Source organism: Patiria miniata, unplaced genomic scaffold, assembly GCF_015706575.1.
Source record: "Patiria miniata isolate m_02_andy unplaced genomic scaffold, ASM1570657v1 HiC_scaffold_2, whole genome shotgun sequence".
In the NCBI taxonomy this organism is placed as follows: domain Eukaryota; kingdom Metazoa; phylum Echinodermata; class Asteroidea; order Valvatida; family Asterinidae; genus Patiria; species Patiria miniata.
The window spans coordinates 4,115,022-4,175,969 of NW_024037058.1; the positions used below are offsets into that span (position 1 = coordinate 4,115,022).

Genomic DNA, 60,948 nt, shown 5'->3' on the forward strand with positions numbered 1-60,948 from the left:
TTGTCTGGAGGAAAAAGACAAAGACCAAAAGATGTTCAAGACTTTGAAGATGATGCCTTACATTGGTGCACACTTTTTACATCATTTCAGCCGTTTCTGAAGCATATACAGGGTGAGGCAAAAAGTGACCCGGACTAATAGTTTGTTTTCTCAAAAAGCAATCAAATTTGATACATCAATGAAGCATGTGTTAAAAGAGCATGTTCTTGCACTCAACTGAAGGAAAAAAGAATTACTGAAATTGATCCATGCTATCAGCAGTTATGCAAATAAAAAGAACTTATTTTTATAGCTGTCCATGGAATACCATTGGAAGCTATTGGCCTATCGCCGTTTGCGAGTTAGCCACGCCCCTTAGACAACACTATGGAATTTTGTATGTTTAGTTTCGTTTGTCTCAGATTCTGTGCGTTCCATGTCCATTTGTGTATCAGGTTATTGGACAATATTTCACAAGCTGTGTTGACACGATTCCACCGCGATAGGTTAATTACAAATTACACACAGGCTTTCAAAAACAAACAAGTTTTAATCGTTTGAGTCAAGACTAAAACATTATTTTTACTGTCAGACTTTGTGTTTTGAATATGAGGAACAAGTCAACTCTTGTTTTTTTTCCTCTGAAATATTGATGGCGATTATTGTCTCGTTTTCCTTTGCAAGTTTTCGTTCGATCATGGAGGTGGGAAAACGTCCATGTTTCATTGTGTTTAATGGGTATTCATCAGTTCGTAGAACAGTAAACTATCAGGGGTGGACAGCTGAATTTTTTATCTTTTTTTTTTTTTAAATAGACTTGGGAAATAAATAAAGTATGCAAATTACGGGACAAAAAGGGGAAAAAAAGGGGACCTTTTTTTGGACTTACCCTCTACCAGAAGAAGAAAGACAGAATATGAGGGGTTTCAAATCTGGTAACTGGAAATTTAGAATACTGTGCCAGTGTGGAACACATCTGAGCATGAACGCATAATGAAAATGGCACCTCAAAATATGGGGTGCTGTGGTCCAATGGTTACGGTGTTCGACTTGTATGCCGTGGTACATGGGTTCGAATCCTGACCATGGGAACATGGTGTTTCTGCTCTTGAGCAAGGCACTTTACCATTCTTGCTTCGTCCTTCGGATGGGACGTAAAGCCGTAGGTCCCGTGTGTTGTGTAATGCACGTTAAAGAACCCAGTAACACTTTTCGCTAAGAGAAGGGATTTGCCCTGGTGTTTCTGGCAGCGGCTGCAATATGCGGCGCAGCACCTTGTAAATCCTTATAAGGTGTTACATAATGGGTCTCATAGTTCTCATGAACTTGAGGGCCTCCGTGGAAAGCAGTGCCTTGCACTGATCAGAGTTTACCCTCATTAAAGGGAAAATACAACATTTGCAAACATCAAAAAATAAAACTACCAAATCATTTTGAAATACCTTGCTGGACTGTTAGTGAATGACAGTGTAAAGCATCCTGTAAAATCATGGCACCTGGTATACTGTCATTTTCAAGAAAAGTGTTTTTTTTTTTATCAAATGGTCGGCCGACCAGCGTTGGAAAAATTGGCTTTTTTTCAAATACTGGCCCCAATTAACCATCGCACTTGTTTGCAATCGATTACACACCTATGAACAGGTACAAGCCAGCTAGACTGGTTCCCTGACCTTACAATTCCCCAATGTATGTAAACTGCTCTGTTTCTTCTTATATGGAGTCAGGGAACCAGACTACAGGAAAATGATTGTTTTTCTTGGTTTTTATAGCATTTTCGAACCAAAAACTTCAAAAAAGTCAGTGTAACTATATTTGCTATATATTTCCAACCCCCCCCAATTCCATCCATTTCTGAAAATTACAGCAAAAGCAAATGATGTATATTCCCTTTAAAGATGATGTAAAATAAAAATTAATTTAAAAAAAACCAATTTTTGAAATTGCAACACACACCTCTCTTTCTCTTGACTCCTCGACTGCTCTCGCTCCAGGCAGGGCTGCTGGCGCCGCTGTTGCTGTTCAGATTAAACATGCTGGCCGTCTTCTTACGATTGGGAGCTGGGAAGTGCTTCTCAATCAAGGTACTAAACACACTCCTGATGGGAGATAAAACAATTGTCAGTGCTGGAGTTCAGGTTGGCGCAGTGGTTACTTTCCTCACCTTCCACCGCTATGGCCCGGGTTCAATTCCTGCCCTGGTCCACATGTGGATTGGGTTTTCAGTCCCTACCTGATTGCGTGGGTTCCCCCCAAAGTATTCTTCTGGGGTTTTCTTCCATCCTCTAAAACTGTAATTTCTTCTCAATGTCTCCTCTCTTCTTCTCATTTCTTCTCAATGTCTCCTCTCTACAGGTTTGTCTCAATGTCTCCTTTCTACAGGTTTGTTCAGGCCTGCGAGCTACAGTGCCTAGGGCGCTTTTGCAGAATCCTTGGTTTCATTACCAGAAACAATACAACATTTATAATTTGATTTATATCACCCCGACGCAAAATTCCATCTTATAATAGTTTATGCGGTACCCGCTGCCATGTACATAAGATTCCAACCAGCCAACCGATCCCGTTAGCTCAGTGGTCGAGTGGTAAGACATCTGCACTAGAAAGCAGGAGGTCGTGGGTTCGAGTCCCACCCGAGTGATTTTTCCAACTTTAACTCGGGAGGTAACACACTGAGTATACAGTGTTTAAACGTCGATGAAGGGCAAAACCTAATTTGAAATACAACATTTAAAAAAAAGAAGAAAAAAACCAGACAAAAAAGAGACAAATCGTAAATATTGTGCCTTGTTGCGTCTGACAGGTTAGGCTTAATGAAATATCTGAAAGAAAAGTAAGGCACATTTCAGATTTTTATGAGTATTTTTGGGACTTACTTTGCGGTCGAGACAAAGTCGTTGAGTTCTCCTCCTGCTTCTTCTAAGGCGTCCAGGGTTCGAGCCTCACCCGTGGACTGCAGACCAATGACTACGCACTGTAAGGAGACAAAGACATCCAAGGTACAATTTTTGAATTGGTCAGTATAATAAGAAAAGTGCTCAGACAAAATGATAGCCCTAATAATGAAGCCCTTAACTCTTTCAGTGCCAAACTCGTACATGTACGAGGTATATTTGTTAGTACAAAAGCGCCAACCTCGTACATGTACGAGGTAATGTTCGTACTTAAAATTGCCAAACCTCGTACATGTACGAGGTAGAGTAAATATGTTATCAAAAGGGGGTGCTCTCGCTCTTTCTAATGGTACCATTTTCATGCATGTACGACATGTATTTATTTTTTCATTCGAGTTCTTGCGAGAGGGCGCAGCACTTAATCTCGTATTTTCTGCAAAAAGTGCCTTGTTCAGGCCAGTGTTTCAGGGTGTATCACTATGTTTGTGACTACTTTTGACTTTCCAATATATCAAGGATATACCAGAGAGCAACAACAAATTTAGTGAGTAAAACTTATTTACTTTTTGTTTTACAGAATTTCGAACAATTAACAAAAACGCTCGAAGTTGGGCACTTTAGGGTTAAACTTTTCAAATTTCGCGGTCACTGAAAGAGTTAAAGAAGGTTTGGATATGAAATATCTGTATATGAAGGGGTGAAATATTAAAATATCCTGATATGAAGAGTGTAAATATTAAAATATCCTTATAAAAAGAGCGTGAATTATTTATATATCCATAATCCTTATGTGAAGAGGGTAAGTATTTAAATATCATTATTCTGAGGTTGAGATATTAAAATATCCTTATACGAAGAGGTGAAACATTAAAACATACTGATATGAAGAGGATGAAATATTTAAATAACCTTATATGAAAAATATAAAGATTAAAATATCCTTATATGATGAGGGTGAGATATTAAAATATTCTTATATGGAGAGGGTAAATATAAAAAAGATCCTTACATGATAAGGGTAAACTATTAAAATATCCTTATATGAAGAGGGTAAATTAAAAATATCCTTATATGATGAGGGTAAATATTAAATGATCCTTATAATTATGATGAGGGTGAAATATTAAAATATCCTTATATGGAGAGGGAAAATATAAAAAGATCCTTAATATGATAAAGGGTAAACTATTAAAATATCCTTATATGAAGAGGGTTAATATTAAAATATCATTATATGATGAGGGTAAATATCAAAGGACCCTTACATGATGAGGGTGAAATATTATGAATATGTATGAGGTGTAATAATAACCACTGTAAGAGTTGTTACCTTGCCAATCTTGACAGCTTCTTTGGCCAGTTTGACAGCATGCTGCACCTTGGCAGCGATGCAGAGATACTTGAAGAATCGCTGGTGGGCCGACCAGAACTGACCCCACATAGACTTACGCATGCGCTGCTCCGCGCCGATCAGATCCGCGGCCTTGATGAACCTCTCCCGGGCGGCTAGCCACTACAGAAAGAAAAAGGAAAAGAATTGTAAGCTTCTGTAAAGGTACATTCATATTCAGTGTGAGAGGCAACGCAAATGTCAAAGGGCAAACTCACGGTTACTCACGTTACATTTTTGATGTACTTTTGAGTTTCCTTGGGCTGTAATTACCTTACTGAAAAGATTTAATGACTGTTATCCCCATGGTAGATAGAGTAGACCTAGACCTACCTAAGCACCAAAGATTACAAGAAAATGTAACGTGAATAATTGAAATTATGCATCTTGTTTATCATACATAACACATTTTTCTGGATGTCATCTTTGGTGCTTAGGTAGGTCTAGGTCTACTCTATCTACCATGGGGATAACAGTTATTAAACCGTTTCAGTAAGGTCATTACAGCCCAAGGAAACTCAAAAATACATCAAAAATGTAACGTGAGTAACCGTGGAATTGCCCAAAAGTTTCTGACTTATCAGCAAGAGTTCGCGGCTTTTTAACAAGAAAATATACTTCACATTCGCCCTGTATGAGGCATGAACCGGCCTTGATGGGGCAAAAAAAGAAAATCTATGGAACTGTTGAAGCCTATTATACCAACAAAAGTTCTGGATCTTTTTAAAGGGACATTACGTCCTGGGATACGCCTAATTCGGCTACAAAGTGCATTTTGAATGAAAGGATGTTAATCCGAAAGAAGATTTAATAGTAGGATATAAACATCCACACAACTATCCTTCAAAAAACTGGGCGTTTTGGTGTTATTCTTGTGTTATTCCTGTGAGAACAAATTTTCGGGGTCCACTTTTGCGATTCCAAAAAAATGGGCTGTTCAAAGCTACTGCTGGTTGTGATACCACCCGTAAAGTGGTTGCCTTCTGCGGGCATGTAAGAAACATTTGTCCATTGGTGCCATGTGTAATTTATGCGACACACACAACTTGTATCGTACATTGAATGAAAACGGCAGGAAAAATGTATGCTTACTCCGTCGTGTCTGATGTAAACAACTAGGGTTTGTTTTTAGTCTTTTCTCGTAAGTCTAATAAGACATTAGGTTAGCTTCTTTTCAACTAGACCTTTAAACAGTATAAGTAAACAATCCAAAACATGTAATTTTCGGGGATTTCACGTTGTAGCGCCCCTTTAATCGTGTTCAAACATCTAATTTCTACAACTGTTCGTGGTCGGAGATCAAGCCTTATCAGCAGTACCCGATGCCATAGTTTGTCATATCACTATGGCAACATGAGATGCACATCGCCACTACAACTTGAGATGAACACAAGTGCCTGGTGGCCAGCATGGATACGAAATATAGCTCTTTGCACCCCTGTTTATCCCTTCACAAGAATAGTTGAAAATCTTACCAGACCGACGGCCTTGTTGTAGATTTTCTTGAACTCTACGCTCAGCTTGACTTCGTTGATGTTGAACGTCACGCCTTGGAAGCTCAGCTGTCTAGCGATGTACATGCCTCGCAGCTTCATATCCATGGCAACAATCTCCATGGCACCAACACCCCTTGAAATAGTTTTAAAAAGGCATTGTAAAAAAACACAATAACACGTTTGAGAGATCTTTACGGATACTTATTGAGCTTAGACAAGCTTCTGTTTTAGGAAAACTAGTTTGGGACCTGAAAGTTTAGATAGAAAATGACTTACAGGTCATCACGGATATGCATTGCTTTTAACGGATTCTTGGATGTAACAACATGAATGACTGGGAGCCAGTCTAGTGATTCATGATAAGGTTAATATGAGCAGTGCGTTTTGATGATGTTCATGCTGTATTCTTGACATTTTACTGGAGTCAAAGGCCATTACAAGGCAATCACAAGTCAATTCAGAAGTCAATCACAAAGGGGATAACCAGCAACAAACGAATGCCTACGTCACGGATCATTTGACTAGCTTGTGAGTTGTCTTGAGACTGGATGACTCAATAGGACTTGTGAAGACTTGCGATGGACCCCTCATCACAGCACTGTCTGTTATCAGCAGTATTTTACTCTGACTGGATGTTTGAAATTCACAAACTTTATGAACAGGAAAATAACAAACCTCCTCTCGACGGCCTGAATGAAAGCGTTGAAGTCTGGGAAGGGTGTGCCTTTCCCCCAAATACCTAGCCGGGACATGTAGGCCATGTTCCTGGGTTCAGAGGCACCTGCAAAAAAAAATCAACAAACATTACTCGCTTTAACCCCTTAACACCGGCTGACGGCTCTAGACGCAGCTCGATTAAAGCCGATAAGCCAGGGGACTGCTATTGCTGAATTCCTGCTGCATAGCGCATCCATTCATAGACAATGGCTGAATGCCTGCATGTACAGATTCCACTCAAAGTGCAGCTTTCTTGTTCAAAAACCTTACGTATGACTAGTTGAAAATTTTTTATTGGAATTTCAATAACAGCACTCAAATTCTACTGCAGCCCAATTGAGTTCAGTGGATTTATTCATTAAATTTGCACTTTGGCATATTTCCAGTGGGGTCCCGGAAATTACAGTTTTAGTAGTGGAAGAAAACCCCAGAATGACATTTCGGGAAAACCAACGGAATCGATATTAAAGGGACGTGTTTGCACCAGTCACAGCAAAGGAAGGCCAGAAAATTACTGCTACACCAATTAGATACCCCAGTACACTATACTTTTCAAGGTAACGTTAAAACAATGTGATTTTCTTTCACTGGCAGAACACAATAAATCGTCATGTCCATGCAAAAAGGTGTATCTCCTAAAATGGGCCGTACGTGAAACACGAGTTTCAGAATGTCAAAAGGTTGTATCTCTGTTAAAATAACCCGGATGTACACACAAAGTCAATGGACGTTGAGATACGACCTTGTTGCACGGAGCGTATACGCACGAGATACGACTTTCTTGCAGAGTGGAGTTACCACCTTGTTGCACTGAAGCTACGAAATGTACAACATCACCAGGTCACGGAAGACTTACTATGTTGAGCAAACTGAGATACCCAGTGTTGTGATTGTTTTTATAAATTTCACATATCATTTTGCACCAATCCTATCTTCACTCCTAATAGGTTTTTTTTTTTATAATAATATCTCACGTCCGATATTGGGCCTTGTCAGGTTAAACAAAAAGCAGCAACCCTATTTTGTCCAAACAGTGATTTCTACAAATTTTTCAGAATGTTTCACTTGATAAATGTCAACAGAAATTTTAACCAAAACTCAACATCGAAAAAACCTACCGGTTGCACTGCAGTAGACCACCCTAGCCTTGGGCAGCTGCTTCTGTAGCTCCAGCACCGTCAGGCCAGTTTTGGTCGGCTTAGCGGAACCCACTGGGACAAGATTCTTGGCTTTGTGGCACTCATCAAAAATGATCTGGTTGAAAATTGCTAGTTAAGGGTATTTTTCAAAATACTCAGCTTTTATACTTTCGCAAAATTTGAGAGAAAAACCAGATATTTTCCCAGCCATTTCGATATAAGATATTTCAATGGAATGGAAAAGAAACAGTGATAGCACTAGGAATGGTAACAGATATATATATATATCAATAGTGATAGGTATAGTATAGCGATGGGAATAGTAGTAGTAATAGCATTATATACCAAGAAGTAGCAATACCACTGTAAATCAATATACTTAATAAAAATTATGTCTCAGATATTCTTTCGGTTATACAGGTGAGTAAAAAAAAGCAGAACCCAAACCCCAAAATTATATTTCATATTTAACAAAATATATAGCACCAAAAATAATGACTGGAAAGCTGATTTCATAGGCTACTTTTAGACACTGAAATTGCTCAATCTGTTCAAACAATATCACCATTTAAACACAATGATCCTAAAACCTCTTTTGTCCAAAAATCTGATTTCAAGAATCGTCGTCATAATTGTCTTCAAACATCATCAGCGATAAAACCTCAGTTTAAAAGTTAAAAATATTCAACAATGTCCTTTTGAAGGCCCATCTTTTTAAAAAGAAGTGGATTTCATATATCATATTATTTGCCTAACCAGGGTTGTTAATAAAGATTTTGTGTACTACAGTTGTTGAAACAAGTATTGTGTCATTTTCTTTGTTGTTCCAAACAGTAATAATACACAATAAATTGCTTTTTTTTTTGACGAAACAGGTTTAAGGGTCACTGCGTTATAGGGTCACTGCAATATTCTTTGAACGGATTGACCAATTTCATTATTGTTTTGCCGCGCGCATTCTTAAAGACAAGGCGGGCGCACATTTTCGTAACTTTATCAGAGCAAAACAAACAGGCACGTAGCCAGCAGCTGGATTCGAACCCCTGACCCTCAGATCATGAGTCACGAACCCTAACCACTTGGCCACACTGCCAACACAACATGAAGTCCAAAAGAACGAAAATATAGGCCTCAGAACAATATTCAATTTTGGAAAGGATACAACTCCATCAAAGTCCTTGCCGCACCAGCGCAACAGCTGCTTGAGCCTCGTGTCATACTTGTGGGTGGCCTGGCTCTCACCAATCAGGGACGAGTAGGTGGAGAAGATGATGCCCTTCCTGACGTAACCGTTGGCCTGGGAATTGATCTTCACATACTTGAACTGTGGACATACAGGAAGAAGTAAAGTTTCAACAAAAAAAGTTTCTTTGGCATTTTTTTGGGGTTGTGTAAATGATGGGGATATTCTCATGCACTAAAACTGATATTCCTTTGCAAAGTTAAGGGTCGGAGAGTCACCTCAGCTGACACCACCCGGTCATAATTAGGGTTTTTGACTTAATAGGTCCCCCGCAATCAAGGAATCACTCCCTAGGATATAAATGTTACTACGTGTAGACAGCATACATGGTGTTTTTTGTCTTTTCATTTTTTCAGAATGGTCCACTTTCGGGTACCTGAGGAGCGAACCAGTGCAGTCATTTGTTCATGTGGTGAAAAGGATTGCAGTCAGATCAACAAACAGGCATCACTTTCTTATTTTTGCAAATATGGCCTTGATTTTTACATCACATAAAAAAGTAAAGTTCACGGAACAAACTTTACACACAGCACCTTTGATTTGAATCACTCCTTGACAGTGAAAATATGGGTTAGAATGAGTTTTAAACTTGTGGCCAATTTTCATGCACTAGTGATTTCCTCATGCACGACTGGAAAGCCCACAATGTAAGCTTTCATTTGGTATATGAGACAGCTCTATAGCCCTTCTCGTTGTGGAGATATGACGAATTGGCATTTTAATTAGTTCCATGGAGTTCAAATTACACAACTGAGAAAACAGGCTTTGAAATAGCTGGCTCGGTTGTAGATTTGGGCATGAAAAGCTCACTTTTAATCTCTTAGCAACCAACATGTTCCTGTTTTACTATCACTTTTAAACTTTGGATATTGATTCTACAATGATTATTTTCAATGAGTTTTGGGAAAAAGAGACTTTTTGAAACTAGATTACTATATTTTGGCCAATTTGCATATTGATTAAAATGATAGTTTTTAGATGTAAAATAAAGAGAACAATGCACACAAAATAAGGTTAATTTTTCCCCTTCAATTTTTCTGTGAATGAATCCTTAAACTTTAAGTATCAAAGATGTCATTTAAGACAAAAAAACGAAAATCAAATTTTGATGAAAAATTTCACCCTCTCAACGTTCAGCAGGCCATTACACGTAAAGGCATAGCACAACTTATATCACCTTTTCCTGGAGCGGGTCACATATCACGTGTTTCGGGACAAGCCTTACGCTAGCAACCCCAAGCACCGGAATGGTTTGGTGTCTTTGTGCCATTCTCACCCATTGTGAACAATGCACTGGTGCTGAGCGTCTCTTACGTAACTATGCAAGAGCTTGCCCCGAATCATGTGATTAGCAACAGTGTCTTTGGTCAGGAGAATTCAAAGTTAAAATGTGTCAAGCATTCTGAACAAGTCAGTGTACCAGGGCTTTTCAAATTTAAATTCCAAAGGGTATCCACTCTGTTCATAAATACCCCTCACCGGCAAAGAAAGTACAGTTGGGGGTGACCAACCAACATTATCTTGCCTGACTGCAATTTTGCCGTGACGCGCGGCCATACCACCGCGTGTACATAGTACAAATCCCCTGGTGTACGTGCGTCACACAAAAGGAACAGTGTGTGTCAACTAGCTAAATGTCCCACCCATGGGACGTCATTGCTAGGTAAAAGGGCGCCCTCTTTCGTTGGCGCACGGAGCCCATAGGTCAATCGCAAATGGCTTATTTGGTTTCGGGAGAGCGAAGTCAAATAAACAATGTGGTAGGGAGAGGGTTAATACATACCTTGTTAAGGGAATGGACTGGAATGTTTGCACTGATGTCCTTCAGGTCTCTCATGGCGTCAAACTTGAGATCGTTGGACACGCTGAACCTGTTAACACGTGACAAAAATGAATAAGACTTGTTACACAAAATGCAGAAAAAGCCTCAGTGGGAGCTACTACAATAGACAAGGGAATGACCATGGAGACTACTTCGTTTTACATCAGTCAATGTTTGCTGACGAATCCAAAACAAACTGGCAAACAAATTCAAAGACATGACCTGTTTTATAATAAGAAAAAAATCCTAACAGTTCGAGGCCTGAGCGGACGTTTAATCTTAGTGGATCTTTCTCAAATGCTAGGATTGAAAAGTCAGTATGCAGTTTGTAATGCAGTCAGTATGCAGTTTGAAGCAGTATGTTTAAATTCTCTCAGAAAAAAATATTAAATAAAGGGTACAACAAAGCAGACTCGACAAAAGACATGACCCTTTCTTAAGTCGGTTGCAGTGTTTGACTCGTGTGCTGTGGTGCATGGGTTCGAATCTTGACTGTGGGAACATGGTGCCTCTGCTCTTGAGCAAGGCACTTGACCATTATTGCTTCGTCCTTCGGATGGGACGTAAAGCCGTAGGTCCCGTGTGTTGTGTAATGCACATTAAAGAACCCAGTAACACTTATCGCTAAGAGAAGGGGTTTCCCCCGGTGTTTCTGGCAGTGGCTGCAATATGCACTGCAGCACCTTGGGTCTCATATTTCTCATAAACTTTATTTACCTTTCTTTAATAATAGACTTAATCTCCAGTGCCTTGAGTACTTAATTGTTGGTAGATACGTGCGCTATATAAGACTCCATTATTATTACAGTCTATGCTGTTCTTAAGATGCTGAGCACTACTGCCACGCAGGCTCCACACTCACCAGATTGATCTCTTCCTTCCCAGCAGATAGTTCTCATGGATGATGCCCGCTATAGTTCTGCCTTTGCCAACACCGGCCCCATCACCTGAAGAACAAAAGGGAACAAAACTCAGTACAGTATTGCAGACAGACAACTGTAAAAAAATGCACATGCGGATCTTTTGTCACCGTTTACTCTTATATCCCGGCGTTTTCCAATCTGATGTACATGTACATGTACCCAGCTCTTTGAGGCAAAACAAAGTGGTTTACAATATGTAAGGCGTTCTGGCAAAATGAGACACAACTGGGCAGAGATCGATATGAGGGTTTGCGGGTATTAGGACAGAGAATTAAATTCTCCTTTCAATACTGTTTGTTGCACTTCAATCGGACATTCCCTCGATAAGACATGGCTGTTTAAAGTTTACATTTATCGACATGTCAAAAAAGTAAAATACTAAGAAAATGGCCTGTATAGTTTTGATTTTTGTATTTGTAACAATGAAAGATGCCAATTGGTTTTTCTTTAAAAATAGTTTTATTCCACATATTTTGTACTATATCTTTAATGTGTGTGCAGTAAACATAAGATTACATGAGAGTAATGACCCAAACGTTGCACAGTAAGGATATCTCAGTGCTGAAGAATGTGGAGTGACTTGCATGCTATTTGCTTGTAAGTTTCTTCACGTCATACCAACGTATATGTCATTTTTCTGCTCTTATGGGAATTCGGTTTACTACTAGTAAGTACTCGTTTGCTCGGGAGCAATTTCTTTGCAAGTACTTGAGTAGAAAAATCCACTACTCGCCCAGGCCTAGTCTTAGCCTTACCGATGAGATAGCCTGCCCTCTCCCCACTCAGCAGCATGGTCTCGTGTTGTTGGCAGGCGTAGGTGATGGACTCGAGCTGCAAGGCCGACAGCTGTCTCCGGTCAATGACCTCTTCAGGAATGCTGAGCCGGTAGTAGATGTTAGGGGGCTGCACACTGGCCATGGAGCTGGTCTCTACGACGGGGTCCGGGTGGGGTAGGCCTATCCTCACTGCAGGATAAGGTAAAGGGGGAAAAAAGTTGGTAATAACCTAACCCCCAACATGTCTTCTATAGGCACACTGCCAAAATGCAACAAAATGCAACTTGGCTGAAATGCCAACCCTGCTAAATGCAACAAATTGCAAGTAGTGGATTCCGTTGCATTGTGCAGTGAACCCAGTGCATACCAGCCTTGGCACCAAGCAGTTACCCTGCTAAATGTAACCAGATGCAACAGTGGATTCTGTTATATTGCCTTGGCACTATGAGCATTACCCTGCTAAATGCAACAAAATGCAACAAAGCACGGGGACTTGAGTTGTCTGCTATTAAAATGCAACAGTATGCAACAACTTTTTACCTTTGTTACTTTCTGTTACATTAATAGCAGGGTTAGGGATAATGCCTTAAAATGTACTGTCTGTGCAATTTCTGAGTTTCGACCAATTTTTTTAAAATTGAGCCATCATCTTAAAAAAAATAATAAATTGGCCTACATTTAGTAATGTGTTACTTTACAAATTTCAAATTTGGCCGGTTTAATTCGGGACAATAACTTAATTCTTGCAAATGAGACTGGTTCCAAGCCCATTTGAGAAGCGACAGGAACCAGCCTACTCGACAGGTGGGTCTGTGGGAAAAGACAATCCCCCCCGCAATAAAAAAAGAAACCTAAAGAAGCTTTTTTGTTTATGAAACACTCAAAGATGGAAATTTGTTAGGAGGAAAAAAAAATTAACTTACTGAAGAGCGTGCACAAAGATATAGACCCCGTGTATTGACATTGTGTACAAAATTGGATGTTGTGGTCGCATGATGCCAACTTTCAGCAAATGGTTCTCTTCTGAACTACATGTTTATCTATCTCTTTGAAATGTGAGTGGTTTAAAAGTGGTGACAAATGCAAAATATACATGTAGGGTGTGCTTACGTTTGGATGGCATGTAGTTGGCGTAAGTCTCGGCATGTCCCATGTTCTCTTCTTCCTCATCATCTATGTCCTCCTCCGCTGGTTTCTGTGTACACACAGGGTCAGAAAAGATATTAACACTTGTGATTCCTGCTAAATCCAACAGAATCTGACAACAGCATTGTATGATGCCTCCCAAATCAAACAAATCTTACAACACTTAAGTGTAACACTTGCTGAATCCAACAGAAACCAACAACAGCAGGATGTGAAGCCTGCTTAATCAAACAGAATCTGACAATAACAAAGTGTGATGCCTGCTATATCCAACAGAATCCAACAACATCGAAGTGCGAAGCCTGCTGAAACTAACACAATCCATCAACAGCAAAGTGTGGAGCCTGCTGAATTCAACAGAATCCAACAACAGCAAATTGTGATGCCTGCTGAATCCAACAGAATCCAACAACAGCAAAGTGTGAAGCCTGCTGAATCAAACAGAATCCAACGGCAGCAAATTGCTATGCCTGATGAATCCAACAGAATCCAACAGAATCCAACAATATCAATGTGTGAAGCCTGCTGAATCCAACAGAATCCAACAACAGCAAAGTGCGAAACTTGCTGAATTTAACATAATCCAGCAACTGAAAAAGGGTTCATTTGAAGGACAGAGGTTTTAATCTATTTTCAGTCCCTATTGTGACCCTAAGTGTAGTAAGTCCTTCAGTTAAAATAAGCCCAAATACGCAACAGACACAAATATGCGATATACGTGTATGCGATGATAGCTTTAAAAGTAACTCTCTAGGGTGTGGAAAAATAATATTAAAATTGGAGGATTCAGGATTATTTGGGTTAAGGTTAAATTGATTGGAAGGTAAAGGATCTCAGATGTTTCAGTTGGTCAGCTAATTCTTACCTGAACTTTTGGTGTCACACTTTCCAACTTGATGTCGTCATTGGACCACAACCGCGACACGTCTTTCTGAGTCAGCCCCTTGTTGATCGCAGCGGCATTGCTTCCCAACGGCTTATCGGCCCTCCGCCCGGGGAAACCCAGCGGCATATTGCTGGTGCTGGGAACCGTGTTCAGTAAGTCGCTCAGGCCGGCGGGCGCCGTCTTGATTCGGGAGAGCATGCTGCCAGACTTGCCAAACCCCCCGAGGGTGGGCATGAGGGGCGGTGGATTCTTGGCGGGCGTGGCGATGGTCTGGAAGAAATCCGACTTGGAATCGATGGGCGGGATGGGCGACGGGGTGTTGGACACGACGGGCTTCCAGGACCGATTCTTGTCCATGACGTACACCGTGCCGGAGTTGGTGCCGGAGGAATGTGTCAACTTGGGGATGGCGCTCTCCATATCTGGCATCTGACAAATTCCAATGGGTTAAAGCAAAAAATAAGCCACAACCTCAATAACCAATAATTTTCCCCAATAAACCTCTCTAATTGACCTATGTGACTACATCCAGGTACATGTACTGGAAGGTTGGCGTCGCCATTGTAGTAGGCAAAGCTCGTAAAGCGCCGCGTGCAGTAGGTAGCAGGCAAGCCTTCAAAGCTGTGAGGGATGGCAAAAACTGTGAGAAGAATGAGGAGCCAACGCCCAGTGCTGGGTCGACACGATTATGACAACAGTACATGGCACACGTAGTGACCATTATGCCATCTGATACAGATTTGGTGGTTATTTTTAAGTGAAAAAAAGCTGTACGATCTGGTTTACAAGGTACCAGGTGGTTGATAACCAAATGCTTGCCTACTGCAACAGTGGTCGATCAGGAGGAAACTATTTTTAGTGAAAATAAGGCCTACTGTCTTGTGTACAATGTACGACATGGTTGCTAATACGATCGGACCATATGTGTACAAAATTCCATTATACAAAACACTATGGTCCCAATGCTCTATCAGAATCGAACATGCAAGCCAACCGCGGCAAGCTCAGTGGTAGAGTGGTAAGACGTCTGTACTCATAAGTAGGAGGTCACTGGTTTCAAGTTCCACCCGAGTATTAGTTTGGGAACGTTTTTCTTGAAAAGCTACTTAAGTGTAAAATGCCTTTGAAATAATCTTGGTGAAGAGCAAACAAAATTGACAACAATAATTTTGTTGTTATTGTAATATCAACGCTGAACAAAATCAAGAAATAGGCTGCACAGTACTGCACCATTACATGCTGCAAAACCTATGTTCCCAGTGTGTACAATTCTGTTGCTTTGTATCTTGTATACATCTTTTAAACGAAAATATCCCTGTACTACCCGTAAGTGCACACCCCGGCCTGCTCCCAAATCATCCGTTACTTCTTAAATTTTGTTCAGTGGAGGGGTGACCATTGCCTCAATCCTTCAAAATCTCCAACAATCACTGTTAATGGATTGAGGCAGTGACGGTGACATTCAGAAGCCATGCAGATGATATCGAGCATAACGCAGGGCTCAATTATGCACGACTGAACATAAACAATGCTGAGTACAGCCTACGAACTCAACACAATGCATCCTCCAAAATCAACCGACACTTTTTTTGGCATTCAGCCTCAATCCTCCCAAATCCTCCAAAACCGCCTGGAGGATTTTGGAGGATGGAGGGTGGTTAGCGTTAATACTGATTTGAAGTCAGGATTGTATTGTACCTGATGCACGGAAGGAGTTGATACAAATGTTGGTGGCTGCTGTAACTGTTGTTGCTGCTGTTGCATTCGTTGCTGCTGCTGCTGCTGCTGTTGTTGCTGATGTTCACCTTGCAGCATGGCCAACAGAGGGTCTGTCTCATTGCTCTGCAGCCCGGCCATGTACTGGCTCTAAAAGTAACAGTGAAAAAAGACTCATCTTTGAGTTTTATTAGGACAATAGGTCTCTCTCAAATAACGTCACTTCCTACAGATTGACACATGCATCAGCATTTTGGGCATCAAATGTGCGTGACGCGCATCAGCTGTGCCGTATTTCAAAGAAATTTTGAACAACGTGCGCACGTGTTTAGAATATTCTGCTCACTGCGCGCACATGGAACTGATGGCATTGAAGATGCAGTCGTAATTTTCATACGAAGATGGCGTCCTATGGCACAGATCTATACGCAGAGAAATCAAGTCAAATCACAAGTCAATCAATACGGTTGAATCCCAATACAGTGCGCCACCAAGAGTTTGCCACGGAGAGTCCATTTTTTGCAGTGCATTGTGGGAGAGGGTCGACAAATTCAAATCACAGCAAGTCGACCATGTTTTTGTCGACCGTAAAGTTGAAAAATGAACTCTCCGTGACAACGTCTTGGTGGAGCACTGTACAGGGAATCACCTTTATTGAAAGGTGATGCAATTTTTATCAAGTTGAAAAAATAGTCTGGTTCCAACAAATATTACATAACTGGTATGACAGTACAGGTATCTTACAGAACCACGCTGTTCCTGGAATCTTTCAAATGACATTCAACCGATTGAAAATCCGGTTTCCAAACCAAATGGAATTCAAACAGAATAAGAAAAATTACAGATTTCAATCCGACACTAGTCCAGTCCAACACAAGTCCAGACAAAAGTAAATCACGAGGCCTTTTACATGTTCCATCACAAGTGTAACAACAAAAAAGGAATGTTTGTGCCACAGTTGACCTGAACTACTTGTGAATTGTCTGTTGACTTGAGTTTGGAAGACCTGTGATGAGCTTGCGAGGATGTGTGGAGAATTGTGTTGGCCTTGACTATAGGGCGAGTCAAAAAAAGAAGAACCCAAACCCCAAAACTTATATTTCATATTCTAAAAACTATGTAGCACCAAAAATAATGACTAGAAAGCCAGTTTCATAAGCTACTTTTAGATGAAAAAAAAAACTGAAATTGCTCAATCCGTTCAAACAATATTACCCTAAAATCTCTTTCGCGATTTCAAGATTCGGTATCACAATTGTCTTCAAACATCACCAGCGATGAAACCTGAGTTTAAAAGTTAAAAATATTAAAGTCCTTTTGATTGCCCGTCTTTTATAAAAAGTGGATTTTATAAATCATATTGTTTGCCTAACCAGGGTTGTTAATAAAGATATTGTGTGCTACAGTTGTTGACAGTTTTGAAACAAGTATTCTGTGTCATTTTCTTCGTTTTTCAGTTAGAATACACAATAACCTGCGTTATTTTGGGACGAAACAGGTTTTAGGGTCATTGTGCTTAAATGGTGATACTCTTTGAATGGATCGAGCAGCAATTTCAGTATTTTTTATCTAAAAGTAGCTGAAGCAATTGGCTGAATGGCTTTCCAGTCATTATTATGTTTGGTATTACAAATTTTTTTAAAATATGAAATATTTTTGGGGGGGATTTGGGTTCCGCTTTTTGGACTCACCCTGTATAACACCGTCACAGAAATCAAAATAAATATTGACGCAAAAATGACAAAATGACAGGACTTACAGGAGGAACGTTGGCCCCGAACGGGTCTGGCGGTCCCAAGAGGCTGAGATCGAAGTCATTCTGATCGTTGGCGTCGGTGGCACCGGGGAACTCATCAAACGCCAGCCCACTCTCAGACAGGGCTGCCAATAGCAGGTCCTGCCCGTCGTTTGCGAGACCGTTCATCTGAAGTGGAGACAAGGGCAAAAGGTCAATGTCAAAATGGAATTATAAAAAAGATAAGGGAAGTCTAATAAAGCTAGACAAAGGCCAGACTGGGGCATTGAGTGCAGAAAACATGCAAAATAAATTCAGGCCAACTTTACTCACTCTATAGCGGACAATATTCTCTAAAGTTTTTATGAGGCAAAGACAAGGTCCTCAGTATTTCTCCAGCCAAGTTTGAAGTCTCAATTCAATTTTTAACCCTAACCGCCCCGATTTTGTAGTATGCACTCTGTCAAGGTCTTGGGCCGGACTTTCTGTTGCTTGTGCTCAGCCATGCATACATGTAAATAAAGGCCTGGATTATGCTTGAAATCCTCCGTACTGCTCCAGGATGTCACTGGCCAAACCTCAATATATTGACAGTCACTGCCGCAGGATTTTGCAGGATTCATCAGGCAGTGGTCACCCCTCCACGGAACACATTCAAGAAATAATGGAGGAATGTGCAGGATTGAGGATACATGCTATTTTTCCATGATGCCGATTGGAGGATTGTGAAGGATCGAGGCTACAAATGTACATCCTAGAAAAAAAGGCCTAGGGAATTAGGGTTAAAGGAGACTTTTCTTCAACATTTTGTACCTGAGACAGTGAGAGTGAAGCCAAGTGATTTTTTATTATTGAAGCCTAAGACTAGACAGGTACATGTCCAACTGTTTGAAGAGACTGATGCCTCTTCAGTAGTCTGGTGGCAGACTATGGAGAGATGTGTAGAAATCGAGACTGGTACCAGTTTCTTTTGACACAGTTGACTGATGCAGTACTGGGTATTGGACTGTTTTTTTTTTTCATGTGCCAGTCTATTTTCTCATGTTGCATGTTTTCAATACCTTAAGTTTTGGGACCCTTATACACAGTATTGAGAGTAGCCCAAGGCCAGTCTAAGCCACAAGTGACAGTCAGTCAGTGAGGTAGATGCAAAGAGGACACTAGCCTAGCTCTCTTGGACTTAAAAATCCTACAATCACCATGAAAGCAAGGATTTTATTCATATAGTTGTATAGAAAACTACAATATCCTCATTAGGTCAATATCATACATGTAGTAGAAATTCTTTTTAACTTCATGAAATATGAGCAATAAGCAAAGTTGACTACAATGTAGGTTGGCAAATTTGGACTTCGCCTTTGAATTCTTTCACACCAACGAAAGCAAGGCCATTGAGAGAATATGGAAAACTGAAATACATTTCCCAAATACTACCGATAATGTGACCTGTTAATTATATTTTTCCCAGTGGTAATAGCAGTATCAGCATGCATGCCATCTTCTCAAAAGTTCACTAACACAAACAGTTTGTGCACTGATAATTCTGATGATGCAGTGTTAAACATCACCAGGGGTTTGCTTCTGCAAAAGTGAAGTTGGTACATTCGTTTTCCTAGTTCCTGATCGCTTCAACTCCAAGTAAAAACCAACATTACCTCTTTTGGATTGGTCTGCAATTCCATTCTCGCATGAGGCAGTTTTTGATCCGATCTGGAACTTATTAAACTGATCCGGAAATAAGAAAATTGGCATAGGTACTTTCGACGTCCCATATTCAAATGCTTCAGGAATGTAGTATCTTGAAGCGACTTCTGTGGTTATGTAGAAAGTCTATGGAGAGTTGAGTGCATTTTCAAAGGAAGTATTTACTAACAAAATTGGACATGCTTCTCAGTCCCAAATTCATGTCTTTCCCACACTTTTGCAATGGCTGATCTTCACTGAGATAATATTTGATGACAAAAGTGGTGTCAGGATGCGACATTCTTTCCGAGCTTAAATTTAGAAAATAGTTTTGCAGTATCTCCTTCACTGAACATGGTAAACTATTCACTTGATTTCGTGGAGTAGTGAAGCTGAAAGGAGACTGAATAATGTTTGTGATCCGGAACTAGGAAAACGACTGTATAGGCCTAATATTAAAAAAAAAGTTCACTGAAGTTTCATGGGAAAAAAGCAAATGGTCGACTCGAACAGAACTAGGCCTATACTGACTAAAATATGAAAACAAGATGATGATTTCAGTGGCTTTACCAGAAGTTGGCCTTACCAGAAGCAAAACTTTGAAATTGTAATATGGAAACAAGTGGTAATGTTAGGCCAACACTAAATAAATTGATGAAACCATGGAGAAAGGTTCATGATCAAACTAGTAACATGACTGAAATTGAAGTTTATAGGTACAAACAATGTAGGGAGTCCGGCACTTTTTAGTTTGTTTTCAGAGCACCCCCACAAATGTAGTATAATTGGAAAGAGAATCAATTTAATGGTGTAAGAATTAGTTCCATAGCATAAAGTATGTGGAAGTTAAACTAATATTTAAATTATATAATTGAAGATTTTTGGCTGTCAAGTTGAATAACCACATATTACTGAAAAAGTTTCCACAATGTTTTAAAAATGTTTGATATCATAGGAATCCCCATTAAATAAACAATACTTTGATTTTTGAATCAGCTTTTTATCGTTGAGAACAGAAAAGTTATGTATGATTTATTTAGGGCCAATGATTTTCCGCGATCGCGGAAAACGGACGGAATTCGCAGAATCTGCTCCTCGAAACGGAAAACGGAATTTGAATCTGAAGAAAATAATTTCTGCAATTTTATTGATAAAAAAACATAATTTCGTTAAATTTATTGAGTACAAAACGAATTATTGATGATTGATTGAACAGATGAGCCATACAACAAATGAGCGGTGTTTATATCACGATTTTGGGGGGACAAAAACATTCAAGATCAGAGCAATAAATGTTACGAGATCATTACCGTAGTACGCGTAGTCATGGGAGTGACAGTCCCGACGCATGCCGTAGCTGTCGGTCAGCGCAACAGTGAAAATCATCACACTCACGGCACGCTCTCGCGGGTCTCTTTTGCTCCATCGGCAGGTTTATTTTTCTCCGTTCAATCAATCAACCATTCGTATAACATCTAACTTTGGCTCTATTGAAATGCATGTTGTGCTTAGGTCCAAAATCTACCGTGTGTTCTTATTCCTCCACGCGTAAACTATCCTATTTTGTCGCTATAAACGTTAGCCCGAAAACAAAATGGCGGACATGAATTTCGCTTCGGCCAGCTGATGTGTGTGACGTCATGGGATTGGCCTGTACGGCTATTGCATGTTTCTTGCGTGTGTGGTAGTGGCAGTGCAGTATACGACTTGACTGTGGTGAAGTTAAATACTATGTCTGTACATGTACATTGATCGGCCGTTGATAAAATAGAAATCTTTTTGGGGCAGTTTTTCCGCGCTCCAACCAAACGACTATTTCATTATCGTCTTGGAATTTTTTACTGTGTACATGGTATATGTTTAAATGCCTTTTTATGTATTGAATGAATGTGAAACAGAATTGTTCAGCCTGAAATGGAATTCAGGATTTTTGAAAACGGAATTTGCACTTTTCTGAAACGGAAAATCATTGGCCCTATTTATTTTCCCCCAGACCTTCGCACTATCCAGGTGCGCTGCATGACGGGCAACCACCGCAATGCGACCAGACAATGACAGACGGCCTGGCGTCATTACACCCGTGGGCAAAATACAATTCTGATCCCGCTCCACACAACGCAGCAACACGGAACATGCGTTCACACGTTATCACTGTTAGAGTCTGGCATGCTAAGTCTGCCATCTGCATACAATACGCATACGGTAGTAGACAGACTATCAGTCTGGTTGCGGATACACGAGATTTTCTTGTTTCGCCTCTGTACCCGACGTTTAAAAATGATTTGAGATCACATGCCATCCACATATTCCCACTTTTTTAAAGTGAAATAAGTTCCTGAAATTCCACTCTTTCTGCAAAAACCAACTGTCATAATATCATTATGGTACCTCCTTCGGTGTCATTTAAGGCAAATTTTCAAAGAGAAATTACCAAAAATCTTAGCTATTTTTGTGACTTTAGAAATCCCAAAAGATATACTTTTTCTCGCTCGAAAATCATGGACTGCTTGGTCTCAATTGAAAGAGTATTTGTTTTCTACAATATAGCTCCCTCTATTGTTGAATATTATTCACCTCATGATCGATAAAGGCCCAAAAAAGAAAACAGTGTCGACTGTCAATGTCATTTTCAAGATGACCGTATTGTCTCAACATTTCACTATCAAATTCAATTGCAATGGAAGAACATTTCAATACAATTTTTAGTATTTTAACTACTAAAATATTGCCAGTCCTGAATCCTCCAATTTCAATATGATTTTTCACACCCCCTAAGGCCCTAGGGAGTTAGGGTTAATTAATGAATACTTTTTACACCGTGATAGATATGACTCATGAGTTTTCAAAGTGCCATTCTACTGAACTCCAAAATACAGGCATGACAGGAAAATATTTTCATAACAAACAACAATGCCAACTGTTTGATCATGCCACAATTACTGATGATGTCATGCATGGAAGGGGGTTTCCGAATATTTATCACCAAACTCCACCATTTACACAATCATGACGAAGCCGCGTAAACATTCCACGCCTTGGGGTTTCCCGGAATCTGCACCGCGCACTACCACTACGTAACCGTGTACGATCATCGTTACAACCGCGCGATACGAGTTACGGCGAATGAACTCACAAAAATATTTCGACTGCATACTCAAAGATGCTGCTTTGAAATCATATTCAACCTTACAAAACCTGATCTTTAACACACAAACTCTACAAATCCACTCGATTTTACCTCAACAATGTTGTTATTAAGCCGTTTCAGTGCAAATTTGCCGCACAATCTTCATCACTTCCTCGTCTGTGTGGCGTAAACTGCGACTATACATTTTCGCGCATGTGTACTGGGATTTTTCTTGATCGGCTCGTTCGGCGAGAGGGAACTTTTACATTTATCAACTTTTATGTGATTTTTATTTCAAACAGAATTTTCAAAACAAAAATAAATTTCACCAATGTTATTCATATTTTTCTCCTAATATCATAAATTTGATTTAATTAGACTTAAACGCCAAATAATAAGAGGACAGCTATCAGCAATCGGTCATTTTCGTCTTTCGCAATATTCGCACGATGAAAACTCGGCACCTAAAAGGTCTGTACTGTAAACTCGGTACCAAAGATCCTATAGCGCCGTAGGATCTTTGCTCGGTACTAACTCGATCATCAGAGCCAGATTTATTACAATCCCCCCCCCCAAATCAGCTTAAATTAAGCAAAGCTCGCAAGATATTTCAAAGTTCTGTGACTTCTTCAAATGACTTTGGTGGTGTTAACCAGAATAGGGAGTGATATTTTTGATTGAGGTGCGCAACTTTTTATGTATGGGGTAATCAGACAAGTCGACCGTTGAGACAACTCGACTCGGGACAAGTCGACCAATGAGACAACTCGACCGTTGAGACAGGTCGACCGTTGACCGGGGATGCGCGCACGTGGCCTTGAAAAAAACGAACGATGTGCACGGACAATCACGCTGCGCTATATCGGCTCTGTTAAATGCAACAAAAAAAATCATGTGTCATCACTCCCAAACGGCGATCAGCCGCCGTCGAAATCCCCGGTACTATCCCCGAAAAAGGCCAAAACATGCGAGGCGACTCAACGGTCGACTTGTCTTTCCATTTATCGCACATACGGTCGAGTTGTCTCAACGGTCGAGTTGTCTCAACGGTCGAGTTGTCTCAACGGTCGACTTGTCCCGAGTCGAGTTGTCTCAACGGTCGACTTGTCTGACCCCCATCAAAATGCATAGGGGGCCGAGTTTGTAAAACGCTTGCCCAATTACGAAATAACCGATTTTCGGCAACTTGCATGCGCACATGCGCAGTGTAAAGCGACGTGGCATGCATACAGTGCAACACACAACGTATGGAACCGATCATTTTGCCATTAAATTGTGTGAAAAATTAAGCTCAAAATGGGCGATCTCCACTTCCTCGTTTTAGGAGCATGTGTGCTCTGCTGTGTTTCACCGATCAGAGGGTATTTTATTGCCATTGATGCGCATGCTGAGGAGTGTTTTCACGACAAAGTCACTTCGGGAACAAAAATGGCCTTGACTTTTGAAGTCGCTGAGGGCGGTTTTCTTGATATTGATGTTAAGGTATAAATTGTTTTAATAAGTTGAAATTAAATATGCTATTCCGTGTTTCTGCATCTTAATTTTGACTGTTCAATTATTGAATGCATTACTTACATTTATGTAACGGTGGATTTGCTAAAGCAGTGACTTGCGTATTGCTGAAGAAATGTGTGCAGAATTAGGCCTACATTTTTCAATTTAGACTATTCTGAAAAAAAGGTGAATGACCAATGGCGCAGTGCCAGATTGTCCTTTTTTTTGTTCTTCCATATTATCTGCTTATGGTAATCATGCCCATGAATGGCATATAATGCTGCAAGAAAAAGTCCCTCAAAAATTCCCTCAAACTTCAGTTTCTCCAAAAATGTAACTGGGAGGGATCCATATGTGTCAATATGTGTACATGAGTCTGCAAAACAGCTAATTTCATAATTCATTGCTTCTTCTCCATGCCTTGCCTTTAATCATCTAAGATTCTTAATCTCACCTCAAGATCACTGGACCCGACAACAAGGTCATCTACTCCGGGGAGAGAGAATCCAACGGAAAGTACACCTTCCCAGCGCACATGGACGGGCAGTACCGCTACTGCTTCAGCAACAGGATGTCAACCATGACGCCCAAGGTTGTCATGTTCTCCATCGATATTGGAGATTCGCCAAAAGACCAGTCCATGGACACAGAGGGTAATGGTAAAAAAGAACCGCTTGAATACTTACCCAAAAGGGGAAAGTTTTTTTTCTGGTTTTTGGTTGAAAGAACTGATGACAACACAGAACATAGTGATTGTGTTATTTGTCCAGAACCTAACCCCCTAACACTCCTCAATCCTCCTCAATCCTACTGGTGGTTTTGAAGGATTTTCGAGGATTGAGGATGAATGGTGTTTGAGAAACATGAGGATTTTGGAGGATTGAGGATGAATGGTGTTTGAGAAACATGAGGATTTTGGAGGATTGAGGATGAATGGTATTAGAAGCGGAGGTTTTGGAGGATTGAGGATGAATGCATTTTGAGAGACGGGACTGTCTGACAAATTCAAAGGATTGGCTAGGCCCGGCTGAGTTTGTATTAACGAGAGTCAACTTGACTCATTAGTAAAAAGAAGCTAGTCCGTAATATTTCACCCTCAATACTTTTGTCAAGTCCGAAATTTTTTAAAAAGTATAACAAAAAACATGCAGGGGCTAGGACAGCACAAAATATACTTGCCCATGGAACTAGTCCATCATGTCTTTAGTACGATACTTCACAAGTGAAATGTATCAAACAATTTTAGTATAATTGTAAAAGTACTATAAAACTACATCAATCTCAATGTTTTTGAACTCTTACAGATCATCATAACAAACTTGAGGATATGATTAACCAACTTGCCACCGGGCTGACGGCTGTCAAACATGAGCAGGAATACATGGAGGTCCGAGAAAGGGTCCATAGGTCAAGTGAGTATCGAGTACTGTCGAGTAATATCGAGTAGTCCTATCAAACAAAGCATTAACTGTTAACCCTATCAACCATTGTCAACCCGAACCCTACCAGACGCAACAACAGATGCGTCTGGCCATCAACACCAATGCATTAATGTGAGGCATTCTAGCAAAATGAGACAGAACTGGGCAGAGGTCGAATGAGGGTTTGCGGGTATTATGAAAGAGAATAAAATTCTCCTTACAATACTGTTTGTTGCACTTCAGTCGGACATTCGGTTGACAAGTTATGGCTGTTTAAAGTTTGCATTTAACGACGTTAAAACAGTAAAACAACACGAAAAAGGTCTTATAAAGTTTCTACTGTTTTGTAGTAGAGAAAATGCAAGATGCCAATTGTTTTTCACCATAAAAACACTTTTATTCCACTATCCACAATTTCTATACTACTTCTTTAAAATATGTGTAGTACACATATCAAAGATTATAAATACATGTACATGTACAGTGTATCAATAAATCTGAAAATTGAAAATAAAATTGGCAGTGTGACGTTGGGATTTTTGACCTGTTGGATGTTGTCGCGATGGGAAGGGTTTCTATACAAAACAGCCCAGAGGGAAGGATCAACTTTATATTTATGCAAACTACACACTTAAGATTGTTGTATTTTTGTGTTTTTCTTTTTAACAGTTAACGACAACACAAACTCCAGAGTAGTCTTATGGTCTTTCTTTGAGAGCTTGGTGCTGGTTGCCATGACGCTGGGTCAAGTTTACTACCTTAAGCGCTTCTTTGAAGTCAGAAGGGTGGTTTAACCGTCTGTTAAAAATGTCTGCCACAGGACAGTTACGAGTTCAGTAATGTGAAAACTCCCACTTTTGCCAAGCAAAGAAGACATATTGTTTGATATCGAGTGACTTTTTGTTTTATTTCCTCAACTGGCATTAAAAATTGAAAAACACTGTTAAAAGTCTTGTAAAGTCTTACTCTTTCCTCTTTAAAAGATTAAAGAGGTTGTGGAATGCTCGAAGACATTTCCGTCATTTTTCGGGTATATGTAGCCTAAGGTGTGATGAAATAAAAACGACTATCGTTTCTGTCATAAAATGAGTACAAAGGGTACTTTTGAGAGCTGTTTTTCAGGTCCAGTTTCGACCCGAACGTGCAACTGTGTAAAAGTCGTCGTTGCGGGCAGCAAACAAAACACAGTAAATCGTGACGTAATAAACAGGACTCGTGTATGCTACTGTGCATCGGGAGTCCTGTTTATTACGTCACGATTTACTGTGTTTTGTTTGCTGCCCGCAACGACGACTTTTACACAGTTGCACGTTCGGGTCGAAACTGGACCTGAAAAACAGCTCTCAAAAGTACCTTTTGTACTCATTTCATGACAGAAACAATAGTCGTTTTTATTTCATCACACCTTAGGCTACATATACCCGAAAAATGACGGAAATGTCTTCGAGCATTCCACAACCTCTTTAAGTACTGCAGGATTCAGATACCTATACAGTGGAACATCACTATACCAAACATTCGGCTATACCAAACATTGCCCTTGGCACCCGATTTGTGTGTATAAAATGTGACAAACATTGTTGTTGAAAAATGTCCACAGAAGAGCGACAAGTGGCTGTTATTTCCCCAAGGAATAGAATGGGAAAGCCATCCATTTCTGTAGGTAGTAAGCTATAAAAAAAAGGCGTGCAGGGTGAAGTTCTGGAGGGTGCTATTTATTGAAAAGTGAGTACCAGAGCACCAGCAGCTTAAAATCGCAATACTGAAAGATCGCTATTACGAACAATTTCTATGGATCTGGCATTGTTTGTTATAGCTGCGTTCCACTGTACATGTACCCTAAGTGAGGCTCGATACTTTTTTGTTTTGTTGGGGTGTGGTTGGGTCAGTGATAACGAATCTTGCAGTGTATTTTATTGTGATCTTGTGATCATTGAGCATTGGTAAATAATAATATTCTTGGCTCGTTCACAAAATATGACTTTTGTTTTATTTGAATGTTCCCAACCTGTAACTGTCCTGTGGCTGTGTATAGCAATTTTCAAATGTTTTTGTGGCACAGCAAATGATTGAGAGTGGATGATTAGACAAAAACATCAATTAAACTTGGCCCCTGGACAAATGTCCAACTTGCTAGTTCTGGCAACATAGAACATTGTTTTTGTCATCATTTGAAAAAGACTTATCCAGTGTTATTTGATGTGCCACCAAAATATTAAAACTTTTGGGATTTCAGTAATTATCTTTTTCTTTTCATCTAGTTAAATTCTGTTCTTTTTTTGGTCAATATCTCTTGCTAAGCATTAAAATGTCAACTGGGTGTTTTTTTATATATACTTTGTGGGAAATTTTGTGGTGATAGCCCTTTATAAGTCATGCTTTTTCCCTGTTTTTTTTGGTCCCTTTTCTTATTGTATTTGAATAGAAGACAACAAAATTTGAAGGTAGCAAATGTTGTATTTCTAATAATTCTGAAGAGGTAGTTTTTTTCTTCGCTTTGATCTTTAAATTTGCAATGTCTCAAACTGTCAATAATTGTTGTTATTTGCACAGCATACCATTATAGTGCTTGTATTTTGCGCTGTTCGAAACTTGTGAACTTTTTTGTGACTTTGGTTTTTGTGGATGATGTTTCATAGTACTGGTGGTTTTGTGATATCACAGGAACATTTCAAACCAGTATCGATTTGCCTATTTCAAGGCTGGTTTCTCATAGTTTCTGCACAAACTTATATACACTGTAGTAACATTTGTGATCCTTTTAATATTAAAGTTGAAATGTTTCAGCCTTACTCATTTCAGCTAATAGGTCGGTGGTGTTCACATAAAGTGTGAATAACTTGATTGTAATTTAATTTTTGAAGCATTTTTCCTCATTTTTCCTCATTTCATTTGCAACACCCCTCTTTTTGACAAGTTTGTGTGTTTTTGAGAATAAACAAAATTGTTAGTGACGAAAAACCTGTATGAGTATCATTTCATGACAATACATGTACATGTAGTAAGATCCAAATCCCCCGAAATAAATGAATCCTGTGAAATACATGTACCAACTTTTCTATGGATGAAACACAAATATTTCATCAATATCTGTAAACGCACAATGATTTTAATAATCACCATTAAAACCAACTGAATACAAATTGCCCCAGCAACTGGAAATGTACAGACTTCAAAACTTGCGGCCAATTACACAATTGTGCAGTGCATGAACCCTTCATGGGAAAGTTCCTGCCCAACTAGACTATCGGTCCCAACTTTAGTTGGGATAATCCCAACTTAAAGGGAATATTCAACATTTGCAAACATCGAAAAATAAAACTACCCAGTTTTTGTGAAGTACCTTACTAGGAAACTAAGGATGTTGGTAAATGACAGTCTAAAGCATCCTTTAAAATTATGGCACCTGGTGTGAAGTCATTTTCAAGAAAATTGTGTTTTTGTATAAATTTCCAAAAGTGGTCGGCCGACCACCGTTGGAAAAACCTAACCATTTTTCAACTACTGCTCTAAATTCACCATTTTTTTCAGTCCAAAAGTTTGTTTGCTATTGGTTACATGTTCATGAACGGGTGCAGGCCAGCTAGACTGCTTCCCTTACCTTACTAATTTCCAGCATCTATAAATTGATCCATTTTATCTTTAGTGGAGTCAGGGAACCAGACTACTCCACCATTTGTGTTTTTCTTGGTTTTTCCAGCATTTTCGAACACAAAACTTCAACATGTCAGTGTAACAATATTTGATCTATCATAGTAACCCCTCAAAAAGTTCATTTCTGAAAATTACAGCAAAAACCAATGATGTACATTCCCTTTAAGTTTGGAATGTCCCAACTACATGTAAGTGCTCTAACTGGAACATACATTTATTAAGACGGGATGGTCCCTGCTGAAGTTGGGACCATGGCCTAGTTGGGCTCAACAGAAAAAAAATTCTGAGAACTATGTTCCCAGTAGCTCAGCTTGCACGGAAAATAAATGTTACACAATTTTGGTTTATGTGAAACTAGTACTTTTTACTGCATTCTGACAAGTAAAACTGAAAAAAATCTTAGTGTACATGTACCACAATTCCTGTGCAGTCTTTGGTTCAATACCTTATTAGTAATTCAATTTGTAATTCATTGCTGGAAGCACTTGAAACACTTTTGAACCATTTCCTCAAATAAAAATTTCTTCAACCAAAACAGAAACTAAAAACTGTGGATGTACCGGTACTGTACACACCTGTATAAAAGTCCCCAATATTAAATGGACATTACCGCCTGGAATGCGCCTAATTGGGCTACAAAACGTGTTTTTAAACAAATTCAATATAATTGGAAAAGAGCATTTACAAGTTGGATATAAACGTCCACACAATTAGTCAAATCTATCACAAGCTAATGTGGCCCAGCAGGCCAGCGTTTATCTCCGGTTTCAGTAGCATATGGGGCGCGGAAAGTCTGGGAGACTATCGCAAGTTAAATTTGACCGTATTCGCACGCCGACGACACCTGACGCTCATGTGAAGACGCTGTGGCTAATAGCTTTGGCACATTCAGGAAGGCGTACGTAGGCTATTTCACGCGTGAACCACTACAGTACAGTACGCACACGCTGTGTGTCCCTTTCACGGGGCTTTCAAATGTGGTAAAAATGCGCCCTCTTTTGTTGGCGCACGGAACCCATATAGAGAAATAGGTTCCATGATCTTAAGGCCAATGAAGATTGCTCTGGGCAAATATGATGAACCTTAGAATTGCACTGTTTTGATGGGCTCTGAGCACTGCTTCAGTAACACAAAGATATTTCCAGATTCTCAAACTCCTGATGATGCAGCATCTTAAACACATTAACAACAAAATGTCAGTCATAAGAACCTCATCTTTGCTGCGACAATAGACTCTCTTTACTCCTTTGCCGAGCAAAGCCTGTCATGACCTTCTTGCAAGGTGAAAGAATCTGAATAACATGGAGATGCAGCATCAGACACAAGAACCTCATCTGTGTTGTGACCATGGGTTCTCTTTACTCCTTCCCATGCAAATCTTGTCATGACCTTCTTGGAAGGTTTGAGAGTCTGACTCATGCCCTGTCGTTACTTTCAGTAAACAAAGATATTTCCAGATGCTCAAACTCCTGGTGATGCAGCATCTGATGCACATCAACATCAAAATATCAGCTGCAAGAGCCTCATCTACGTGGCCACGGGTTCTCTTAACTCCTTTGCTGAGCAAAACTTGGAAGGTATGAGAGTCTGACTTGTTCCCGGCTGTTGCTTTCAGAAAAGAAAGATATTTCCAGATGCTCAAGCTCCTGGAGATGCAGCATTTGACACATTTTAAAATTGAAATAGCAAACACGAGAACCTCATCTGTGTTGTGACCATGGGCTCTCTTTACTCCTTTGCCGAGCAAAGCCTGTCATAACTTTCTTGGAAGGTACAAGAGTCTGACTCAACCCTGGCCGCCGCTTTCGCTTCAGCTGTCCCTCCTCCTCGTCCCCGTCATCTTCTGCCCCCTGCTGCCCAAGCCACGCTCCTGGATCAGCACCCCCTCCGATGTGCTGATGATGAGCAGTCCTGTCATTCGCTGTTGTGTCCTCCGCTTGGCCGCCTGCCAATAACGTAGCAGGGACGTCGCTGTCGTGAGCAAACTTACACTTGTGGCCGAAGCGGCACCGGCCGTTCCGGAACTTCCAGCAGATTTTCTTCTTCCCACCGAGCTCCGCCTCTTTCCCTTGGGCCGAGGTGAGCTTGACGTGCTGCTCTAGAATCGAGAGCTTGTGCTGCTCTGCTTCCTGAAATGGATTGGCAAATATGGAGGACGCCGCTGGTGCTGACGTCATCCCTAGTAATCCCTGCTGAGCATCCATCCCAAATGCGGTGGGCAGGGGTAGTTTTTCTGGTTCATTTGAGTTCTGCTTAGAAGATGCGGTTTTATTCTTGTTGTCACCTTTAGCATCACCATCACTGTCTCCATCGCTGTCAGTTTTGTCTTCAGCGCTGGCCAGCAGGTTGACTCCTGCAGAGGGTTGCAAGCTGCAATTAAAAAAAAAGGTTAAAAACAATTTGAAATCGACAGAGCGACCTAAGTTTGAAAAGTTTTTGTTGTTGGAAATCAGTGAAAATGAAAGTACAAGTGGGTGTCAGGTTAAAAACAAAGTTTTTGTTTGCATGCATGCGGGCGCACTTTTGAACAATACTGAATGACAGGCAACAGCCGTACCGAGGCACTTTGCCGAAATCTGATGCAAACTAGTGAGAGAGATTTGCAGCATGACGCTTTCGTGAACAATGGCAGCCGAAAGTTGTCCGAATTCAACCCGAAATTACAGGATAACTAGACCTCTGAAGGTACAGAATTTAACGTTTTGTAAGCAGTTGTAGATGGCATTGTGTGAGTATACAGTGACACAATAATTGCGGCACTTCCACGATTGTGTACAAAGTCGACTGTGGAGAGTCAAGAACATTTTCTATTTCCAAACAAAATAGGAAACATTTCTCAGTGCCACTGCCAGATTCATGTTTCATCATCATTTCTGCAATAAATTACCTTCATTGATATGATAATATTTATGAAGAAAAAGTGGTGTCAGGTTCAGGTGCAACATTTTTTCCTAATTCCGATTTCAAATTGATTTTCGGCTCCCCTAGCCTCCCCTAAATGATAAGACATGAATGAATCTGAAACTGAGAAACATTTCCACTTTTGATAGGAAATACTTAAGAATGCTTCTTGACCCTCCCAAAGTCATGACCAGATGACAATGATACTCTCTTTGTACACAACCGCCATGTGACTATTATTAAGTAGCGCCAGGTTGCTTAAACATTCTTTCCCATATTTGTTATTGCATTTTTAGGCTGCATTAATACGGAGGTAGTTCAGTATTTCAGCCACTACTAAGGGGCTACTTCAGGGCTACTAAGTACTATTATTGGCCAACATGGCCAGGGGGCGAGTTGGGATCTTTTGAAGCCTCAAAAAAAAAGTTTGCCCCCAAAACGTACGTTTGAAGCTAATGAAATTATGAAGGAGGTAACTGAATAGAATTAATTAAGTCTTTGGTCCGTCAAGCATGTCCAATTGGCTAAACTGATTCATATAATTGATGGAGTATTCATTACAGATTTACTCAATTACCCTTTCTTCTCCAGGTCAGCATTTTCCGCTGACGTTTCCTCCTCATTTTCGGAATCAGACGACCCGTAGTCCGCGACCAAAATTGATGAAGCCATTTTGAGTAGCGCCCTCTTTTGTCTGTTGGATTACGTACATTGATCATGGGCGGAGCTGCTCCAGCTCGTCGGGGGGGGGGGGACCGGGGGGGGGGGGCAGCAGCGTTGTAACCTGTAGTGTAACGAAGGCTAGTCCAACCATTCTATTATGCGAGCAGATTTCATAAGTCCATGGCCCGATCTTGGTAATCATTACTTTAAGAGACCTTTTACAAGACTCGTCCAAAGCTCACTAAATGACCGTCAAAAGTCGGGCATATAATGTGATATATTTCTTTGACACATCGGAACATGTATCTGGTAATGACATCTTCTGAATGGGTTCACTTTTGTGGAAAGAGGGCAGGGTTTTGATTTATGAGGGAATTTACGGGTAATTGGTTATGACCAATATGACAAAATCACACAAGAAATTGTTCTCTCCGTAAATATTATTTTGTCAACACTGGGTAAAACGCGTGTCTGCAGTCACAGTCTACAGAACATCATTGCCCATTTTATTGTACAGAAACGGCACAGGCCTGTTGGATACGCAAACTCGTGAATTCACTAATGCATCACATGATTTCAGCCAGCAGATTGGTCATGACTTAAAACGAAAAAAAATGCCCATAATATTTAGATGACAAATTGTTCTCTCCATAAATAGTATTTGTCTCCACAACAGTTGTAGTCATCATGAATTATCATACACGCGCAAACACAACACACACGTTGCTTGAACAATATGTTCTGGACTGAAATTGCACCTTGAGATAGGTCATGATTTAACACTAGCCTATAAAGTATTAGGACAAACCAATTTTTTTCATCACGAAGAAAAACCTGCCTCTATGAAGTCTCAGTGTACAGAAAATCTTCCCGACTATGGAACACACAGAGACAACACAGGCGTTGCATGAACAATAACTATACTTGATGTACTTAATCGAAATTTCGTCTGTTGATTGGTCACGATAAGTAACATTAGCTTATAAAGTATTAAGACAAACAAAACGTTGTCATCGAAAATTGATCTTTAATATCACGGAGAAAAACCTGCCTAAATGAAGTCATACTTTACACAAAATCTTCCCGACTATCGAACACGCAGAAACAACACACACGTTGCTTGAACAATAACCTTGGCTTTTGCTTTAATTTTTAGAAAATGAACTATTTGAGGAGTAAGTATAATATATCAAATATTGTTACAATGACATGTTTGAAGTTTTGTGTTCAAAAATAATGGAAAACCAAGAAAGACTAAAAAGTTCAAGTAGTCTGGTTCCCTGACTCCACTAAGGATGAAAAGGATCAATTTATAGATGCCGGGAAATTGTAAGGTAAGGGAAACAGTCTAGCTGGCCTGCACCCGTTCATGAACATGTAACCAATAAGCGGAGAAAATTTGGACTGAAAAAATGGTAAAATTGGAGCAGTAGTTGAACAATAGTTAGGTTTTCCAACGGTGGTCGGCCGACCACTGTTGGAAATTCATACAAAATACCACTTTTCTTGAAAATGACTTCACACCAGGTGCCATAATTTGCAGGATGCTTTAGACTGTCATTTATCAACATCCTAGTAAGGTATTTTGTAAAAATGTGTTAGTTTTGTTTTTCAATGTTTGCAAAAATGTCGTACTGGAGTGAAATGTTTTTTTTTTTCATCACGGATAAAAGCCTGCCTCAATGAAGTTCCAGTCAACTTAAAGAAAATCTTCCCGACTATCGGACACTCGAACACGCACGTTGCTTGAACGATAACCCATTAAAAACCTGCTGTCTTGGATTGACAATGCGCCTAGAGAAGGGTCATGACTAGTAACACTAGCCTTTCAAGTACTAAAACAAAAAAAATGTTGTCGTCATCGAACTTTTTTTTCATCATGGAGAAAAAGTATATTGAACGCGCAGAAACAACACACGTTGCTTAAACAATAACTAATCAAATGAATGCTGTACTTGATCGAAATTTCGTCTAGGGATTGGTCATGATTAGTATCACTAGCCTATAAAGTTGTAAGACAAACAAGTGTTGTCGTCATAAAAAAATTGATTTTTATCATCGCAGTTTCCAGACAATCTTCCTGACTTTTGAACACGCAGAGACAACATATACGCTGTTTTGACTTAGTTAATTTTCTTTTACATGAATTATCTTTACTGTTTCAGAGGCGTTTTCTTTTTATTTCATGAAATTTTTTTTTTCATTTTGAGATTTTTTTTTTTTTCAATGCAGAAGGGAAGAAGGCATAAGAATATAGGAACACTTTTAGCATAGACATAGTGCTGCTGGTTCAGTTTATGGTTGCCTTAATTGTTTTGACTTTCAATAGGTGATCTTTAAAGATCTTTACAGAGGTGCGTCATTTTATTTGAAAAGGAATTTGTTTCGTTTTGACATTTTCCTGTTTTAATTCAGAAGCATACACATTGCTGTTGGAAGTGATTGGAGATCACCCTTTTGAAATTCAGATTTCGTTAACGGCCAATGGGTGATCTTTAACGTTTATTTCGTTAACGGCCCATGGATGATCTTAACGTTTATTTCGTTAACGGCCAATGGGTGATCTTAACGTTTTTTTTCGCGGCCAATGGGTGATCTTAACGTTTTTTTCGTTAACGGCCAATGGGTGATCTTAACGTTTCAGAGGTGTTTCCTTTTATTTTAAGAGTAAGTTGTTGCACACTGCTGTTGGAAGTGATTATACACTTTTGAAATCAATCCAGATTTAGTTAACAGTTACTGCTCCGCTTTACACTCGATGGTAGATCCTTAAGGAATTTACTCCAGCCACTACCAGATCACCAGCGGATGAGAATGTGATGGAAGATGTAAGATGACATCCATTTATCGCAAGTCCATTGTACTTGCCATCAGGAGTGTAATGCAGAATATCACTTGATCCTACACCCTCCAAAGCAACATACATGCTGCCATCCCTGTCACAGCACACACTGTTAGGGTACGCATCTTTCCCCCCGTCACTTCTGATGTCAATCGAGAATACGCTGGCACCATGGTAGTCTACCGATAGCAACCTTTGTTGGGAATAGTTTGTGTAGATAAGGCGGTGATCGAAGATGACCAGGTTATGTGCAAGCATTGGAGCAGGCAGTCTCCTGATGAGGGATCCATCTGGGTTGTGTAGAGATATCTCATCCTTGCCTTCATAACCCACTGCTATCAGATTGCTGTCATCCACTGCAAGGCATGTTGGTTGGATGGCTGACCCTCTATCTGGAGTGAACTGATGGAGGAGCTGATGTTGCTTGTTAAAGACCTTGACTACTGGACCATCTAGTACAAGGATCTCGTCATACTTGCTCACTGCAATACACCTCACTGTTATAACATTTACAACACTGATCTCGCCGTCTTGGCGCACTGCATAACGCCTTACATTAGTGAAGTCGTTGATAGGTATTCTTTTGGGACAGGAGCGTTCATGTTGACATTTTGGAGATGTGACTGCAAACAATGCACGATTCCCAGAGTCGAATGCAAGTATTTTATTTTTGGAGAGTGCTGAAACCTGTTGAATATGTAAGCGGATGATGAATTGATTTATTACAGTCTTCAGTTCCCATTTATATTGAACACATCTGCCACGTCTTAGTGATTGCTGTGCTGCAGACTTTGCCTCTTCTTCCAGAACGAGGCTCCCAAGTGACCACTCACCTTCTTCAAAATCCATGAAGGTCAACTCTTTAGGGACCCGATGAGGCTGTTTCCCTGTCAATTCGGCACTGAGGTTATGCAAGAGCTTCGGTTGGAGTTCAAGAATCTCGTAAGAACTTAATGGATCTGTAAGATGCTTCATCTCAGCCATTTTGTGCTCTGTCTTAGTCACCTCTTTTCTGTTGTTAGCTCCAGCTGTTTCAAACTCTTTGACTCTTTCTTTATAAATCCTGTCTGTCTCTTTCGACAATTTCTCCTCCTCCTGTCGAATCTTTGCTATCTCCTGTAGAGCCTTTTTGGAGATTTTCGTCTTAGTGGTGGCATACATGGTGTCCAGCTCCTTGCGGGATTCGCATAACTCTTGTATGATGGTGTACAGCTCTGTTTTACTTTTCTCAATTTTTGCAATCAGTTCTTGCACTTTTTCCTTACATTCGTCAAAAGCCTCTGGTAGGCCAATGAGAGAGTGTTTTGCGTGATCAAGAACAGAACAAGTTGTACATATGACTTGCTCACATAAGTTGCAGTAGACATTGAGATTCTGATCTGGATGCTTGCCACATTTGGGAACTTCTTTACTCTTGTAGACAATCTCTCCTGATCGAAGTTGAGCCAGTGTGTAGATTTTATGAGATTTCATGACAGTCATACGTCCGTGTGCCTTTTGACATTCTTGACAGAGAAAATGATCACAGTCTATGCATCTTGAAATAGCCTGATTCTCCTCATCACAGGCTTGACATTTGATCTCTGACTCTTGACCTTCCAGTAGCTTTTCCTGCATTGTAACTTCCTCCACCAGGGCACTGAATGCAAAGTTATTAAGGAGGTCAGCAACCCCAGACCCTTTCAATATGGTTTCACGTCTGCACAGAGGACATGTCAGCTTTGTACCACTAGGATCTTGGCTCTGTCTGAGCTCTTGGAGGCATTGCAGGCAAAAACTATGCAAACAGTCCAGCAGTTTGGGCTGCCTGAAACGGTTGGTGCAGATGGAGCATTCCAGATGATCCACACTAATCTTCTCCAACACTGATTGAGCTGTAACACTAGATGCCATCTTCACTGTTTGATTTGCATGTGATAGGGAATGATAGTCCCTTAATCTGCAGTGAAGAACAATAAGTAAGGGATTTTGCATTTTACTTAAACTTCAAAATAATTTGGCCTGCGTATTAGCCTGTGACTGTGAAATGATGATATTTGCTTGTCGTAAGTAAGCCTTTGTCAAGTTGAGTAATCAAAAAATGAAATTTTGTTTCCATAATCCAAGGAATATGCATGATTCAATCTTAATATAAGATTTTTTTCACATGAAAGAAGACAACAATTAGTCACATTATTTTAGCATTTACACGTATAGGAGCAGATGTTAACCCCAAAAAATGTTGCATGAAAGAATCGTTTTCAGCTGTGTTGTGGCCGGTTTTTACGTTCGCCAAGGGAAGTTGTAGTGAAGTACAGGTCCCAATAAAAAATAAGGTCACAGATAACAGACGATGCCATAACAAAGAGTGTCTCTGAGCAGTTTGTTGATAGCTTAACCATGACTTGACTTGACCTGACTTGACTCAAAATTACTTGTGCAGACACATTATCAATGAGCAATTCACAATGTCAAAAACAGCTATGAGAGAAAATATCCACATTTGTATACTATTATCGTGATAGGTTGGACATGTTTATGTAGTTGACAAAATAGTCAAAGATAATTATACGAACATATTACTACATGCAGACCCAATTCATATAAAGTACATGCAGATGGTGATTTAGAGCATTTTTGTTGCATTTGACCAGGTAACCGGAGTGCTAAAGAACTCCATTTTGTTTAAACAACATTTTGGCTTGGCCCAGTCGTTCCCACTAGTACTAAGTACTAGGCCGATGTCGCAAGCTTAATATCAACAACAAATATAAGGTTCAGCACCCCAGTTACATGGGTCTCAATTGAGACAGACTTTAATCGAGGAGATATACTTTAAAACACAGGTTTACCTCTAGGTATATCCATTATCCATGCAATTAGCCGTTGCTCTGTCCATGGAGGAAGACAAATGTCGCTTCCGTGTTGCGTTGCAGTGTGAATGAACAAAGATGGCGATCTGTTCCATAATTTATGGTCAAACAGACCACGTCACATAAATTTGATCGCGTACATGTTATAGGTCATTAGCAGTCCCTGGATAGTTCGGATTGTACAGGTTTGGTACGAGCCTGTACATAGTTCTATCCAAATGTAACGTAAAGACTGCAGCTGTATTTTTTTTTCCGGCTACTGGATCCAAAATTTCCAAATGTCTGGTATAATTATAGCAAGCATATTTATCGGATGGGCAAATCAAATATATAACAGTCTAACAGAAGCTGCAGGGTCATTTGAAGCTGATCTGTTATCGCAACTGAACCTCTTATTTTTGACATGTGTGATGTTGCAAGTCAGTCTGAAGTAAATAAAAAAAATATTATGATATCCCTTTATTTTATATTACTTTGTATTTTAACATTTTAGTTACTCTGTAACATTGAACAAACTGCTGTTCAAACACAAGCAATTAAATTGAGGAAGCATACTATTCACCATTTCCCCATCATACACAATAGCTGCATCCGGTTGCGTGCGCGTCCCTTCAACGCAAATACCAGGTGGACTCAGGTCAAGAGTGGGCCATGGAAATACATGGTTTTCAACTTAGAGTAAATAAAGAAAAATACAAGAGCAAGACATATGAAATCAATTCTCCTTATATTCTTTGAAACTTTTGCTGAAAAAAAGTCAGGGGAAACTGGCCAGGAATCGCCTCACTTATGTACCACAGAGCGTCTAGAATCCAACTTTTCCGGGCCCTTGAGGGGGCCTCATGGCCCCTGGCGCCGTAAAAAACGGGGCTTTGTGCTCCACGCTCGCATTAATCCTAGACGAAGGAAACTTGCCCACCTTGTTTAAAATGCCTAACTACGCCTGTGTATATTAAAATGTAGTTAAGGGCTACCTGTTTTGTTATTTGCTTACCGGTACTTGCTACAGACAGCATGGCAAAATATTATAATTATTGTATTAACGTTTTGTCTATACGCCTACCGGGTCCTTGTTTGCTCCGTCGGCCAAATGCATACAAAACAAACGAATATCACATGTAACATGCAACATGCCGATTTCAACTTCAGCATCAGCAACTTTTTCTCGATAACGGCTCACTCACCGAATTCAGTCTTTCCATGGAGCTGTAGCTCCATCGTCTTTCATATGCCCCCTGGCTAGACAATTTACAACAGAGTCAACAACTTTTATACAATGTATAACATTTAACCCGCCCTGTTGTCTGGCCAAGCCCTTCCCGCGTAACTGAACAAAAATGTCTTACCGTTCTCGAGAAAACACGAACAAAACCCGGTTGTTTACATCGGACACGACGGACGTTTTGTGGCATACACGTATTTCAAGTAGTGTGTGTTCAATGTACCATACACTTGTGTGCAGCACCTATACACAAACGTAGTTTCTTTCGCGTCCGCAAAAAGCACATGTGACCCCCAAAATTCGTTCTCGCAAGAATTATTAAAGGATGGTTGTGTGGACGGTTATATCCTACTTTGAAATGCTCTTTCCAACAAATATAAACACGTTTTGTAGCCCAAATGGGCCATTCCAGGCCGTAATGTCCCTTTCTATCGCCAACGCGTGGTTGGCACAAACGCAATACAAAATACTTCCTAAACATACCTGTTTCTTAATGTAATGCGGGTGTTATGGAGACTTTTTTTGTGGGAAAAAATATGTTGCCCACCACGGCTTCAATTTTATGCGCTTGCGGCAGCCGCGACCATGCCACTACCAAATAAAAAGGTCTATACGGCCTATTTCCCGGCAAAGCGCGTTTCCGGAGGTGCAACACTAGAGTTCACAGTCAACAACTTGGCGGCTCCCGCGGTGATCAGCGTAGCTCCGCGTTGCTCCGGCGGAGTCATATAGGCCTATAAAAGTTTCTGGAGCGTTAGGCTATCAGTGGCGATAACAGCCAGATTCTAATGTCTGTATAATTTGTGACCTTTGGCTTCTGTTATGCTTGCCCTGATAAACCTGTATGTCATCTTGCTAATTATCAGAACACAAACAGCTCGGGACCTTTGCATCCATTAGATAAAAAAATACAGCTGCAGTCTTTACGTTGTATATGTGAACTGCATTATAACTACAGGCACGTACACCAAACCTTTACTTAAGCTGGATCCAGTCAGGTGACGTGGTCTGTTGATACAGAGAGGCGTATACACAGATCGCCATCTTCGTTCACTTTACACAAGTTCAAAACTGTATAAGGGACACCAGAATGGGCAGCGTAATGGCTGATTTCATGCATATCTGAAGGTAAACTTTGTTTTTTTAAGTCTGTCTAGGCCTATACTTTTTAAAGCTTGTCTATAGGACCATAAATTGTGATGCCAAAGAACTCCTCTAACTCACCAAAAACCGTGTACGCCCTGAAGTACTCCCCAACTTGGTTGTCGGTCCCGGCCCAACATTATGTTGGGCCTGTGCCAGCTTGGGCCACGGTGGATCGTTCAAGTTGTGCAGGCCTATTATAGGCTTGGATTGGGCGCTGCTACTCACAGGTATGCTAAGATGTTGCTGCCCATATTGGGCCTGCCCAACTTGACTGCTCAAGCTGGGACAGGCCCAACATATGTGTTGGAACCGACGACCAAGTTGAGTCGTACCATAATGTTCGCATATCTATGAATAATTTTTTTTGTCAATGAGGGACCTACCTAATGTATATACATGTAGAACATGTCGCGATAACGCAAAAATAGGATACACCCACGAACCTCATATTTTTGAATGAAATAAGTGGCTAATTAAGATTGTCTGCATGTACCAAATCAAGTCACAAGAATTATTACAAACTGCTCAAATGCATTCTTTGTCGCTCATCGCCTGGTACAGTGACCTTATTTTGGGACTTAAGGTGGACTTGACTAGTACTAAAAGATTCCCTTTCGGCGACACAACGCCACAATTAACGCAGCCAAACACGTTTCTTTCATGCCGCTTTCGTCTGATCGTACAGTAATAAATCCTATTAGTGCGGTGCCTTGTGTAAAAACGTTAACATCAAGGATAAATTATGCTTATATCACAAAGACAAATTTTCAATTACTGGATACTCAACTTGACACAACTTCTGAACTTACAGTATAAGCATCATCTTTTCAAACTAATATATACCAGACAAATTTTGAAGTTTAAATAAATCCCAATTAGTCAGGTGGCTTAGATCTAATTTTCGTCAAGATCGTGACCGACTGGTCCAAAGCACCAGACTTGGCAGATATATTCTTATAGACCTAGAGAAGATATTTAGAAGGGGTGACACCTGAAATTCTTTTGGGAAGTGTGCCTAATTTGCATAAATCGTTAATCCCTGACGTGTAACATATTTATTCCCATATTTGGGTATATTTCCATTTTTTTATTTTTTTGAAAAGTGTATTTTTGGGATTCTACTTACATATCTTTACTTAAATAACATTTTCCAAAGCATATAAGTGACTGAATAATTATGAGGACATAGTAACGATCCAAAATGGCTACTATTATGACCTAAAACTGCGCGCATTTACCTTGTCTCCAGATAACATCAATTAGTCTTGCCAAACATTAGCATTGATGAACTTCAAATTCACCAAGTAGCTTACTGGTACAGCTACCCTATTAAAACCTTATGCAAAATCATGTGAACTATGATAACATTGTGATATTAAGCCCAGAAAACAAAAACTGGGGAAAAACGAGGTGTCCATAAATTAGGCTAACAAGTAGGTGAATGGTTGCCTAACATGGAACACTGGAACAAGTTCAAGGAAATTCCCCTAATTATTGTTGAGAAAACGTTTTGGCGTAGACAAAATTATTGTAAACAACAACAATCTCTTATTTAGGGGGATTTTGTTGAACTTGTTTAAGTTCCCACGTTACCCTTCCCGTACTAGCCCAATTTACGGACACCACATTTTCTCCCCTTTTTTGGTCTTTTGGGCTAAGCATCAAAATGTTATCAATTTTCACTTAATTTCCCACTTATTTTTGTAAGGGTAACTATGCCAGTAAGTAACTTTGTTAATTTGAAGCTCATCGATACCCACGTTTGGCGAGACTAGTTGATGATATCTGAGGAAAAGGTAAATGCGCGTAACTGTAGGGTAAAATAGTAGCAATTGTGGTTCTTTACTATGTCCTTCTAATTATTCAGTCACTTATATGTTTTACAAAATGTTATTGAAGTAAGAATATGCAAGTAGAATCACAAAATACACTTTTCAAAAAAATAAAAAAACAAAAATATACCCAGATATGGGAATAAATATATTACACGGCAGGGATTAACGATTTATGCAAATTAGGCACCCTTCCCAAAAGAATTTCAAGTGTCACCCCTTCTAAATATCTTCTCTAGGGCTATAAGAATCTATCTGCCAAGTTTTGTGCTTTGGACCAGTCGGTCACGATTCCGACCATATGCCACCTGACTAAATGACACAAGTTCTGCACTTGTAGTATATGCATCAGTCTTTACAAGCTGATATATGCAAGATAAGTTTTGAAGTTTAAATAAATCCCAATGTGCTCTATTTGCAGGTTAACGGTCTATATGCACCTATCACATCAAACCAAACAGTGAAGATGGCATCTAATGTTACAGTTAAATCAGTGTTGGAGAAGATTAGTGTGGATCATCTGGAATGCTCCATCTGCACCAACCGTTTCAGGCAGCCCAAACTGCTGGACTGTTTGCATAGTTTTTGCCTGCAATGCCTCCAAGAGCTCAGACAGAGCCAAGATCCTAGTGGTACAAAGCTGATATGTCCTCTGTGCAGACGTGAAACCATGTTGAAAGGTTCTGGGGTTGCTGATCTCCCTAATAACTTTGCATTCAGTGCACTGGTGGATGAAGTTACAATGCAGGAAAAGCTACTGGACGGGCAAGGCTCAGAGATCAAATGTCAAGCCTGTGATGAGGAGAATAAGGCCACTTCAAGATGCATGGACTGTGATCATTTCCTCTGTCAAGAATGTCAAAAGGCACATGGACGTATGACATTAATGAAATCTCACAAAATCTATACACTGGCTCAACTTCGATCAGGAGAGACTGTCTACAAGAGTAAACTAAGAGAAGAAGTTCCCAAATGTGGCAAGCATCCAGATCAGAATCTAAATGTCTACTGCAATTCATGTGAGCAAGTCATATGCACAACTTGCTCTGTACTTGATCATGCAAAACACTCACTCAGTGGACTACCAGAGGCTGTAGATAAGTGTAAGAGAAAAGTCACAGAACTGGTTGTAAAAGCACATGCCAGCCAAACAGAACTGAACACCGCCATACAAAAGTTAAGCGAATCCCGAAAAGAGCTGGACACCGTGTTTGCCGCCACCAAGACGAAAATCTCAAAAAAGGCTCGACAGGAGATTGCAAAGACTCGACGGGAGGAGAAGAAATTGTCCAAAGAGATAGACAGGATTTATAAAGAAAGAACCAAAGCCTTTGAAGCAGCTCAAGCTCACAGCAGAAAAGAGGTTACCAAGACAGAGCAGAAGCTGGATGAGGTGGAACATCTAACGGATCAAGCGAGTTGCTATGAGATTCTTGAACATCAGCAGAAGCTCTTGCATAACCTCAGTGAATTGACAGGGAAGCAGCCACAGCAAGTTCCTGACAAGTTGACCTTCATGGACTTTGAAGAAGGTGAGAGGTCACTTGGGAGACTCGTTCTGGAGGAAGAGCCAAAGGCTGCAGCAAAGCAATCACCAAGACCTGCAAGATCATGTGTGAAATATAAATGGGAACTGAAGACTGTAATACATGTACATCAATTCGTTGGCTGTTTATATATTAACCAGGTTGGAACACTCTCTAACAATAAAATAGTAATTTTCGACTCTGGAAATTATGCATTGTTTTCCATCACATCGCCAAAATGTAAACACGAATCCCCTCCCATCCCACAAAGAATACAAATCAGTGACTTCACTAAAGAAGTAAGGTGTATTGCAGTTAGCAAGGATGACAAGCTCCTTACTCTGGACGGTGCAGTAGTGAAGGTCTTCAATAAGCAACATCGGCTCCTCCATCAGTTCACACCAGGTAGAGGGTCAGACAAACCAACATGCCTTGCAGTGGATGACGGCAATCTGATAGCAGTGGGTTATGAAGACAAGGATGAGATATCTCTACACAACCCAGATGGATCCCTCATCAGGAGACTGCCTGCTCCAATGATTGCACGAAACCTGGTCACCTTCGACCACCGCCTTATCTACACTAACTATGGAAAACCACGGTTGCTATCGGTAGACTACCATGGTGCCAGTGTATTCTCAGTTGACCTAAGAAATGACAGGCAGAGAGATGCGTACCCTACCGATGTGTGTTGTGACAATGATGGCAGCGTGTATGTTGCTTTGGATGATGTAGGATCAAGTGATATTGTGCATTACACTCCTGATGGCCAGTACAATGGAGTTGCGATTAATCGATGCTGTGTTACATTTGCCATCACAATGTCATCCGCTGGTGATCTGGTTGTAGCTGGACTAACTTGCACACAGATCTACCGTCGAGTGTAAAGCGGAACAGTAACCGTTAATTACAGGGTGAGTCAAACAAAACGGAATCCACCCCCCCCCCCCACCAAAAAAAAAAACCCAACAAATATATTTCATATATTTCATTATTTAATAAAATATGTAGCACCAAAAAACTAATGACTGGAAAGCTAATTTCATAAACTTCTTTTAGATGGAAAAAATACTGAAATTGCTCAATCCTTTCGAAGAGTATCACCATTTAAACGCAATGACCCTAAAACCTATTTCGTCCGAGAAAAAAAAGCAATTTATTGTGTGTTTCTTCTGTTTGGAATAACTAAGAGAATGACACATAACACTTGTTTCAACAACTGTCCACAACTGTAGTACACAACAGGCATATCTTTATAAAAAGCGTGCTTACGCAAACAATAGGATTTATAAAATCAACTTTTATTTAAAAGATGGGCCTTCAAAACGACTTTGTTTAATATTTGTACCTTTTCAAATGAGGTTTTACAGGGTGAGTAAAGAAAAAACGAAACCCAAATGTCGGGACTATTGTTTTAGTGAAGTTTTGCATATAGCACTTTGAAAATCTAGGATATGAACGCCCAATTCATAAGCTTTCTTTTAGTACAAGAATCATTCAAATCACTCATTTGCTTCTCAAAATACAGAATTTTAAACACAACCACCGTTTTAAAGTTCTGTCCACGGATTACAAAAAGGTGTGCGTTCTTTCAGCAAAACAAAAACAATTCACACACATCCCCATGGGATTTGTTTTCGTTTTGCTGAAGGAACACTGAACTTTTTTGTGATTCGTGGACAGAACCTTAAAACGGTGGTTGTGTTTTAAAAAAACTTGAAAAGAACATGAGTAATTTGAATGATTCTTGTACTAAAAGAAAGCTTATTGATTGGTCTTTCATATCCTACATTTTGAAAGTGCTACATGCAGAACTTCACTAAAACAATAGTCCCGACATTTGGGTTTCGTTTTTTGTTACTCACCTCGTATAGCTGGTGAAGACACCGGTGACAACGATTCTTGAAGTCACATTTTGGACGAAAGATGTTTTAGGGTCATTGCGTTTAAATGGTGATATACTTTGAAAGGATTGAGCAATTTCAGTATTTTTTTTCATCTAAAAGATGTATGAAATTGGCTCACCAGTCAAAATTATTTTTGGTGCTGCATATTTTAGAATATGATTTTTTTTTTTTTGGGGGGGGGGAAGTGTTCCGTTGGCTTTTTTGTGTGTGACTGACCCTGTACATGTACCTAGTACATATGAAAAGAGCCGGACAGGTTACGCGGCTTAGTTTCCGGAATCCTTGAGCACAGCCCGACTATGGACATTTAACATTGGGTTGCCATTTCACCTGCTGACATTTTTGGAAGAATTATTTCTAACCATCATCACCGCAAGAACCATTCATGTTGGAATTTTATCTTGGTAGGTCTATCGTTCAAGTAACACTGACGAACGTCACTTACAGATTGGTAAAAACGAATTTCACTTACGACCTTTCACATCCGACATTGTGGATCCTAGGTCTCCTTGTTCGTGCACGAAGATTTACCTACCTACTGCCCATGGGTTCTAGATCTGGTGGGGCTGGCTTGAGCAGATCGATGGTGCAGTACGTTCTATCAACGGTCAATTTTAGTTGTTTTTTTAAATTGTTTATATACAAGTGAGTTTTCACCTACCACAAATTTCAGAAATTTCAACGTTCGCCGATTTAGGGGTATGCATCCTTAAGTTGCATTAATCCGTATGTATTTAAAAATTTTGGATACGAGAGGTCAATTTTCGCTACGATATTTCTCTTTCATGTCAGGCAATGTATCAGTAAGTTCATCATTTTTATCGCTATACATGGATATGCTTGTAACAGTTTTACAAAGGCCGTTTTCGGAGGTAATGTTCTCAAGAAATCAATGAACCAAAAATAAATGCGAATTTTGAAAATTTTGCACGTTAATTTTCGTATTCAAGGGATTCCGGAAGCGCGCCACCATGGGTGAACTCTCAAGCTTTATTTCAAAAGGGGATGATCTCCAACTGAATCTGTTGCAACAGCAATGTTTATGCTAGAAGTGTTCCAAATCCTGTTAAAGGGTAGGAAGAAACTGCAATACTACTCGTTCGCATAACTATTAGACGAGCCTAGAATACCAGCTTTACTATAATAGTAAACCTGGTCTCATACCAATTGTTCTAAGGGGTCTAGGTAGTTACAGGAGTCACATTTTGGGCCAACTAATCTAATTCACAAGTGACAACTTCACATGCAAAAAAAAAATAACAGGTAACACCTCACTACCAACTGAGTCAGTGAGTCAGTCAGGGGACTGTATGCTAGCCCTCTGTGACCAGCAAAACTCAGAAAGATAAAAACTGTGGCAGTTTTTGTTAAAAGCAACTTACCATAGCCAAAGTTACACATACCATTTGTAACAGATGTTACCTTCTGATGGTAAACTCTTAATGTGAATGGTCTTCCTGTCGTGTATTGTGAACATGCACTGTACTACCTTTACTGGATAAAACTGGCACTGGGTAAAACTGACACTGGGTAAATCTACATTGGGTAAACTTACATTTGGTTAAACATAATGAGGTAAAATGTTCATCAACACTGAACTGATATTGTAAATATGACAAGATAATTGTTCAAATTATGTTAAAAGTTCTAGTAAAATGAATTATCAACCAGACTTGGGAATAAAAAGGATATAAGTGAAATTTAGTATTTAGCTTTTAGGTAAGTGCTGCATTTTACTATTCATTAAAAAGAAACGAAAAACAACAGTTTGTTCAACTTTTCGCTTCAAGTTTGCTTCCTCTTGCATTATATTAAAACAAATCTTTGTCCATGCTTTGAGCTTAATTTTTTTTTTGAATTTGGACACGTAAATGCGACATGCAACAATTTAATAAAAACGTAAAAACAAACAAACAGGAATTTAAAAAATTTAAACTGTTATGAACTCTGATCACCATAAAAAGATCACTTGGGAGAACTTGAAAGATACACAGTGTGAAGTCATCAACTGATGGTCACTAAAAGACAAGTTATGGGAAAGGAGACACTGCAAAATAACTGCAGCTATAGATGTTGACAGTAGAGCATTATTTGCAGTCTCACTGTCCAAAGGTCAACATGAACCCTCTCCTATCCAACAGAGGTTTCAAATCAATGACCTCAATAATTCATCATTCATTCAGCGAATGCACAGGCACCGCGCTCTGCGAACAGAAGCTTTGGATATGAAGACGTACTAAACGCACTTTTATCTCTACCCAAGCGCAGTGGGAACAAGCTGTCAAGTGAGGGCGTCCTCTCTGACAGAAATAAAAATGTATTGACGGCAAAACAAGAATGACTCGTAACAGGGGGAAATGACTCATTATTTTCACTTTAGGCGAATGCCCTGGCGCCGCTCTCGGAACCAGAATCTCGGGTACGATCACGATGACTTCACGTACGAACTCTATCATCCGGACTGCTTCGTCCTTTTTGCCATCATGATGTTTGTCATTAATTTTTAAGTACGATTTTAAATCGAACGAACGGCTATTTCCACTGAAAGGTGAAAGGTCATCTAAAGCGACATTATGTCATAGCGTACCGAAATGTCTGTAGTTTGTTACTAATAATGGAATGGGGTGATCATGAATAAAAAGTGCATATACTTTTTCTGTATACACGAATACACGCCTGGTGCTAACATTTCTTTGGATCCTTCATTTTTCATTTGCAAGTTGCAATTGTAGGCCTACACGTAGTTTGGTTCCTGTTCTGATTTTGCCTCATGCTAATACGAAAATAACAAAACGAAAGTGCAAAGGAAGGTAGGCTAAATAATCTATTGTGTATATAGTTCACACAAATAGGCCTACCGGAAAAGGTCTTTTCAGGAACTGTACAAGAATAATTGAACACTTGTTGCAGTAAAACATGCTGTGGTGCTTGTAAGTGCAATAGTACGAGAATAGGCCTATATATTTTTGAATCATCTATTACGGCCAGATTAAGATATATCCCGATTTTTGTTAACTTTTGAAAAAATGTGTTTGCAGTGAACCTGATGTTTCCAGCACCGAACTTGTAATCAGAAATAGGGTTTAACTTGATCACCCAGAGAACTTCATCCCCACTTGCCTCTCTCCACCCAGGAGTATAAATGGGTACTGGTATTAGCTGGGGAGTAACCTGCGATGGACTGGCATTTCATCCAGGGGGGATATAAATTGTCTCAGTTGTTTCATGCTACTGAAACTGGAGATAAACGCCGGCCTGATGGGCCACATTTGCTCGTGACAGACTTTACTTTACCTTAATAATATGAGCAAAATACAGCTGAAAGGATGATTGAGTGTCCAAGTGCTAATTAAAGAACAACCAATTCAAACAATGACCAGTCGATCGCAAACTTGACTGACCTGTCTAATAAACAAGACTAGTGTTTTAGTCCTGTCCATCTCAAGCCCGATCACAAGTAGCGTCACAAGACTTTTCAGAGGTTAAACAAGAACAAAGGAATACCTTTGTCACAGTTTAAACCTAAGGCTTGTGACTTGGCTTCGGTGTCGGACTGGATGAACTGTGATGTATTTACATGAGATTAACTTGTGATGCAATTATTGCCTCCGCCAAGGAGGTTATGTTTTCACTGGCGTTGGCTTGTCTGTGAACAGGATAACTTGTCTGTGAACAGGATAACTCCAAAAGTTATGTTATGGATGGATTTTCATGAAACTTTTTCGTTGGGTCGATAAGATTTTAAAAGTGATCCGGATCTGCGTCTGGATGCAGGTTTTTTCCCCCAGGAATTTTCACCCATCATTATGGAAAAACTTTCACCCTGTGTGACCCGCTTGGTGTGTGTGGCAGTGACCCGGTGACCCTCTTTGCCTCATCACCCACCTAATCCAACCACACAGGTCAATGGACTAGACCATTTTATACAATTGGGGGAGTGGAAAGGTAGATCAACACAGGCATATACGGGTACATGTAAACTACAAAATACTTGAGTTTATGGATTTGTTTTAGAAACCACATAGCCTTGGTGATGTGTGTAATGGCGGGAAATAGTTTAGCCTAGGCGGAGGTGTGCGTTGTCTAAGTGCTTTCTAGTTAGGATTGTGATGGGCACGACCACAAACCCATTGGAACCAATTTTTAACATTTTAACTTTCAAAAACGAAACTGTCCAAATACAATAAAATACCTGATTTGATTCTAAGTAAATAATAGGATCAAGCATCCTGTGAAATCCTTCGGCAGTATAGATGCATGTCATTTTCGAGAAAGGAGGAAATGCCATCATTTCCCTCGTGTTGGTTACGACCATTAACCATTGTGCTTTCAATGGAAACCTATTCTTTGCTTCGAGAAAAATGACGATGCATTTTCACAGTTTTTTTTCAGAAAATAAATCTACACTGAGCTGAAGTTTTGACAATTTTGTATTTTATAATAACTTGCTTCAGTTGTATTGTCGTTCCCTGAATCGGCAACACATTTTTTTTTAGAAAATGCTGTCCACTACCCAGACTTGTATGACTTGTGACCCGGACTAGCTCGAGTCCCATTTTCCGTGGCTCGGATTCGAACTCGACCTCGACCCTGCGGACTCCGATTTGGACTCGGATTTGGACTCGGACTCGACCTGCGTGACTCGGGACTCAACCAAAAATACCACAAATCCCTTATTTTTTCAACAATATAATTGTTTTGAAGATGATCCTCTCCTGTGCGGTGCAGAAGAAACGCATCTGAGTACTGTACATATACACGGCGGCGTGTGGCTGGCTTGTTTCATGTATCCCAGCGTCCACTTGATACTTCGTGAATGCAAGCTTGATAGTGTTCGGTACCAGATTATCCTATCCAGACATGGTATTTAGTGCCTTATTTGACATGTTAAACGTGTATTTCCAGTTCATTAAATTAGGGAAAAGCTGTGAAAACATGGAAACGTTTACACTGTGAGGTTTTAGCACTATACCTCAACATTTATTTCATATATTGTGTATATATATTAGAGGTGACTTGTGATTTGGACTCAGACTCGAACTCGAACTTTGTGACTCATGACTCGGAATCGGGAGCGGTGACTGGGACTCGAAGTTTGAGACTTATAGGTTTGCATGGTGGGCATGAACAAAGTATTGAAGGTTTGCGGTAAGACCGTGTGATTATCTCTTTACAACTGGATGTTCTCAGAACCACACAACTCAAACGAGATAACATTCACCAGGTGTTACCGCAAACTTTCCATACTTTACCCGCAACTGGCTAGAGCAAACGGGAATATTGCCATTCCTAATCACAAGCCCGAGCATGACTGTGTACGTTGTCTAAACACTGCAGAAAGGAAAGATCCGTTTTTCCTGCAAACGTCGACATCGAGAGTTTAATTCATTTTACACACTTCTAACAAATACCGCGGATATGGCTGAATCCGCTTAAACCAGCATGACCTAGAATTCTAGAAAGGTTGTGTGCCACCGCCGTCAGCTAGCCATTTATGGGAAAATATTTTGGTTGAATTTGTTTTCTTCGTTCTTTATGCAAGTTGTGAATTTAAAGCAACATACACGAGGTGCCACATCAGTCCGATTGAAAGGAGATATGGAAGAATTACTTGATCACTGATGTACACTCGCAAGCATACTAATGTGTACAGTGATCACGTGTCCGCATAGTCCATTTAAAAAGCCATGGTCTATTGTGCGTGGACAGATTCGCTGATTAATAGGCAAGACCCCGCCTCTTGACCCCCTAGATTTTGACCAATCAGCGGGCGCTTTCTTTATCGGGTCTTTGGTCATTCAACCGTTGCGCGTCATAAGACAATAGATATAAAAAAAAAGTCACGCGCTCTGTATCATGTTACGCGATATCGCGCCCGAAAAAATGCATTCGAATTGGCCAATCAAACCATTTAGTCCTGATTTTAGTAATGAAAATGACGTCACCATTTAGTAAAGTCGACTCCGATTGGCTGGCGCGCGGCTTGCATATTATTAGTTATCCCGCGAGCGCGAGTGAAACACGGAATAATGTAGTGCGTCTGTAATTTAATATAGCTCTATGGTCCCACAGATATTTTACAATTTTGTTGCATTAAAAAATTGGCTGATATGTTATCGGAGCAATAATACGAGAATAGGGCTATATAGGCCTAAATGTATCTATCTTACAGCCAGATTAAGATATTTCCCCATTTGTTAATTTTTAAAAATTTTGTTTGTAGTGAACCTTCGTAATATAATTGTTAGCGTGCTCAGATTTGTCTACAGGATACACGTTTTCAGTTTGGTGCAAGTAAACATTGCCCCTACGTAATCAAGCACAGCTGGGAAAAGTTAGGGGCAAACCCATATCACCACACAGAATTTACAATGAGGAACCTCGAACAAAAAACAACATTTAATACCACATTGGTGTATTCTTATTATAGCGTTTAAGTGTCAGATTTCAGAACTGTCGTCAGTCAGGAAATGGTGTGTATTTACGATGGTTCCCTTGTCACGGATTTTTGTTTTTGTTGGTGGCATGCGTGCCATTTATTTGCCATGTTCAGTTTCCTGGTCCTACAATACTGAGAATCATTCACGGACGTACATTAAAATAATATACGAAGTAGGATTTAAACAGCTCAGATAACAAATCAAGCTTTAATGTTGCACCGCGCAGATGGCCTGATTCTATGCCTTTCTAGTTCTCTCTGAGCTGTTAAACTTCACGTCGAATCAGCTTTAGGACAAGTGTTAGGAGAATCGAAGCAGCATGGGAAAGATGACACTACATGGACCGGCTCTGTATGGTTTCCCAACGTTTATTTGGATTTACTTGATCAGTATCGGGCTCTTTTGCACGTGGTGTACTGCTCAACAAATTCGCCAACAAATTGTGGCTCCCTTGAGAGATCATTTCTGCAATAAGTACGTATTACTACTGTATGTAAAATAAATTGTGTGGTCAACTCATTAACCGTACATAATATAAAATACTCTAAAGTGTTTTTGTTGAATTATATAATGAAGGGTTACATACATCAATGATAGGCATATCTTACAGCTAAACTACTGGAAGGAATAGCTCAAACCCAATAGTGGGCAATATTCTTTTCACACAAAAAGCCCAACGTAACTGCTAGTGTATGTCTGTGCATGAAGAATCGACGTGAGGTTTACATAAGGAAACTATCCCAGTGTGGAATATATTATTCGAGTCTGAACCTGATTTGTGAAATTTTACGAAGGGATGAGTGTATTCTTCAGTAGAGAGGCACAATCAAGTTACATTTGAACTCAGATCAAGCGATGATTGACCCAAATAACCTATTAGACTATTATTTTCAACAAAAGCCCAGATAAAAGGCACGGGGAACATTATGCATTACTGGTATCTTGTAACCCACCAAGAAATTGCCCAATAAGCTTGTGAACAATATAATGTCACAATTTGACTATTTTTTAAAGTTTAGGCGCTGGTGTTTGGTTGACTTAAGTACCATCCAATGTACTAAATTAGTTACCCTCTCTCTGGATATAGCCATTTCTTGAGAGAGAAAAGGAGAAGTGAAACAATAAATATCAATGTTTCAGTTAACCTTACTTGTTGAACCATAATCAAATTAAGTTGCTTTACTTCTTGGAGAGTTATGAACGACATCCGAACTAAAACAGGTTTGTTTTCCTTTATAAAGCTGTTCTGGGATAGTGTCTAACTGTGAGTCTGATTCGAATAATGATCAGCGATGTACACTTTGTCAACAAATTTGCAAGAGTGGCAAAAAACGCCGGCAATGCTGGAATGAAATGGGTAAGTTAAAGAATGAACATTTCTAGTTAATAACCGTGATCTTGTTATAACGGTGTTTTACCCTTTCTGTCTAATATTTTGTTTTTAACTTAAGAAAAAATCCCCGTAATAATTTGCCCGCAGTATTTCTAACCACTGTTGTCCCCTTGTGTATGTTCATATAAAGAAACAGCTACATTAAAATGTTACAATTAAGGTAACTTGAATTAAAAAAAAAATGGAGAATCATGATTTGAGTGTATTCTCCACTCTGAAGGGTTAATTAAAATTCAGTGTGAACTTCTGCAATTATTTTTGGGTTCATGTCTGTTTTATCTCACAGACAACATTTGCAGCAATGGAGGATTTAGCATCACATTTTGCGGCTATCAAGACGCTGTAGTCTGTAGAAATGATAACCCTAAAGATGTATGTGTGTTCATGTTCTGCTCTATTCAAGTCCCATACTGCACTGGATCATTGGGACCACTCGATACGAATCGGGCTGAGTGGGCACAAAATAGGTAACAATAATTCAAGTCGTGTACCCCATGCATTTGAATACAATGCAAAACATAATACTGTGAACTAGACTAAACTGATTTTGACCACTTAAACAATATTGACCAAGCACCAATATCACGTGTCTAACGGGGCAGCCTTCTGTTAGGTCCCCCCCCCCCAAAAAAAACCGAATCGAAGTTTTCGAACACTTTTGCCCTGAAGGAACTGATGTTCGCTAAAGCTCGCATTTCTGGGTGAATTGGTCATAGGCCTACTTATCAAAACACCTATCATAAGGCTTGTTAAACTCCATTGTGTAGTCGTGCCTATATAATAGCCTTCTGTCATTGCTACGTCATATTTCAATGTGACGTCTACCTGACTTTTGATCTAGAGACGTGGGGGGAGGGGAGCCAGACTAACTTTGGGTTAAGTCGTAGTCAGGAATCGTCAGGAAAAGAACAGTAAAACAAGCTCATTAAATTACTTTTGACCGTTGATCCTAAAGAATTGGTTTGAAATAAAAGTTCTATAAAAACATATTTAATTCAAATGGGCCTTCGTGCTATGCAAAAAGTAATTATGGTCTGTGCTCAAATACAGGCGATCTATCTCGGAAGATGCATCATTTATAGTACAGGTGTAGTAGATATTTGCCGCTTCTTTACCCCCAATTAGGTCTACGTGCACAGGGCCAACGACAGAAGTGAATCTCATGATCACCGAGGATGGTCAATCCACCAGTATAGGATCGGATGTCCAATCCTCCAGTATAGGATCGGATGTCCAATCCTCCAGTATAGGATCGGATGACCAATCCACCAGTATAGGATCAGATAGCCAATCCACCAGTATAGGATCGGATGACCAATCCACCAGTATAGGATCGCCCACCAGTCATACCCCTCCGCGCCCGGGCGACAGTAGTGGTTTTTTCCATGCAACCACCATTGCCCTGGCATGTGTCTTATCCATCGTGCTTTTTCTGGTGATCTTTGGGGCCGGGGTGTGGTATCTTAGACGAAGGGGAAAACTGCCGGCTTTCATGACGAAAAATCGGTGAGTAAAACCCAGAAATTCTTTTGTAGTTAATTGGTCCCTTGTACAGCAGGTTGTACTTCCTTGTAGGCAAATATGGTCCTTAGTATTGGATACAATGAACCTGTTACGACAAACTTTACTTTAATTTGCTGTGTGATTTTCAACCGACAAGTTTACTATATTGAAATTTATACACAACACATTCGATTATACCGTTGTTTTGTATCAATGGATTCATTTGAAAATATGAGGATGATAACAATAATCGTATTTGAGAACTGGAATCATTTTAAACATGCACGAGCACAACCTCAGGAAATCAAATGTTAATACCAACGAAAATGTATTAACGTTTTTCTTACTTGTAGGAGCCCCAATGAGCCTTCTACCGAGTTGGAAGTACAGGGTAAGTGCGCTTGAAATCGACAACACATAAGAGAAAACACATCTGCGAAAGTTAGAATTAATCCTCTGAATAAGGAAGTAATACATGTAATAAAAAATCCCATTAACTATCCACCAACACAACCGTTTATACAATTATCAAATGAAAATCCAAGTCAAAAACTAAGTCAGGATTAACTACATATTATATTTATTTGTTTGTTTATTTATTAAAAACAATTTTCTTGGTTTAGCTGCCAAAAGAGCACCGATACCAACTCCACCAGCACTGGGCAGTGCTGAATATTCCTTCGCATACGGGCAGAGGCCAGACACCGGGGGAGCCAATGCAATGAACAAAGACAATGATGAATATCATTATTACTCCAGCCTAGACAAAGATGGCGTAGGAGAAAAGAGCGCCCGCCACGTGAAAGACGGGCTAGGCTCGGTTAAAGTTCCAAGTAGGGAGGCTCCGAGCGACCACGACTATTTTGCGCTGGTAAAGGCAGACAAAGATGAGGACGCAAACGTGCAAGATGGCGGACATAATGAAGTTGTCTCGTCACCAGAGGATGACGACGACCACACTTATTTCCCGTTGCAGAAAACGCCTGAGCGCCCGTCTGGGAACGCGAACTCTGGTTACGAGGTTCCGAAGCCAGCTCCCACTAGTGGCAGCGAGGCTGAAGAGGCCTCGCTTTAAAACAGCAACTGTACATAATTTGAAAAGGGTATACGAACAGAAGCTATTTGAATAGTCCTTTAGTGCGTGGTTGAGGTGTTGTCACTTCTGTTTTTCGGAATGATTGCTTTACATGCTGTAAATGCTGCACATCGAGCGTAGGAGTCTGCAACTGGTGTGTAGAGGAAGGAACTGCAGTACCACTCGTTCGTATAACCATTAGGTGAGCCCATAGTAAAGTTGGTCTCAGACGCAAGAGGTGTCGGTGTTAAACTTTGGGCCAAGGTGAAGATTAGGCAAATCTAATTCACAAGTGACATCTCCACATGCCAAAATAAAAAAAATTGGGAAACTCTTCAATGCCAACTGAGTCAGTAGGTCAGTCAGTGGAATAAGATGCAAAGGGAACTGTACGCTGTATATATAGGCTGGCCCTCTGGGACCAGCAAAACTCAGAAAGATAAAAACTGTGGCAGTTTTTGTTAAAAGTACCAATTACCATGTCCAGAGTTACACATACCATTTGTAACAGATGTTACCCTCTGATGGTAAACTCTAAATGCGAAAGTTCTTTCTGTATTGGGAACAATCACTGTGCTACTTATACTGGGTAAATCTGAAATTGAGTGAAACTTATACACTGGGTAAAACTGACATTGGGTAAAATTGACATTGGGTAAACTGACATTGGGTAAAACTTACACTGGGTAAAAGTGACATTGGGTAAAACTTTTACAGCGGGTACAACTTACGCTGGGTAAAACTTAGACACTGGGTAAAACTTACACATTGGGTACAACTACGGTGAAACACAGTGGGCTAAAATGTTTGTCAACACTGAACTGATACTGTAAATATGACGAGATAATTGTGAAAAATCTGTTCAAGTTCCAATAAAATGAAGAATTAACAAGTGAGAGTAAAAAGAATGACAGAATGAAATTGAATATTTTATTTGGATTTACATCTTTTGTTACATATTTCTGTTTTGTGGGAAGGGCTGTGTTTTGCTATTCAGTAAAAAAGAAACGGAAGACAACACTGTATTTTTCAACTTTCGCGGAGATAATCAGGCATGATCTGTTCACACTTTGCTTCCTCTTGCATTATATTCAAACATCTCGATCAATAGTGAAAATGCTTTTAAGCTTTACAATAGGTTTCAAATTTGGATACGTAAAAATAAAAAGAACCTACCAAACAAACAGGAATAAAAGAAATGTTATGACCTCTGATAACCTTGACAACATCACTTGGGGGAATTTGAATAATACTTCGTGTGAAGTCATCAACTCATGGTCGCTAACAGCTAATTATGGGAAAGAAGACATTGTAAAATAACTGCAGCCATATAGATACTGACAGTAGAGCATTTACTTGAATTCCCTTTAATTGTCACACAAAGGTTTCAGATCAATAACCTCAATAACATATCATTCAATCAGCGAATGCACGGGCGCCGCTACGGATACGGAAACTCTGGATACGAAGACATACCGGTAATTAAACGTACATGTACTTTTATCTCTACCCAAGAGCAGTGGAAACAAGCTGTCAAGTGAGGGCGTCCTCTCTGACAGACAAATAAAAATGTATTTGCGGCAAAACAAGACTGACTCGTAACAGGGGGAAATGACTAATTATTCTCACTTTAGGCGAATGCCCTGGCGCCGCTCTCGGAACAAGAATCTCGGGTACGATCACGATGACTTCACGTACGAACACTATCATCCGGACTGCTTCGTCCTTTTTTACCATCATGATGTTTGTCATTCATTTTTAAGTACGATTTCAAATTGAAAACGGTTATTTCCACCAAACGGTGAAAGGTCATCTATAGCGACATTATGTAATAGCATACCGAAATGTGGCAAGAAAGACAAATTGTAGTACCTTCTAAAAATGCATTTCATAAAACAAAGTCATGTACAAATCTTTCTTTATTTTTAATAATTATGTTCTATATTGCTGCCTGTTTGTAGTTTGTTACTGATGGAACGGGGTGATTATGAATAACAATTGCATATACTTTTTCTGTATAAACGAATACACGCCTGGTGCTTACATTTCTTTGAATCCTTCATATTTCATGTGCATTATGCGGTTATAGTTGCAATTGTAGGCCTACACGTAGTTTGGTTCCTGTTCTGATACGAAAATAACAAAACGAAAGTGCAAAGGAAGGTAGGCTAAATAATCTATTGTGTATATAGTTCACACAAATAGGCCTACCGGAAAAAGTCTTTTCAGGAACTGTACAAGAATAATTGAACACTTGTTGCAGTAAAACATGCTGTGGTGCTTGTAAGTGCAATAGTACGAGAATATATATTTTTGAATCATCTTACGGCCAGATTAAGATATTTCCCGATCTTTGTTAACTTTTTAAAAATGTGTTTGCAGTGAACCTGATGTTTAGGGTTTAACTTGATCACCCTGAGTACTTCATCCCCACTTGCCTGTCTCCACGCAGGAGTATAAATGGGTACTGGCAAAAAATGGGATTTTTCAGCCATCATTATGGAAAAAATGTTCACCCTGTGTGACCCGCTTGGTGAGCGTGGCAGTGACCCGGTGACCCTCTTTGCCTCATCACCCACCTAATCCAACCACACAGGTCAATGGACTAGACCATTTTATACAATTGGGGGAGTGGAAAGGTAGATCAACACAGGCATATACGGGTACATGTAAACTACAAAATACTTGAGTTTAGGGATTTGTTTTAGAAACCACATAGCATTGGTGATGTGTGTAATGGCGGGAAATAGTTTAGCCTTGGCGGAGGTGTGCGTTCTCTGAGTGCTTTCTAGTTAGGATTGTGATGGGCACGACCACAAACCCATTGGAACCAATTTTTAACATTTTAACTTTCAAAAACGAAACTGTCCAAATACAATGAAATACCTGATTTGATTCTAAGTAAATAATAGGATCAAGCATCCTGTGAAATCCTTCGGCAGTATAGATGCATGTCATTTTCGAGAAAAGAGGAAATGCCATCATTTCCCTCGTGTTGGTTACGTCCATTAACCATTGTGCTTTCAATGGAGACCTATTCTTTGCTTCGAGAAAAATGACGATGCATTTTCACAGTTTTTTTTTTCAGAAAATAAATCTACACTGAGCTGAAGTTTTGACAATTTTGTATTTTATAATAACTTGCTTCAGTTGTATTGTCGTTCCCTGAATCAGCAACACACTTTTCTTTTCTTTTTTAGAAAATGTTGTCCATTACCCAGACTTGTATGACTCGTGACCCGGACTCCGTCTCGAGTCCTATTTTCCGTGACTCGGACTCGGACTCGAGTCATGATGACAAATGACTCGGATTCGAACTCGACCTCGGCCCTGCGGACTCGGATTTGGACTCAGATTTGGACTCGGGCTCGTCCTGCGTGACTCGGGACTCGACCAAAAATACCACAAATCCCTTATTTTTTCAACAATAAATTATAATTGTTTTGAAGATGATCCTCTCCTGTGCGGTGCAGAAGAAACGCATCTGAGTACTGTACATATACACAGCGCCGTGTGGCTGGCTTGTTTCATGTACCCCAGCGTCCACTTGATACTTCGTGAATGCAAGCTTGATAGTGTTCGGTACCAGATTATCCTATCCAGACATGGTATTTAATGCCTTATTTGACATGTTAAACGTGTATTTCCAGTTCATTAAATTAGGGAAAAGCTGTGAAAACATGGAAACGTTTACACTGTGAGGTTTTAGCACTATACCTCAACATTTGTTTCATATATTGTGTATATATATTAGAGGTGACTTGTGATTTGGACTCAGACTCGAACTCGAACTTTGTGACTCATGACTCGGAATCGGGAGCGGTGACTGGGACTCGAAGTTTGAGACTTATAGGTTTGCATGGTGGGCATGAACAAAGTATTGAAGGTTTGCGGTAAGACCGTGTGATTATCTCTTTACAACTGGATGTTCTCAGAACCACACAACTCAAACGAGATAACATTCACCAGGTGTTACCGCAAACTTTCCATACTTTACCCGCAACTGGCTAGAGCAAACGGGAATATTGCCATTCCTAATCACAAGCCCGAGCATGACTGTGTAAGTTGTCTAAACACTGCAGAAAGGAAAGATCCGTTTTTCCTGCAAACGTTGACATCGAGAGTTTAAATCATTTTACACACTTCTAACAAATACCGCGGATATGGGTGAATCCGCTTTAAACCAGCATGACCTAGAATTCTAGAAAGGTTGTGTGCCACCGCCGTCAGCTGGCCATTTATGGGAAAACATTTTGGTTGAATTTTTTTCTTCGTTCTTTATACAAGTTATGAATTTAAAGCAACATACACGAGGTGCCACATCAGTCCGATTGAAAGGAGATATGGAAGAATTACTTGATCACTGATGTACACTCGCAAGCGTGCTTATATGTGTATCACGTGTCCG

The 60,948-nt window shown here is 39.9% G+C and overlaps 5 protein-coding genes across 7 annotated transcripts in view; 3 read left to right on the plus strand and 2 right to left on the minus strand.

The window, feature by feature from the left end:
• Positions 1-22,896, minus strand: part of LOC119727038 (protein strawberry notch homolog 1-like) — a gene marked incomplete at its 3' end in the record, with an annotated part of 28,176 nt that extends 5,280 nt beyond the window's left edge. Inside the window, 16 exon segments of the mRNA XM_038198928.1 lie at positions 1-4; positions 1,933-2,075; positions 2,853-2,950; positions 4,201-4,383; positions 5,736-5,889; positions 6,432-6,537; positions 7,592-7,727; positions 8,775-8,936; positions 10,639-10,726; positions 11,540-11,624; positions 12,356-12,565; positions 13,487-13,571; positions 14,388-14,837; positions 16,107-16,274; positions 17,884-18,048; positions 22,781-22,896. The exon segment at positions 1-4 is cut by the window's left edge and continues 248 nt beyond it. Coding sequence (XP_038054856.1) covers positions 1-4; positions 1,933-2,075; positions 2,853-2,950; positions 4,201-4,383; positions 5,736-5,889; positions 6,432-6,537; positions 7,592-7,727; positions 8,775-8,936; positions 10,639-10,726; positions 11,540-11,624; positions 12,356-12,565; positions 13,487-13,571; positions 14,388-14,837; positions 16,107-16,274; positions 17,884-18,048 — 2,237 coding nt within the window.
• Positions 22,897-23,858: 962 nt separating this feature from the next.
• LOC119727039 (transmembrane emp24 domain-containing protein 2-like) lies at positions 23,859-26,568 on the plus strand. 2 transcript variants are annotated; one of them, XM_038198929.1, is made up of 4 exons: positions 23,859-24,151; positions 24,624-24,822; positions 25,468-25,575; positions 26,254-26,568. In XM_038198929.1, the coding sequence occupies exons 1-4, from the start codon at positions 23,966-23,968 to the stop codon at positions 26,376-26,378; spliced, it is 618 nt and encodes a 205-aa protein (XP_038054857.1). In that variant the 5' UTR covers positions 23,859-23,965; the 3' UTR covers positions 26,379-26,568. The 2 variants fall into 2 exon arrangements, with proteins under 2 accessions (XP_038054857.1, XP_038054858.1); XM_038198930.1 differs by having other exon boundaries at positions 23,861-24,151; positions 24,624-24,816.
• Positions 26,569-29,689: 3,121 nt separating this feature from the next.
• On the minus strand, positions 29,690-32,849 carry LOC119727040. Of its 2 annotated transcripts, XM_038198933.1 has the most exons (3): positions 32,717-32,849; positions 30,955-31,608; positions 29,690-30,584 (listed from the first exon to the last, which is right to left on the minus strand). In XM_038198933.1, the coding sequence occupies exons 1-3, from the start codon at positions 32,809-32,811 to the stop codon at positions 30,569-30,571; spliced, it is 765 nt and encodes a 254-aa protein (XP_038054861.1). In that variant the 5' UTR covers positions 32,812-32,849; the 3' UTR covers positions 29,690-30,568. The 2 variants fall into 2 exon arrangements, with proteins under 2 accessions (XP_038054861.1, XP_038054860.1); XM_038198932.1 differs by having other exon boundaries at positions 29,690-31,608.
• A 7,870-nt stretch (positions 32,850-40,719) lies between these two features.
• Positions 40,720-54,308, plus strand: LOC119726840 (E3 ubiquitin-protein ligase TRIM71-like). The gene is made up of 3 exons (XM_038198695.1): positions 40,720-40,846; positions 43,118-44,299; positions 54,249-54,308. The coding sequence occupies exons 2-3, from the start codon at positions 43,163-43,165 to the stop codon at positions 54,306-54,308; spliced, it is 1,197 nt and encodes a 398-aa protein (XP_038054623.1). The 5' UTR covers positions 40,720-40,846; positions 43,118-43,162.
• Positions 54,309-55,124: 816 nt separating this feature from the next.
• Positions 55,125-57,448, plus strand: LOC119726842. Its single transcript, XM_038198697.1, has 3 exons — positions 55,125-55,468; positions 55,819-55,856; positions 56,089-57,448. The coding sequence occupies exons 1-3, from the start codon at positions 55,125-55,127 to the stop codon at positions 56,538-56,540; spliced, it is 834 nt and encodes a 277-aa protein (XP_038054625.1). The 3' UTR covers positions 56,541-57,448.
• The last annotated feature ends 3,500 nt before the right edge of the window (positions 57,449-60,948 follow it).

Bases quoted from the DNA above. Each gene is read 5' to 3' on its own strand.
- LOC119727039 (XM_038198929.1), top strand. From the start codon at position 23,966: ATGGGCGATCTCCACTTCCTCGTTTTAGGAGCATGTGTGCTCTGCTGT. The intron at 24,823-25,467 runs GTAAAAAAGAAC...GAACTCTTACAG, and splicing joins CATGGACACAGAGGGTAATG to ATCATCATAACAAACTTGAG. The intron at 25,576-26,253 runs GTGAGTATCGAG...TCTTTTTAACAG, and splicing joins AGAAAGGGTCCATAGGTCAA to TTAACGACAACACAAACTCC.
- LOC119727040 (XM_038198933.1), bottom strand. From the start codon at position 32,811: ATGGCTTCATCAATTTTGGTCGCGGACTACGGGTCGTCTGATTCCGAA. The intron at 31,609-32,716 runs GTAATTGAGTAA...TTTTAATTGCAG, and splicing joins GCTGACCTGGAGAAGAAAGG to CTTGCAACCCTCTGCAGGAG.
- LOC119726840 (XM_038198695.1), top strand. From the start codon at position 43,163: ATGGCATCTAATGTTACAGTTAAATCAGTGTTGGAGAAGATTAGTGTG. The intron at 44,300-54,248 runs GCAAGATCATGT...TTTATCTCACAG, and splicing joins CAAAGCAATCACCAAGACCT to ACAACATTTGCAGCAATGGA.
- LOC119726842 (XM_038198697.1), top strand. From the start codon at position 55,125: ATGATCACCGAGGATGGTCAATCCACCAGTATAGGATCGGATGTCCAA. The intron at 55,469-55,818 runs GTGAGTAAAACC...TCTTACTTGTAG, and splicing joins GCTTTCATGACGAAAAATCG to GAGCCCCAATGAGCCTTCTA. The intron at 55,857-56,088 runs GTAAGTGCGCTT...TTCTTGGTTTAG, and splicing joins TACCGAGTTGGAAGTACAGG to CTGCCAAAAGAGCACCGATA.